At 38.1% G+C, this 72,089-nt stretch overlaps 3 protein-coding genes and 2 pseudogenes across 3 annotated transcripts; 3 read left to right on the forward strand and 2 right to left on the reverse strand.

The window, feature by feature from the left end:
- Positions 1–6,447: 6,447 nt before the first annotated feature.
- Positions 6,448–8,991, reverse strand: LOC101102682 (transmembrane protein 225). The gene is made up of 4 exons (XM_004019488.4): positions 8,814–8,991; positions 8,079–8,225; positions 7,649–7,783; positions 6,448–6,683 (listed from the first exon to the last, which is right to left on the reverse strand). Exons 1-4 carry the CDS (start codon positions 8,989–8,991, stop codon positions 6,448–6,450), a joined length of 696 nt encoding a protein of 231 aa, XP_004019537.1.
- Positions 8,992–24,244: 15,253 nt separating this feature from the next.
- LOC101109750 (olfactory receptor 143-like) lies at positions 24,245–25,084 on the reverse strand. Its single transcript, XM_042237861.1, has one exon. It carries the CDS (start codon positions 25,082–25,084, stop codon positions 24,245–24,247), a length of 840 nt encoding a protein of 279 aa, XP_042093795.1.
- Positions 25,085–36,928: 11,844 nt separating this feature from the next.
- LOC105604041 (putative olfactory receptor 8G3) lies at positions 36,929–37,864 on the forward strand (annotated as a pseudogene).
- An 11,180-nt stretch (positions 37,865–49,044) lies between these two features.
- LOC101110281 (putative olfactory receptor 8G3) lies at positions 49,045–50,012 on the forward strand (annotated as a pseudogene).
- An 18,950-nt stretch (positions 50,013–68,962) lies between these two features.
- LOC101102942 (olfactory receptor 10D1B-like) lies at positions 68,963–69,895 on the forward strand. The gene has a single exon (XM_027959822.1). It carries the CDS (start codon positions 68,963–68,965, stop codon positions 69,893–69,895), a length of 933 nt encoding a protein of 310 aa, XP_027815623.1.
- The last annotated feature ends 2,194 nt before the right edge of the window (positions 69,896–72,089 follow it).

Genomic DNA, 72,089 nt, shown 5'->3' on the forward strand with positions numbered 1-72,089 from the left:
CCCATCACATATGCAATCAAAGAGAGCACCAAATAGACCTGATGGGACATGGACCTTATAGAGCAAGGGATTACAGATGGCCACATAGCAATCATAGGCCATTGAGGTCAACATATAGCACTCAGAGTTGACAAAAAGGACAAAGAAAAACAGCTAAATCATGCATCCTGCATATGAGACAGTATTCTCGCTGAATCAAAGTTCATCAGCATCTTGGGGATGAAAACAGAAGAGTAACAGAGATCAGTGAAGGACAGGTTGAAGAGGAAATAGTACATGGTGTGGAGGTGAGAATTTAGACCAATAAGAAGGATCAAACCCAGGTTGCCCACCATGGTGACAACACAGATCATTAGAAACAGGTAATAGAAGGGTTGCTGGAGCTCTGGACTGTCTGTTAATCCAGCAAGAATAAATTTAGTCACTAAGGAGTCCTTTATAGCCAGCTTTCTATTCTCAACTTTGGAAATCTGTGAGAACAGAAGAAAATTTCATTAGTAGGGAACACAGCTTTGTCTTTACAAACTAACTTTTATATGAGCTTTATTTATGAGAAAGAGTCTCAGACAGACAGAAATCATGTAAGTCCTCCTCTGCTTCATGGTGTCTCAAGGCACACTCATCTCAACATTTAAATCACTGTTTTTTATTAAATTTAATTATTTGTAATTGAAGGATAATTCCTTTACAGTATTGCATTTGTATCTACCAAACAACATGGACCAGCCATAGGTTTACCCATGTCTCCTTCCATATCTTTGGTTTTCATGAGTTGTATGGGGCAAATAATAGCTCTAACTTTACTAAAAGATAGAGGGATGGGATAGCTGAGGAACAAACCTACGTGTTGAAGAGTGTCAGTAGTAAGAATGTATCCCCATCACTGCAACCAACTCATCTGACCAGTCACTTTTTCATTTCTACTCAAGTTTCCATCACTCTACTAGATATCTCAGTTTCCCTGTGATGACCTTCAAGAAAGAGAGAATTCCTATAGAGCAGAGGTCACACCGATATTCTGTTTCCTGGAAGGAAGTTGTTAACAGTCTATAGGATTTACAGACACTCTACTACAAGATATCATGAAGTCAATAATTGGTGACAGGCCTGGAGGAGAGCCTTGGTGGCCTAAACTTTGTACTTAACCATATACTCCATTGCTTCTACACATTCTCCTGCTATATTCCATCTTAGAAGAACAGAAGATGAATAAAAAAAGATGGATATACTTTACCATGTTTTGTAGGATGGCACGAAAGAGAAATAAATTAATTTGGGTGCTAATTAAATTAGCTGTTAAATTAGTGAAAACATACCAAGCTGTATTCTTAAAATGACACATAAAGTTGTGTAATACATATATTTCAACAAAAGAATTTTAGGAGAAAAGCAGATATTTTCTTCCTCTGATATTGCTATGCTCTGGATTTGTCACTTGGAACTGCTATATTTCCCCTGCTACCAGAATGGGGACAAGGCCAACACAGAGGATATGCTCAGCATACAAGCAGTCAAGTTGGAGATCCAGACCTTGGAGTTTCTTGTTATTCAATAGAAATGTTTTACCTCATTTTTTTAGTGACGAGAGATAAATAAACCTGGTTAACTCACATTCCTTCCATGGAGGGAACTCAGTGCCGAGGGAGCTTCATATGTGTTTCACCTCCACTCTTCTGGAAGAACTGGCTTTGGAGATATCGACGCTGAGATGCAGTCACAGAATCTTCTCCCTGTGTTGGCAAAAGAGTCAGAGCACTGATATGACAGTCTGAATTACAGGAGTTAGTCTAAGGTTCAGATGAAAGTTGTAGCTATAAATCTATTAGGAGACTGTAAAGGGAAACCATAGACTTGGCAGCTACACCACCATGTTATAGAGCACATGGCATTTGCTTAAAGCTTGTAATTTTTTTTATACCTGGTTAGAAATCCAGGGGTAAGTCTCCCTTAAGACCTTCCCATCATGATAAGCTCTGCAGGCAAGAAATTGGTGTCTGTTTTCACACCCTAATCATTTCCTTCAGGGAATGTACATCCCTGAGGCATAGAAAAAGATCCTTTCTGTTCTTTATAAAAATGAAAATAGTTAACATCACTGAGAATTTCATTAACTGTCATTCCAGATAACATATTAATTTTAGTAAAATTTATAAACACTTCAGTAAAGGTTATTTATCTTGCTTTATAAAACAGTTTGAGTATCTTTAAATATTTATGAACATTTTATAGACATATAGAGAAAGGATATTTTATTGATTTTAGACATTATTATTTCAGTAAAATGCTATTAAGTATAATTCTAATCCAACATTCCATGAAAATTTTCTTTGGGCTGCTCTGACTCAATATATCTTTTCTTTTAATAAATTAAATCTGTAAGAAAATCAGGGGCTTCCTTGGTAGATCAGCTGGTAAAGAATCTGCCTGCAATGATGGAGACCCTGATTCAATTCCTAGGTCAGAAAGATCCCCTGGAGAAGGGATAGGCTACCCACTCCAGTATTCTTGGGCTTCCTTGGTGGCTCAGACTGTAAAGAATCCACCTGCAATGAGAGAGATCTGAGTTCAATCCCTGAGTTGGGAAGATCCCCTGGAGGAGGGCATGGCAACCCACTCCAGTATTCTTGCTTGGAGAATCCTCATGGACAGAGCAGCCTGGCAGTCCATGAAGTCACAAAGAGTTGGACATGACTGAGTGACTAAGCATAGAGCATGCAAGAAAATCACTGTTCTTAGACTTCTATTTCAAGAAAATATGACTTTAGAATTCCTCAGTTCAGTTCAGTTCATTTCAGTCACTCAGTCATATCTGACTATAATTCCTAGATATGTATTAATTTGTACTTCTGCTTACAAGATTTCTGCTCACATTTATTTTTAAATAAGTATAGATTCACATGGAATTGCTAAAATAATGCATAGAGTCCCTTGAACTCCATCTAGCTTCCTTTCACAATTACTGTGTAACAGTAAAACCAGAAAACAGACACTGGTGTAGTAATGGTAACAAGACTTTAGGACTGCAGACAGTGAGATTTTAGCAGACTTATAGGCACTGAGTGTTTGCATTGTGTGTGCGTACATGTGTGTAGATCTATGCAATTTGATCCTTTGTATATATTCATGTAGCAGCACCATGACTGGATACAGAACTGTTTCACTACCTTTAGAAACTCTTATACTACTTCTTTATAGTCACACCCATCCCCTTCCACATTCATCTCTGTTTTCTCCATCTCTATTTCTTTCATCTCCACCTTCATAGTCAAGTCATTTGGAGGATAATAAATGAAATCAAACAATATACAATCTCTGAGACTGGCTTTTTTCACTAGTCACATTTGTTACATGTATCAATAGCCATTTCCTTTGCTGTTGAGTAGCATTTCATTTTTTACAATTTAAGTTTATTACATCTTCAGTAGTAATTTAAATATTACTCTATTCTTGTATTTATACAAAAGTAAATCTGTTTTATTTATGGAAAATATTTCAGGGGCAGGGGGTAGAAATCACAGTTAAAGCTGATTCTTCTTTGAATTCTCTTTAAACCAACCTAAGTCAAGGCTCTCATTCTTCCTTCTCTAAGAATAAAGACTGAGACATCCAGATTTTTAGCAGATTTTTAATAATCGGTCAAAGGCAAAGGGAAAGCAAGGAATGCCCTACCACTACCCTTTATGAGAGTGTACAGCATCATTACCAGTCATAAGCAAATTAGTCAGGAAAAGGTCACTTTAGATTGATAACATAACATTTCTATTAGTACTAAATTTACCATCATTTCACACTTTCAATCCCAGGCACATCATGAGATAGCTTCAGATTGCAGTACAATACCAGTGCTGAGAAACACATTTCACAGGACAGATGTAATATACAACACTTTTTTCTTTTTTAACACTTCTCCTTATGAAATGGTACAGATCAAATAGATGGGACACTCTGAGTGATGAAAGCAAAGATGAATTACAAATTTTAGAAAAGGAGGCAGAGATCCATAACAGAATTCTTGTGCTTGTTCAGAGTTGACAGAGTAGCACTTTGGATAAATAATCAAGCCAGCACAGACCTGTGTTATTCAGTCACTGAAGTACATATCTGGTCATGCAACTGAGGGTGGCAGCAACCATTCAGTGTCCTCACAGTTGACAGGGGGTAACACACTCTGCAGGGAATTTTACCCAAAACACTTCCGAGAGGTTTTTGAACAGAGTTGATGAGATCTGAGAAGCAGAATCATCTTGGTTTTGACCAGAGTGTGAGGGAAAGACCTGCATGATTTTGAAAAATGATTTTGCCTACCCTGCATTAAAGCTGAGTTCACCATAACAATGATGTTTTGGAAGTAATCCATTTTGCATACATTTTGGTTTGTTGCCAAATGGAGCACATCCTCAAATAGAAAAGCAGGTGACCTTCCTGAATACAAGCACCTACCCCTCTATGAAATAGGAGCCACCTATTTGTTTATTTAATTTGTTTTCCCACAACACATGCATTCATATGCTCACTTGCATTTGAATCTAAGTTCCATAAAGGCAGAGATTTTGTCTATTTTGTTCAGTGTTACTTTTGTGGCAACTTAGAGTAACACCTGGTATATGCAGTAGGTATTGAATAAATATTTGCTTAATAAACACTTTATTGGAATGAGAATGAGAAGCCCTTTTTCCTATGTTTCTTGGGACCAATTTTAGATATTGCAATAGAATTGTTACCCCACAGGCAAAAGCTTATATAGCTTTAAGTCAGTGTTTTTCTTTGTAGACCTGAGTGTGGTGCAGGAAAAACATCATTAAGATACGCCTAGCTGTTTCAGTAGCCTGGCCCTACACTTTTGTGGGTTTCTGATAGGTGCTCTTTCAGGTACTGAGGAATTATTAGGGGACAATCCTATGCCTTCTAGGAGCTTATGGTTTAAGAAAAGTACACATATAAAAAGAAACATTTAGCATTTGTTACAAATAAGACTGAGCATGAAAGAAATGTTGCTTTCCAGTTGTGGTGCTGTAGAGAACTCTTGAGAGTCCCTTGGACTGCAAGGAGATCAAACCAGTCAATTCTAAAGGAATTTAACTCTGAAAGTTCATTGGAAGAATGGATGCTGAAGCTGAAGCTCAATACTTTGGCTACCTGATGCAAAGAACCAACTCATTGGAAAACACCGTGATGCTGGGAAAGATTTATGGCAAAAAGATAAGGGGGTGGCAGAGGATGAGATAGTTAGACAGCATCACTGACTCAATGGACATGAGTTCAAGCAAACTCTGGGAGATAGTGAAGTACAGGGATCCTGGTGTGCTGCAGTCTATGGGGTCGCAAAGAGTCGGACACAACTTAGCAACTGAACAAGCAGTAACACAGGCAGTTATCATATTGAAAACACTGTCTGGTACAGCTGGTCTAGTCCTAAACACCCAAGAGAAGCTCTAGCTCATGGGCAGAGGGTACTGTGTATAAGAATATTCATAGCAGCACTATTTGTAACAGCAGAAAGAAAACAGGGCTGCCCTGGTGGCTCAGTGGTAAAGAATCTGCCTGCCAATGCAAGAAACATGGGCTCAATCGCTGGGTCAGGAAGATCCCCTAGAAAAGGGAATGGCAACCTGGGAAATCGCATGGCCAGAGAAGACTGGGGGGCTACAGCCCATGGGGTCACAAAAGAGCCACATACAGCTTCGTGACAAAACAACAACAAAAGAAAACTGCTAGCTTCTCATCGACTGGAGAATGCATATTTCACATTGTACCCCTAAAGGGGAAAACTTAACAGTAGTTTGAATGAACGAAGTAGGTCAAAACTTATCAATAAATCACAAAACCATAGAGTTGAGTGAAAAAAGTGAGTTGTTAAAAATAATCTGTAAAGGATGACATTTAATGATATTTGGACACTGGGATAGATACTGTCTACAGATTTACAGATGCATAAAGTTGTAAGAAGAATGACATGAATGTACAATTATCAACAATGCATCATTAAAGGTGTTTTGCAGTGAAACAAATGAGGGAATTGAGATTAGAAAAAGAACTAGGGGAATATCAGTTATACCTATAATGTGAAAGTTGGGTGATGTATATCAGGTGTTTATTATGTTGCTTTGTATTTTTTCTGAAGGACTGAAATATTGCACAATAAAACCAATGAGACTAAAGGTAGTACACATTATTCTAAATCATTGTGATAGAGTTAATAATACAGTAAGTATCAGTTATGCGATGATATTTATTATATCAATAACGTTATTAAATAGTGAGAACAAATAAAAGCTGGTCAGGGTAAAAAAAAAGAAATTAAGGCTTCTGGATCTTCTTATAGACCCCAACCCAGTTTTAGTCATTTATATAATGCCAAACCAGACCATACAGCTGGACCTACACACACCACATATGCACAAGCTTTTGCCATCAAGATGAACACATACAGGAAGATAAATTGTCAAATCATAGAGCCCAGGTTACACGACGTGCTTGGATGTTCAGTTTTTCTGGAGTATCTTCTTTCATGTGGGTAGACTGTACCCGGACAATACTACGAGGCATTGTAGTATCTGCTCGTAATGAGACGACTTTGATAGAAACCCCATGTTGCTCCATAACTTGACTTTTTCTGGCAGACTTGTGGATCAGGCTGCCAGAACCATCGATGGACTGCTTGTACTGTAAGAGAGAGAGGAATCCTGGGAAAAAGAGAAGCCAAGGGAGGGTGATGAAGGAATAACAGAGAAGTCACAGAAACACTTCCCTCCCTATGGGCCACAAGGCCCAGCTCTAAAGCCTAAAGGTTCCCTTTCAACTGCCCCAAGCCATTCGGGAGGGGGATGCTTTAGTAGGAGAGTTTAGAAGTGTGTGCAGAGTAGCTTAAGTAGAGCCCAACTACAGTTCCTGGGGTCACAAAGAATCAGACTCGCCTGAGCACACATGCACAAGGGCTCAGCATGTGGTAAAGAATCTATCTGCAATGCAGGAGACGTGGGAGACTTGGGTTCAGTCCCTAGGTTGGGAAGATCCCCTGGAGGAGGAAATGGCAACCTACTCCAGTATTCTTGCCTGAAAATCTCATGGCCAGAGGAACCTGGCAGTCCATGGAGTCGTGGAAGGGTCGGACACGACTGAGTGACGGAGCACACACACAGGCAGTGCTCAACACAATTGAGCATTCTTTCTGACAGAGGACATGCTTCTGAGTTAGGAAGTTTAGTTCCAAGGGAAATTTTAAAGGCTTCTTAGAAGAGTCTCTGGTGTTTGTAAGTGGTCACTGTGCATCAGACAGTGATTCTCTCTGACCCCAGGCTGTCCTGGCAGGACACTATGCCCCCAGGGTCACCACCTCCTCATAAGTAAACATTCCCTACCAGCCATTCTCCTTAGTCTTGAAGTTAGCGGTTATCTCCACTCTGAATGGGGCAGGTATGAAAGAAAAGGTGGAAAAGAAGTTTTCCTTTGGGGGCAAGCATATTGAACATCTCACTCAGCCCACGTCCTTGCAGGAACCATCTTCAGAGTGAGTCTAACTCCCCCACTAACCCTTTAAAATGCAAAGGTTGGTAACTTTCCCTCTATCTTCTTTCCCATCCTCTCACTCTCCTGCCTATCAGAGATGGATTGGTTCTTAGCTCCCATCAAGGGCCCTGAAGACACTCACCAGAGGCGAATAACAATAAAACGTTTAAGTACGCAGTGAAAATGATCCAGCTGATCTTATAACTCGAGTAGTACACGGATTCACCCTTATTTAGCATGTGGTGATACAGTAGGAGTGCACCGAGCAGAAGGATGCCTGATGTCCAGACAAAAGGAGAAAGAAAAGTCTCTTCTGAGGGACCCTGTCTCTCGTACTTAAGTTAACCTGAGATATGCTTGACTTCCAAACCCCTACCACGCACAACTGCGCCTTGTCCAAAGGTCAATGCCACTTGAGTGGTGGCTCCAATTTGGCAGCTGTGTATCTAAGCCAAAGAACTGGGAGGGCTGAGTTAGTCAGAGACCACAGCCTGGACCTACAAACCAAGTATGCCTCCGATCCTATGTCAGGGAACACAAGAAGTTACTGGTGATTGAAGACAGGAAGTTACCTGTGAGGAAAGCGAGGCAGGCAGTCATAATGAGAGTATATTTGGTTTGAGGAATCATATAGGTGAATTCAAAACCCAGGAGCAAGTTATGCATGAAGGAAAAGCTAAGCACCACAATCAGAATGTTCCTGACCACTTCCAGGCCATCTGTTGAAAAGAAGAAGCTGTATTGAGAGGAGGACAGATATTTCTTCTGGCTCATTTCTACCTGGGGCACACAAATCTCTAGGTAAACAAGAATGAGGTGAAACATTTGATTAAATAATAAAGAGCAAAGATGGGGCAAGAAAGAGATAGGGGTCTTAAGCTAAATGGGAGACGGAACCAAAAGAAACTGTTCTCTATCTTTGTATCTCTGTAAACTTCTTTCTCTTCTATTTTTTCAAAATGTATTTCTTGCTAAACACTCTTGGCTTCCTCTAGTGGCAATGTAACGTGATTTCTTTGGTACCAGTCACCTTTCTTTTATATCCTCACATTCTAGATGTGCTAGATTCCCTGTTGCTACTGTCAGGGCTTCTCAGAGATCCATCAGGTAAGCCTGTGAGCTTCTAAGCCTTTCTCCAAAACATGCTAATACTGAGCTTCTGGGGTAGCCTTGACTGTGTTGATTATGGAAGTGGGCACACTGCAACCACAGGTGGTTACACTAGAGGATAATGGTGAGATGAACAGAAGTCAAGGAAGGATGAACCCTCATTCTCTACCCATCTCTTTCCACATAATAGCTCTGACCTGATGGCCACAGGGAAGTACAACATATCCACGGACTGTGGCTTATTGTAGATTTTTGGGGCCCCAACTTCAGTTCAGCCCATTCTTCTATGATGATTCCTACTGCCAAGAAGACTAAGACCCAGGAGGAGAAGAACATGTTGGTGGCCTCGACCTTTCTGCCAAGTGTGTGCATCATTGAGATTGGAGATTTTAAGCAGAGATCATCACCGATATCTCATGTGCTTCTTCTCAGATATGATTAGTCACAAGAAAGAGGGCAAGATTCTAACTTTTAGTGATTGCTGACACGTTGGCAGTGGCAGAAGCTGAAGTAACTTATGAAACAAATGACAAATCCCACTGTTCCCCACTCCTCCACTTAGGCTAGTCTGTCGTGATGGCTGCCAACTGCCATGGAATCATCTTGGTCTGACCCTTGACCCTGAGAACTACTGCTGTGGAAGCACCTAGGGCCTAGAGGCCTTGAAAGAAGATCCAGATACAGGAGGTATGATACCACACACAGAGAACACTATCAGATATAGGAGCAACCAGCAGTCTTGAAAGAAGTTAGACATGTATGATGGGAGACATTAGGATTATATGTTCCAGGAGTTATGAACATTAGATAGGGATCAATGAAATGCACAAGGCATTTGGATCACTATGTGAGATGTCAGCTAGCTAGCATCACAAAAGAGAAAGCCCACTCATAATTTAGGGTATTTTGAAGATAGGTGAGGGATTAGTGAGATACAGGTCAGAGAAGAAATCATATATGTAGTTAGGGAAAACAGGAGTCAAGATACCATTAAATAAGATGTAAACCATAGGAGAAAGCACAAACCTGCTTATGAGAAAGAATTTAGTAAGTACTGTTTTTTGTTTTTTGTTTTTAAGTTTAAGGTGCCCCTTAAACTTATGGCGAGATGAACAGGGCATATGATAGAATTAGTCTTGAAACTTAATTGTAATTTAAGAGTTATCAACCTAGGAAAGGCAGTTGAAACATAGGTGTGCATATCACCATGAGACAATATTACACAGAAGGTGACCAGAGGCAGTGAAGGAAATTCTGGTTAACATCATCATTTATGAGAAAGAGCAAAGAAGGAGAGTTCAGAGCAAGGCTGTGTGTGTGTGCGTGCACGCTAAATTGCTTCAGTTGTGTTTGACTCCTTGCAACCTTATGAATTGTAGCCCTCCAGGCTATTCTGTCCATGGGATTCTCCAGGCAAGAATACTGGTGTAGGTTGCCATGCCCTCCTCAAGGGGATCGTCCCCACCTTGGGTCGAACTCCTGTCTCTTATGTCTCCTACATTGGCAGGCAGGTTCTTTACCACTAGTGCCAGCAACAAGAATACAAATGTTGCTGAATAATTAAAGAAGCTTGAGTTTTGAGGAGACATGAGATTCCTAAAGCAGAGAAATCTAATTAGGTGGAAGCTGAACATATGCCACTTGATTTGATGATTAGAATGTCACTGGTGGTTTTGGGCATGGCATTTTCCGCAGAACAATGGGAGATGTGAAAGTAGAGGGAGATTGTTAGGCTTTATGTTGTTTTTTTCTTAATAGGCAACTAGATTAAAGAAATAATAAATGGAAAAAGAAAATCAGAATTTTAGTTTCAAAAGGGAAGTATGCAATTTTGAAAAAATAGAGACTGATGGGATAGTTCCCATGTACCCTTTACCCTGCTTCAGTGCTCATCCCCGAGTTATTCTAAAACAAACCCAGAGAATTTCGTCCTTAAATATTTGTTGGTGTCACTTAAAGATGAGGACTAATTTTTCCTCCTGGATTTACTTTTCTCCCTCTTTGTTTTCTTAATCTGATTTATAGATGTTATCAATTTGTTGATATTTTCAAGATCCCTTTACATATTTATCCACATGAAAATATTATTTTAAATAGATTTTACTACTTTAAGTTTTTACCTCATTATTTCTCTTTCCAATTAATTTTTTATCTCTCAAATTTCTAAAAACAGTTAAAACTTCTTTAATATGCCAGGATTTAAGGTGACCCATGTTTATCTGTGCACAGAGTTTGCTATATCTCACATACTTTTTTCTACTAAACAAGTTTTAAAAAAAATATTTTAAAGAGCAGTTATGTTTTTCCAGAAAAATTGAGCAGAAGAAAAAAACTGAGCAGAAGATGCAAAGATGTTTTCATATACTCCCTGTATATCCCACACAGGGACAGCCTTCCCTGTTCTCAACATTCCCACCAAAGTGGCACATTTGTTGCATTTATAAACCTACAATTACATATTATTATTGTCCATAGTCCATGGTTTATGTTAGGGATCACTCTTGCCTTATGTCTCATATATTTTCACATTAGACAGATCTAAATGTCAATTTTGACTTCACCATTGAAATCTATTTGGGACTGTGTTCATGCATACAAATGTTTCCCACTGGAATGTAAAGAGTATCTTTCATTCCAGTGAAACTATAATACTGTAGCATTCATTATTGCAAGATTCACTAGTAAATAATTGAACATAGTCCCATCTGGGACAATTAAAGCTGTTCCTGGGACTTACCTGGTGGTACAGTGATTAAGAATCCTCCTACTGATGCAGGGGACATGGGTTTGATCCCTGATATGGGAAGATCCCACATGCTGAGGAGCAACTAAGCCTGTGAGCCACAGCTACTGAGGCTGCCCTCGAGAGCCTATGAGCTGCAACTACTGAGCCAGTGCAGCGCAACCACTGAAGCCCCTGCACCTGGAGCCCTTGCTCTGAAACAAAAGCCGTTTCAATGAGAAGCTTGTCCTCTGCAATGAAGAGCAGCACCCACTCGCCGCAACTAGAGGAAGCCCGCATGCAGCAAGGAAGACCCATCACAGCCATAAATAAAGTAAATGAATTATTTTTAAAAAAGAAAGAAAGGAACCAGCTCCTCTCACACACCTGAGGGCAGGAATGAATGCAGGTTCTCAGCGAGGCAGGAAGATCAGTGCCCAGACCACCTGGGCCTCCCTTCTCTGCCCTTCTCTGCCCTTCTCTGCATCCCTCACCTCCACCTCCCTGGAGCCCAACTCCTCTCCCACTTCTCCTCAAAAAGCAGAATCTTTTACTAAACACCAATGGCACCCCACTCCAGTACTCTTACCTGGAAAACCCCATGGATGGAGGAGTCTGGTAGGCTGCAATTCATGGGGTCGCTAAGAGTCAGATAGGACTAAGCGACTTTGCTTTCACTTTTCACTTTCATGCATTGGAGAAGGAAATGGCAACCCACTCCAGTGTTCTTGCCTGGAGAATCCCAAGGACAGGGGAGCCTAGTGGGCTGTCGTCTGTGGGATCGCACAGAGTTGGACACGACTGAAGCGACAGCAGCAGCAGCAGCAGCAGGAACTCTGGAGACCAAAAAGAAAAATGGAATAATTATTCATCGAAAGCAGTGTCTGTGTCACATATGTGCTTTTATTAGGTGCCTCTGTGATCCAGTTTCAAGACGAGAGTACACACTAAGACTCCGTCCCCTGGACTGGGGTATCATGGACAAGTCTGGGACTGTGCTGTTTCTGGGTCTCTCTCCTGGATATTTGCTATCCTTTATTTCTAAATGAAAGTATGATAGCTACCTTCCTCTACTCTACTTGGAATATCCTTCAGCTTGGGAGTGAGAGACCAGAGGCTAATACTCCTCACTATCTAAGACCTGGATGGTCTGATTCCTGCCTGTGGGATATGTATTCTAGGCAACACTTTGTCGTGATCCCTGGAGCTGAAACAGCTCTTCCTGACATCTTGAAGAGAAAGGCACAGAGGGCCAACCCGAACATTGGGGCACACATACATGGGCAGAAGATCCCCTTCTGCCTGTTGGAGGTTAGCGAAGGTGATGATTGAAGTGTTTATGGGTGGGGAGTCTCTATACAGCATGTCTATGGTCTATGTCTGTACTCCCACTCAGATATTTTTCAGGTTATTTGGCCTCCCCATCCCCTTCTTAATCAGATGTCTTTCTGAGGTGTGGGCTTTGACCTTCAGGATAGACTCATGCGCAGAACTGGGCAGTGGCATTTTGCTACATTCTAGTCCAGGATTTCTTGATTATGTACTTCTCTGGAATGCTACTGAAATAAAAAAAAGTTCATTTTCCAACCCCAGATTTGCATAATCAGACAACTGGAGTTAGAGGGAGCCACTGTAGCTCTATTTCCTTCTGACAGGTAGAAACCTGAGGACAGTGTGAAGCTCTCACTGAGAATGGACGCTGAACCATTTCTTTTTGCATTTTCACAGTATTTGAAGTACCTAAAAACCCATATTTGATTTTGGTAGAAGTCTCTACAAGATGTTGCCACACATTACCATTTGTTGGATAAACACCCAGCAAAGCACAACAGTCATGCAGATCATGTGTGAGAATGTGTCTTCACTCCACTGACCAAGGCTCCCTTCAGGCTAAAGCACCCATGTCTGGTGGAGCAGCAGCAAGCCCAGGGTGCCCATGGGGGCTTCCAGGCACTGTGTATGGTGATGGAGTGGACACTCTCCCTGGTGGCTTGTACTTAGGACAGTGAGAGCAGGGTTTGAAGGGAGCAGTGGTTCTTTCCAAACCTGAATGCCCTAACAGAAAGCTTCAGAAGGTCATAGCCTAAAAAGAGCTAAAAAAATTAAAAAGCAAGATGAAAAGACAAAACTACCTCTCTAGTGTCCAGTCTTTTCAGTACCTCACATGACTTTAAACATTCTCCTTTCCTCTACCTTGAGACAGCACCTAAATCATGGCTTTTGGATAAAGGAAAAGAGGAAGAAGAGAGACGGCATCCAAGTCATTCTCTGTGTTTACTCTTAATGCTTGTCTCTCTGTGTAACTTCTTGATCTCTAAGATTTATTCCATTCCAGAAGCTTTCCTCAAGGAAGCAAAGGAGAGTGACAGGTATAAAGTCAATAAAATCTTCTATATTGATATCCCCAAAGCAGCAGCCGAGTTAATTTTCACATGTTATTTCACATAATCCTAATAATTCAAATCCTATATTATTTTCTGTCTAAGGATTAAAGAAAAATATCTCCTAGAGGTACATGTACCCTTTAGTACTTTTTTTTTTTTTTGGATGACTACACCATGCCAGTGGTGGAAAATACATTACGTAATTATCTATATGAGAATAATATCAATGATTTGCTGTGCCCCACAGAGAAGGATTTGATACATTTGAAATAATTATTCTAAGTCAGAAAACATGTTAACAATTATGTATAGGGACTCAGCTCACTTTAATTCAACAAACAAGTTAGCACAAATAGTGAGTCACCTAGATTATCTCTTTCCACATTGGAAGGGATACCTGGCATAACTGTGAAGAAATTGCTTTAGCTCATTTAATTTTGACTTATCCTCATTACAAAATGCATATGAGATAGTTCAAATATTTGCCCTTACCTTTGAATTACATTTATTGTTTTTTGCAATCTGGTAGGTGATTTTGTAGCAAATTGCAAATAAATTTTAGCTCCAAACAAACTACTTGTGTGGTGAGACAGTCACACACACACATACACATACTCACACAGAATCATAATAGTCTGAAATGAGATTTATTTAACTAAACACTATTCACGATCTGTGTGATTCATGGACTTGTAGAGGGCTTGTATAGGTATTGGGTATACCTGAAGTTTTGTGTTTAAAATACTTAACTCCAATTTTTTTAAAAATAATTAAGATAAAAAGTAAAATATTGGCTCCAATAAACCTTATGCAATAATTTTTCTAGACCATATATAAGGAGAACAGATGCTTATCTGTAATACTGTAAGAATATGTGAGAATCCCGTGTCAAATATCTACTCTTCTAATACCATAAATCATATCTTTGAGGACTCATTTCCTTTCACTGAGAGATGATCTCTTAGCAAAATTCAAGTATACAAAATAGTATTATGAACTAGATTCACATGCTGTACATTAGATTCCAGGAATTTATCTTATAACTGAGTGCTTTAAAAAATAGTCACTATATAAGGTGGTGATGTGTTAGCTTGTTGTGATAATCATCTCACAGTATATCAAATCATCAGTTGTACACTTTAAGTGTGTGTGTGTGTGTGTGTGTGTGTGTGTGTGTGTACTCAATTGCCTAGTCATGTCCAACTCTCTGAGGTCCCATGGACCATAGCCCAGCAGGCTCCTCTGTCCATAGAATTCTCCAGGCAAGAATACTGAAGTGGGTGGCCATTTCCTTCTCAGGGTGATCTTCCTAACCTGTAGACTGAACTCTTGACTCTTGCATTTCCTGCATTGGCAAGTGGATACTTTCAAACTAGGGCCACCTGGGAAGCTTACACTTTAAGTATACACAATATCAATAACCTCAGATATGCAGATGACACCACCCTTATGGCAGAAAGTGAAGAGGAACTAAAAAGCCTCTTGATGAAAGTGAAAGAGGAGAGTGAAAACGTTGGCTTAAAGCTCAACATTCAGAAAATGAAGATCATGGCATCCGGTCCCATCACTTCATGGCAAATAGACTGGGAAACAGGGGAAACAGTATCAGACTTTATTTTTTGGGGCTCCAAAATCACTGCAGATTGTGACTGTAGCCATGAAATTAAAAGACGCTTACTCACTCCTTGGAAGAAAAGTTATGACCACCCTAGATAGTATATTCAAAAGCAGAGACATTACTTTGCCGACTAAGGTCTGTCTAGTCAAGGCTATGGTTTTTCCAGTGGTCATGTATGGATGTGAGAGTTGGACTGTGAAGAAGGCTGAGTGCCAAAGAATTGATGCTTTTGAGCTGTGGTGTTGGAGAAGACTCTTGAGAGTCCCTTGGACTGCAAGGACATCTAACCAATCCTTTCTGAAGGAGATCAGCTCTCGGATTATTTGGAAGGAATGATGCTAAAGCTGAAACACCAGTACTTTGGCCACCTCTTGTGAAGTGTTGACTTATTGGAAAAGACTCTGATGCTGGGAGGGATTGGGGGCAGGAGGAGAAGGGGACGACAGAGGATGAGATGGCTGGATGGCATCACTGACTCAATGGACGTGAGTCTGAGTGAACTCTGGGAGTTGGTGATGGACAGGGAGGCCTGGTGGGCTACAATTATTGGGGTTGGAAAGAGTTGGACACGACTGAGCGACTGAACTGAACTGAGGAACCAAACATAAGCCTGGAACACACTTTAGGGGACATAACAACATTATGCAAGAGTGGGTTACAGACAGCTACATAGCGATCAGAGGCCATTGATGTCAGCACATAGATTTCAGAAATTACAAAACAAACAAAAAACAAAAAACAAAAAAGAACAGCTGAGTCATGCACCCCATGTAAGAAATAAATATTCTTCTTTGATAAGTTAATCAGCATTTTGGGTGTAAACACAGAAGAAAAACAGAGTTCTATGAAGGACAAGTTAAAGAGGAAAAAGTACATGGGGGTGTATAGATGTGAATTTAGCAAAATTAAGATTATCAAATCCAAATTCCCCATCACAGTGACTGTATACATTCCTAGGAACAGGAAGAACAAGGGGAGATGGAGATCCGGTTTGTCTGTTAATCCCATCAAAATGAACTGAGTCACAAAAGACCCATTTCCAGGAGCCATTCTTCTCTAAAGGAATCTATGGATACAAGAAAGGGTTCCATTAGAAAACAACTCAGTTCATTCAGTTCCCATTCTACAAAACAGAATATACACTGTGAATGCCTGACACTATCCTGACCTGGTCTCATACAGTCTGCCTTGTCCACTATCAGGATATGGAGTGATGTGGACTCACCTAATTAGAGTTTTTATAAGCTAAATATAACAAAGGATATCACAATCATACTAGAGAGGGAAAGCAAGAGCTGCCATATGCAAATATACCTTCTGGAAAAACCCAAGGAAAAGAAGAATGGAGAAGAATGCAACTCTTCTACTCTCTTTTCAACATTCCCTCATTCCTGTTAACTCTTCCCTCACCAGTACAACTGGAGGCAGTGACCCTAGCAACTGGGCACTGGCTTCTCAAGCAGATAGACCAGGAACCAAGAACACTGTTTCTAAACCAAGATGAGGGGACCCGAGTCTAGGAGAATTGTTATCAACCTTGTCACAGAGTAAAAATCATAAAGGAAGAAGAGTGAGAGACCTACCTATTTAGAAGAAACTTCCTGACTGACGTGTCTTTGAGCCCCTCTAATATTCGCTGATTCCTCTCCAATAGATGCTTCCAGTAGTTTTACTTGAGTCTCAGCTGCACAAAATGAGAAAGAATGGACATATAATAGGTCCTTGGACTTTGATCACAAAACAAGGAATAAGTATTGTAAATTAAATTCAGAAACTCACCCAACTTTGATCTTAAAACTGTAGGACTGTCTCCCTTACCCTACATCTTTACCCTGTTTGTTCTGGAAATGTTATTTCACATTCTACAGGCTTGATCCATTTGATTTTAGGGGAGAGGAGCTAAATATTAATTCACCTATGCCCTGGAAGCATTCTGAGCATCTATAATTTCTGGTATTTTCAGTGTTCTCACGTGACAGAAGAAAGATAATCCTTTTATTATCATCCCTGCTACTAGACACAGATTTAACCTGAGTGTAATTATGTAGCGCACTTGGTGAAAAGCAGGTTAGAAGCTTGCTTGGTCTCCTCCCCAGGATGTAGATTATATATACAATATGGAATAAGGAAATTATGGATCCTGGTTCTTGATCTGTCTTTAGTTCCTTAGGGACCCATTCTTAGTCATTTTTGCTTTACTCTGGGGACTGTACATCCCTCAAGTAGATCCAAAGTGAATTCTCATCTCCTTGTAATCTACAGCTCTGAGGGGAAAGCTACTACATTGTCTCATTCCCTTTTTATTCACATTTACTAAAATGGACATAGTTCCAGAAAAGACCTACTTTCAGGTTTCTTTATTTCTTTATCTGAACACATTAAATGTTGCAGCAACTCAATTCAGTTTTCTCTTTGTGAGATTCTCGGAAATAATTTACAATATAGTATATTCCTTCTATAGTTTATACGTTTAACATATTCCTGAAATTTCTGTCAGACTCTATTGCTGCCTAATTTTCTGTAACATTTCAGTAACTGAAGTTATCAATTCTTCTCATCATAGAAAAAGGTATGGGTTATAGAGTTAGAGAGAGTGCTGTGAATCTTACCTTCCTTCTTCCACTTTTACACACTATAACACTTTGAAAAAATTATTTAATCTCTTGGCTCTCCTAGGTAAAATAAGGAATGTAATAATAGTTTCTCTTTCACTGAGATGTTGTGTTAATTAAAAAAAAAAAAACCACTAAGTAAAATGATTGGGCCAGTATTGGCATATGAGTGTCAATAAACATCAGCTGTTATTACTAATGTTCTCATAAATTTCAGTAAATTCTCTTTCATAATACTCATTAGACTTTTCCCCTTTAATTTGTGATTTTCTATAAACTGTGTATTCTATAAGAATACACATTTATTCTATCTTGTTAACGATCTGGATCCTGAAACTAAGAACAATTTTGAGTACACAGAAATAATTCAATGAATACTTCTGAAACTCATCTTATTTTTTAATATAAATTTATTTTAATTGGAGGCTAATTACTTTACAATATTGTATTGGTTTTGCCATGCATCAACATGAATCCGTCAGGAGTGTGCACGTGTTCCCCATACTGAACCCCTCTCCCACCTTCCTCCCCATACCATCCCTCTGGGTCATCCCAGTGCACCAGCCCCAAGCATCCTGTATCATGCATCGAGCTTGCTCTGGTGATTCGTTTCATATATGATATTATACATCAAACATTTCAATGTTTCAATGCCATTCTCCCAAATCATCTCACCCTCGCCCTCTCCCACAGAGTCCAAAAGACTGTTTTATACATCTGTGTCTCTTCTGCTGTCTCACATACAGGGTTATCATTACCATCTTTCTAAATTCCATACATATGTGTTAGTGTACTGCATTGGTGTTTTTCTTTCTGGCTTACTTCACTCTGTATAATAGGCTCCAGTTTCATCCACCTCATTAGAACTGATTCAAATGTATTTTTTTTAATGGTTGAGTAATAATCTATTGTGTATATGTACCACTGCTTCCTTATCCATTTGTCTGCTGATGGACATCTAGGTTGTTTCCATGTCCTGGCTATTATAAACAGTGCCGTGATGAACATTGGGGTACATGTGTCTCTTTCAATTCTGGTTTCCTCGATGTATATGCCCAGCAGCGGAGTTTCTGGGTCATATGGAAGTTCTATCTCCAGTTTTTAAAAGAATCTCCACATTATTCTCCATAGTGGCTGTACTAGTTTGCATTCCCACCAACAATGTAAGAGGGTTCCCTTTTCTCCACACTCTCTCCAGCATTTATTGCTTGTAGACTTTTGGATCTCAGCCATTCTGACTGGCATGAAATGGTACCTCACTGTAGTTTTGACTTGCATTTCTCTGATAATGAGTGATGTTGAGCAACTTTTCATGTGTTTGCTAGCGATCTGTATGTCTTCTTTGGAGAAATGTCTATTTAGTTCTTTGGCCCATTTTTTGAATCGGTCATTTATTTTTCTGGAATTGAGCTGCAAGTGTTGCTTGTATATTTTTGAGATTAATTCTTTGTCAGTTGCTTCATTTGCTAGTATTTTCTCCCATTCTGAACACTGTCTTTCCACCTTGCTTGTAGTTTCCTTTGTTGTGCAGAAGCTTTTAATGTTAATTAGGTCCTATTTGTTTATTTTTGCTTTTACTTCCAATATTCTAGGAGGTAGGTCATCGGGGATCCTGCTGTGATTTATGTCGGAGAGTATTTTGCCTATGTTCTCCTCTAGGATTTTTGTAGTTTCTGGTCTTACGTTTAGATCTTTAATCCATTTTGAGTTTATTTTTGTGTATGGTGTTAGAAAGAGTTCTAGTTTCATTCTTTTACAAGTGGTTGACCAGTTTTCCCAGCACCACTTGTTAAAGAGATTGTCTTTTCTCTATTCTATATTCTTCCCTCCTTTGTCAAAGATAAGGTGTCCATAGGTGTGTGCGTTTATCTCTGGGCTTTCTATTTTGTTCCATTGATCTATATTTCTGTCTCTGTGCCAGTACCACACTGTCTTGATGACTGTGGCTTTCTAGTAGAGCCTGAAGTCAGGCAGGTTGATTCCTCCAGTTCCGTTCTCCTTTCTCAAGATTGCTTTGGCTATTCGAGGTTTTTTTGTATTTCCATACAAATTGTGAAAGTATTTGTTCTAACTCTGTGAAAAATACCGTCGGTAGCTTGATAGGGATTGCATTGAATCTATAGATTGCTTTGGGTAGTATACTCATTTTCAGTACTTTGATTCTTCTGGTCCATGAACACGGTATATTTCTCCATCTATTGGTGTTCTGTTTGATTTCTTTCACCAGTGTTTTATAGTTTTCTAAGTATAGGTCTTTAGTTTCTTTAGGTAGATATATTCCTAAGTATTTTATTCTTTTCATTGCAATAGTGAATGGAATTGTTTCCTTAATTTCTCTATTTTCTCATTATTAGTGTATAGGAATGCAAGGGATTTCTGTGTGTTGATTTTATATCCTGAAACTTCACTATATTAATTAGTAGAAAGAAAGAAATCTTTAAAATTAGAGCAGAAATAAATCCAAAAGTAACAAAAGAGACCATAGCAAAAATCAACAAAGCCAAAAGCTGGTTCTTTGAGAGGATAAATAAAATTGACACACCATTAGCCAGATTCATCAAGAAACAAAGGGAGAAAAATCAGATCAATAAAATTGGAAATGAAAATGGAGAGACCACAACAGACAACACAGAAATACAAAGGACCATAAGAGACTACTGTCAGCAATTATGTGCCAATAATATGGACAACTTGAAGAAATGGACAAATTCTTAGAAAAGTACAACTTTCCAAAACTGAACCAGGAAGAAATAGAAAATCTAAAAGACCCATCACAAGCACGGAAATTGAAAGTGTAATCAGAAATCTTCCAGCAAACAAAAGCCCAGGTCCAGACAGCTTCACAGCTGAATTCTATCAAAAATTTAGAGAAGAGCTAACACCCATCTTACTCAAACTCTTCCAGAAAATTGCAGAGGAAGGTAAACTTCCAAAATCATTCTATGAGGCCACCATCACCCTAATACAAATACCTGACAAAGATGCCACAAAAAAAGAAAACTACAGGCCAATATCACTGATGAACATAGATACAAAAATCTTTAGCAAAATTCTAGCAATCAGAATCCAATAACACATTTAAAAGATTATACATAATGACCAAATGAGCTTTATCCCAGGGATAGAAGGATTCTTCAATATCCACAAATCAATCAATGTGATTCACCACATTAACAAATTGAAAAATAAAAGCCATATGATTATCTCAATAGATGCAGAGAAAGTCTTTGACAAAATTCAGTATCCATTTATGATAAAAGCACTCCAGAAAGCAGGAAGAGAAGGAACATACCTCAACATAATAAAAGCTATATATGACAAACCCACAGCAAACATTATCCTCAATGGTGAGAAAATGAAAGCATTTCCCCTAAAGTCAGGAACAAGACAAGGGTGCCCACTTTCACCACTACTATTCAACATAGGTCTGGAAGTTTTGGCCGCAGCAATCAGAGCAGAAAAAGAAATAAAAGGAATCCAAATTGGAAAAGAAGAAGTAAAACTCTCACTGTTTGCAGATGACATGATCCTCTACATAGAAAACCCTAAAGACTCCACCAGAAAATTACTAAATAAGCTCTTAAAACTTATCTATCTCATATCATTTAGCTAGATTTTCGAGGACAAATGCACATGGGGAAAAATATAGCTATAAGTACTGAATAAACTATGTTGGAAATATTTTGTGACCTTTGTAGATATTAAATTCAATTTTAAATTATTTATTAAACCATAAATGAATGTTCAGTGAACATTCTAGCATGCCTGTTATGTTTGATGATATAGTAAGAAAAATAGGTATTTTCAACCTTTATAATATTAACATAAATTATGTAAAAACTGAAAATATTCTTATATTTAAAGCTGTATTGTGATGATTTTATCTACTAGATAACATAACATTTCCAAATAAAGTCTTCAAAATCCTAATGTAAATGTGTACTTGTTTTTGGAATGTAATTTTTCCATTGGTTGTATGAATGAAATATCAATTACCTATCAAAACCTCTCTTTTTATTTTATTGTAGTTGATGTACAATATTACATGAGTTACAAGTGTACAATATAGTGATTCCCAATTCTTAGAGGTTATTTTCCATTTATAGTTACTATAAAAATCCTGGCTATATCTCCTGTGTTGTACAATATATCCTTATAGCTTATTTTATACATAATAGTTTATACCTCTTAATCACCTGTCCGTTTATCCTATTCCCACTTCCTTTTCCCCACAGGTAAACATAAATTTGTTCTCTACATCATTGAATCTGTATCTCTTTTGCTATATTCACTAATTTTTTATAGTTTTCTGATTTCACATATAAGTGATATCATCTTTGTCCTTTTTTTTTCCTGACTTACTCCACTTAGCATAATACTCTCCAAGTCCATCCACATTGCTGTAAATGGGAAATTTTTATACTTTTGATGGATGAGTAATACTCCATTGTATATATTTACCACATTGTATCTATACATCTGTTGATGAACATTTATCAGTTGCTCCCATATCTTGGCAATGATAGGTAATGCTGCTATGAACATTGAAGTATGGAGATCTTTTTGAGATAGCATATACATATTTTCAGATATATGCCCAGGAGTGGAACTGCTGGGATATATTGTATTTCTATTTTTAGTTTTTTGAGATGCATTCATATTGGAAAATTCCCATTTTTTAAAGTTTTTTTAAAATATAAATTTATTTATTTTAATTGGAGTCTAATTACTTTACAAGAAAATTCCCATTTTGAAGCTCTTTCAGAAACAACTCTCCAGATGTTCTCTCTGTCCCTTCACAGATTTTCTTTCCTTCCATGTTTCCATGAGGTGAACAGTGGGTTAAAAACTGGTCTCTGGACTTTTAGCTGTGTGATTCTGAGCAAGTAAGATGACTATTTACTCAGCCTCCCCCCCCCACGAAAAAAAAAAAAGAAAAAGGAAAAAATGAGACTTGTATTTTAAGACCATTTGTAAAATTCTAACACACATTAACTACGGATTTAATTTTTCATCTAACAGACAAAAGGAGTGAGTGAAATTTACAAATTAATAGAATACATCACAATAGGACAAGGTTTCTGCCAGATATTTTTGCTTTGCTTTGCAAAGCGGGAAATACATCTTCCTTTGCAAAGGAGAGGCCCCCTTGAACAGTGAGACAGCAAATTCTGACCAAACACATGATAACATATTCTGTAGCCAAAAATATCACTGGGTAAGTTTAATCACAATTGCCATCCACAGATAAATGGACTCAGTTCAGTTCAGTTCAGTCGCTCAGTCGTGTCTGACTCTTTGTGACCCCATGAATTGCAGCACACCAGGCCTCCCTGTCCATCACCAACTCCCAGAGTTCACTCAGATTCACATCCATCGAGTCAGTGATGCCATCCAGCCATCTCATCCTCTGTCGTCCCCTTCTCTTCCTGCCCCCAATCCCTCCCAGCATAATAGTCTTTTCCAATGAGTCAACTCTTCGCAGGAGGTGGATAGATGGACTAGTTGATGACAATGTCAATTATATTTATGACAACATATCAATTGACCAATACAATAAAAAGAGGCCTATGTTATTGGATTGAGAGAGGTGAGTAGAATACAGTAGCTTATTCATTTTCAAGTATCTTCAAGAATAAAAGAAAGAACTATGGATGGTTCAACAAACTATTCAATTTCTTTACCTATGTTGCACATAAAATATAGAACAGGAGATATTACTAAAAGAATCCTGAAATTTGGGGGAAATTTTTACAACTTTACCATGTCCACATTTTTGTCATTACATTTCTGTTAGAATGCAATGGTAAGTGAAGATACTATTGAAATAGCAAAGGTCTCAGTGTAATGAGGGCAAGAAAGAAAAGAATTGGTTAGACTAAACAGACACCCATAGCTTACCTTGGATGAGAATGATGCATAAGGAAAATAAGAGTGTTATCATTAGATGGGAAAGGTTATTGGTCCCTTGTCTGCAAGTGGTATTGGATCACTTAGGGCTGAGGATGATTCTTCTGGCAAAGAATAGGTATATAGAGTTACATTATGTGGCAAGAGAAGAAAATACATCAGACATTAGAGATGAAGTCCTGTCAAGAAGACTTTAGAAAGATAAATGATATGAAAAAAGAATGGGAGAAACAGGATAAAGTGGAGCAGAGAAAAGAAAAAAGGCAAAGAAAAGGAGGTATAAATGATTTGGTTCAGTTTGTAATTCTCTTCAGGACTGTCTTCACAGCAATTTTGACATCCTTGTTCCTGAGGCTATAAATGAGAGGATTCAGCATGGGTATCACATTGGTGGAAAACACTGCGAAAAACTTTGGTCCACAAACCTAGAAGATTGTAGCTTGACATGAGTGAGCAGCCCAAATCCGTAGAATAGACTAACTGTTGTAATGTGGGAACCACAGGTGCTCAAGGCTTTGGACCAACCTTTAGATGATGATATATGAAGGATATTGAAAAGAATCAAAGCATAAGAAATAAAGATAATGAGGCTAGATAATATGATAACTGTTCCCACAACAGCAGAAACCACAATCTCATTGGCATAAGTGCTGCTGCAGGAGAGCTGGAGGAGTGGGAAGATGTCACACAGGTAATGGTTAACGATATTGGAATCACAAAATGTCAGCGTCATCATAGATCCTGTGTGGACTATGGCTCCAGCAAACCCCATCACATATGAACCAGACATCAGCAGAGAACACACCTGAGGGGACATGGCCATTGTGTACAGCAAGGGCTTACAGATGGCCACATAACGATCATAGGCCATGGCTGTCAACACATAGCATTCAGAGTTGACAAAAAAGCAGAAGAAAAATAGCTGAGACATACATCCTGTAAAGGAGATGACATTCCTGTTGGAAATAAAGTTCATTAGCATTTTGGGGGTAAAGACAGATGAGTAACAGAGATCAATGAAGGACAGATTGAAGAGATAAAAGTACATGGGTGTGTGCAGGTGTGAATTTAACCAAATTAGAATCATCAAGCATAAATTGCCCACCACAGTGACCACATAGTTCAGCAGAAACAGAGAAAACAGGGGTAGCTGGAGTTTAGGTTGGTCTGTCAATCCCATAAGGATAAACTCACTCACAGAGGAGGCATTTTCCATAGTCATTTGCTCCACAGTCGTGGTCTATAGGAACAGGGGCAGAAAGTGAGATTAACAATGGAACTTAATGAACCTTCCCTCTTTGTCTCCAGAGTGAGAGCTGGATCTCTTGGTTTATAACCCCGGGGTTGTCTTAACACTCAGCAAAGCATTCAAAATACAAGACTTCTGATGATTATTACTGCAGATTTCTCATTTTCTTCTTTCTGCCCTTACTCCTTCTGTTTGTCTCTGTGCTAAACAAATGCAGATAGACTCTCAGTGTCTCTGCACAACATTCCTGCCTCTCTCCAGGCTCTGTTTAAGATAAGGGCTGAAAACAGCAATAAACAGGCAGTGTTCCTCAAAACCCTTCATTTATATAGTTTGAGGTTTGAGGGGAATTGAGATAAAGGCAATTCAACACTCACCTGCTTTTTCCTCGATGGCTCACTGCCACTGAACCTTAAGGCTACATCTGCCCTACAGTCCATGAGGTTCAAAGTTTCTGACAATAAATGAGGCAGTATCCATCACTGTGGTCCTCAGTCTTTGACATGTTACAAAACAGGTCATAAATCTGAGAATTTTCCCAGAAGGTCTTCTTCATTTGCAAAGAGGAAAGAAACCTTATAGGGTCTCCAAAACAATCAGATGACGCAACTAAGAATCTATCTCATTCCTTGCCATTCTGGGAAAGTTGAGTAGAAAAACAGAAAATTATTCTCTCCCTTGAGATTTCCTTTCGAGTTAAATGAGCCCACTGAGGGTGGAAATTAATGAGTCTGTATTTCCACCCTGTGTCATTGATCTTTTGGGGCACAATGTTCTACTCAATTGACAGTTTCACAAGAAGAATTCTTAGTCCCCAAAGAAGATGAGTGTGTGAGCTGATATTCACTTCTTCATCATCTCCTGGAACTTATGCCCAGTTCTCAAAAGGAACATCTGGGGCATGAATACTTGCCATGGTTAGCACTTTCCTAGCACCTCTGGGATTGCATTAGCATATCATAGCTTCAGCATTTTCTTGCTTATGGATTTCATCTCTGTAAAGAGGTGTGGCGAAATGGTTATGAGACTATTGGTGTGCCCCTAAAGTTTAACTCTTGAAGTTAAACTTCTTAATTGTGAGCCTATAGACAATGATATAAGCTGTCTGATCCTTGAATATATATAGGTAGACAGATATACGTGTATATATATATATATATATAAAATGAGACTTGCAAGTGAGCTATCTCATAGGACCATTTTGAGGGTTAAATGAGTTATGTCACACAATGTATTAGGAACATAGCTAACATGTAATAAGAGATTGAGAAATGTTGGTACTTCTCCCCAACTGCATTCATAATATCAGGATTTCTCAACTTGGCTCGAATGAAATCTGGCACTATTGACATTTTGGTCTAGATAATTTTGGTGGGATGATCCTGTGTATTACAGGATGCAAAGCATCCCTTTCTGCAACCCATTAGTGTCTCCCCATCACCAATTGTGAAAATGAAAATGTTCTCCAGACACCGTCAAATGTTCCCTCAGTAGCAAAAACCTGTGTTTAAGAATTGTTGACTGATGTATACTTATACCTGGTCTTCTAACATAATGGCGTTTGAGACAATTCTCTCTTGTTTCTACTTATGTCCGTCCAGCTCAATGTGCCCCAAATTGAATTAAGCATTTTCTTACAGTTTCCACTGCTGGTCTTCTGGGTTATACTTTTCAAAGCAATTTTCACCAATCTCCAAACAATGCATCCATGAATGAAGCATAAGCAGTTCTCACATCATTTTCATCTAGTCTTCAAGAACCCAGAGAATCCATCTCTTTGAAATTTTTGGCCTTTCTTCTCACTTACACAGCTTCTTCAGTGTCTCTTCATCTCAAATTTCAGTTACTCTAAGAGTTTTCTAATGTGGATCCCTATGAAATTTGACAATAGGTACCACTGTCACCTGCTCATCATCACTGTACAAATGCTCATTGAAACAAACACACACACACAAATACACACAAATATCCATCTTTCTCTTCCTGTTCTCCATCCCTAATTCATACCTATATAGTTTTCAACATAAATTAGGTGAGATCAATATTCTTGAGGCACGTTATTAATACCACTTAAACACTAATCATAGTGAATCCATCTTGCTAACGATTGCTTTTATTTCCATATTCTTTCTTGTTTTTCTTTTTATTCCAAAGACTTTCCTAGATTTTCCTCTGACTTCTTCTCCAGCTTTGGTAAATTCTTCTCTGTATGTTAATAGTCTCTAAGAGGAGGAAGAAGGTTAATGATGTTAACATTCCTTAAATTTCGACTTTCATGCCTATTTTTCAGTTTGGTAAAACTTCCCTCAATTGTGCAGGTAATTGCCTAATTTAGAGAATGTTTGAGCCTTTTTAAGGAATAAATCTCTAGATTTTTTGGGTGATAATGGCAGCAGTTAACTTACTACATGGAGAGGTAGGAATATCTGAATATCCAATTACTTCTTTTTTTCCTTTGTTTATTTTTAATTGAAAGATAACTGCTTTACAGAATTTTGTTGTTTCCTGTCAAACTCAACATGAATCAGCCAAAGGTATATATATATATATCCCCTCCCTTTGGAATCTCTCTCCCCATCCCAGCTTTCTAGATTGATACAGAGACCCTGTTTAAGTTTCCTGAGTCATTCATCAATCCCCGCTGGCTATCTATTTCACATATGGTAATGTAACTTTCCATGTTACTCTTTCCATACATCTCACCTTCTCCTCCCTTCTGCCCATGTCCATAAGTCTATTCTCTATGTCTGTTTCTCCATTGCTTTCGTGTAAATACATTCTTCTGTACTATTTTTCTAGATTCTGTATACATGTGTTAGAATATTACATTTATCTTTCTCTTTCTGACTTACTTCACTCTGTATAACAGGCTCTAAGTTCATTCAACTCATTAGAACTGACTCAAACGCATTCCATTTAATGGCTGAGTAATATTCCAATGTGTATACATACCACAACTTCTTTATCCATTCATCTGTCAATGGACATCTAGGTTGCTTCCATGTTCTAGCTATTGTAAATAGTGCTGCAATGAACAATGGGATACTTGTATCTTTTTCAATTTTAGTTTCCTCGGGGTATATGCCTAGGAGTGGGATTGCTGGGTCATATGGTGGTTTTATTCCTAGTTTTTAAAGGACTCTCCATACCATCTTCCATAGTGGCTATATCAAATTACATTCCCACCAACAGTGCAAGAGCACTCTCTTTTCTCCACACCCTATCCAGCATTTATTGTTTGTAGACTTTTTGATGATGGCCATTCTGACTGGTATGAGGTGATATCTCATTGTACTTTTGATTTGTATTTCACAAGTGATGAGCGATGTTGAGCATCTTTTCATGTGTTTGGTAGCCATCTGTATGTCTTCTTTGGAGAAATGTCTGTTTAGGTCTTTTCCCCACTTTATAATTATTATTTTCTATCTTGTTCCATTAGTCTATATTCTGTTTTTGTGCCAGTACCATACTGTCTTGATGACTGTAGCTTTTTAATATAATCTGAAGTCAGGAAGTTTGATTCCTCCAGCTTTGTTCTTCTTTCTCAAGACTGCTATCCAGGGTCTTTTGTGTTCCCATATGAATTGTGAAATTTCTTGTTCTAGTTCTGTGAAAAATAGCTTTGGTAATTTGATAGCTATCACATTGTATCTGTAGATTGCATTTGGTAGTAGTCATTTTCATAATATTGATTCTTCCTACTGAGGAATGTGGAATATCTCTTCTGTTTATGACGTCTTGGATTTCTTTCATCAGTATCTTATAATTTAGAATATACAGTTGTTTTATTACATTAAGCAAGTTTATTCCTAGATATTTCATTATTTTTGTTCCAATGGTGAATGGGATTGATTCCTTAATTTGTCTTTCCGATTTTTCATTATATATGTATATGTATATGTGTGTGTGTGTATATATATATATATATATATATATATATAAATTCAGGTGATTTCTGTGTATTGATTTTGTATCCTGCAACTTTGCTAAATTCACTGATTAGCTCTAGTAATTTCCTAATACTACCTTTAGGATTTACAATGCTCAGTAGCATGATATCTGCAAACAGTGAGAGCTTTACTTCTTTTCTGCTCTGGATTGCTTTTATTAATCTTTATTCTCTGATTGCTGCAGGTATGACTTCCAGAAGTATGATGAATAACAGTGGGAAACGTGGATACCCTTGTTTTGTTCCTGATCTTAGGTGCAATGCTTTCAGTTTTTCACCAGAGAATACTGTTTGCTGAAAGGCTTATTTCAGTAATTTCAGCTTATTTGCTCTTTTGAGATAGATTCCTTCTCTGACCATTTTGTGAAGAGTTTTTTTCTGCATCTATTGAGATTATCATATGGTTGTTATATTTCAATTTGTTAATATGGGGTATCAGATTGATGATTTGAGTATATTGAAGAATTCTTGCACCCCAACTTAATCATGGTGTATGAGCTTTCTGATGTGTTGCTGAGTTCTGTTTGTGAAAATTTTGTTGAGGATTTTGCATCTATGTTCGTCAGTGATATTGGCCTGTAGCTTTCTTTTTTTATTGGATGAGGGTTATCTGGTTTGGGTACCAGGGTGATGGTGACTTCGTAGAATGAGTTTGGAAGGGTTCCTTCCTCTGCAATTTTTTTAAAGAATTTTAGAAGGATAGGCAGTAGCTCTTCTCTAAATGTTTAGTAGAATCTGATCCTGGATGTTTATTCTTGGGGAGATTTTTGATCACAGCTTCAATTTCAGTGCTTGTAATTGGGTTGCTCATAATTTCTATTTATTCCTGGTTCAGTCTTGGAAGATTGAACTTTTCTAAGAATCTGTCTATTTCTTCCAGGTTGTCCATTTTATTGCCATATAGTTGTTCATAATAGTCTCTAATAATCACTTTTATTTCTACATTGTCTGTTGTAACCTCTCCTTTTTCATTTCCAATTTTCTTGAATTTATTGTTCTCTCCTTTTTTTCTTGATGAGTCTGGCTAAATATTTGTCAATTTATTTATTTTCTCAAAGAACCAAATTATAGTTTTATTAAGCTTTACTATTGTTTCTTTCATTTCTTTTTCATTTATTTCTGCTCTGATCTTTATGGTTACTCTCTTTCTACTAATTTTGGGGTTTTGTTGTCATTCTTTTTCCAGTTGTTTCAGCTGTAAAGTTAGATTGTCTATTCAATGTTTTTCTTGTTTCTTGAGGTAGGATTGCATTGCTATAAAGTCCCCTCTTAGAACTGTTTTACTGCATAGGTTTTGAGTTGTAGTGTTTTTATTGTCATTTGTTTCTAGAAATTTTTTGATTTCCCTTTTGATTACTTTAGTAACCTATTGGTTATTTAGAAACATATTGTTTAATCTCCATGTGTTTGTGTTTTTTACAGTTTTATTTTTCCCCTTGTTATTGATATCTAGTCTCATAGTGCTGTGGTTGTAGAAGATGCTTGATATGATCTCAATTTTCTTAAATTTACTGAGGATTGATTTGTCACTCAAGATGTGATCTATCCTGGAGAATATTGCATGTGCACTTGAGAAGGTGTATTCTTCAGCATTTGGATGGAATATCCTGAAGATATCAATGAGATCCATCTCATCTAATGCATCATTTAAGACGTGTTTCCTAATTAATTTTCTCTTTTGAAGATCTGTCCATTGATGTGAGTGAGCTGTTAAAGTCTCCTACCATTTTTGTGTTACTGTCAATTACTCTTTTTATCTCTGTTAGTGTATGTCTTATGTATCGAGGTGCTTCTATGTTGGGTGCATAGATATTTATAACTGTCATGTCTTTCTCTTGGGTTGGTCATTTTATCATTATGTAATGTCCTTTCTTATCTCTTGCAATATTTATTTTAAAGTCTATTTTGTCTGATATGAGGATTGCTACTCCAGCTTTCTTTTGCTTCCCATTTGCATGGAATATATTTTTCCATCCTCTCACTTTCAGTCTATATGTGTCTTTTGGTCTGTGGTGGGTTTCTTGTAGATAGCATATGTGTTGGTTTTGTTTTTTTTTTTTTTTTTTCTTGTATCCATTCAACCAGTCTGTGTCTTTTGGTTGGAGCATTTAATCCATTTACATTTAAAGTAATTGTTGATATATATATATTCCCATTGTCATTTCCTTAATTATTTGGGGTTGATTTTGTAGATCTTTTTCTTCTCTTGTATTTCTTAACTAAATTCCTTTAACATGTGTTGTAAAGCTGGTTTGGTAGTACTGAATTCTCTTAACTTTTGTTTGTGTGAAAAGCTTTTGATTTCTCCATCAGTTTTGAATGAGATCCTTGCCAGATAGAGTAATATTGGTTGCATTTTTTCCCCCTTTCAGTACTTTAAATATATCCTGACGTTTCCTTCTGGCCTGAAGAGTTTCTGCAGAAATATCAGCTGTTAAACGTATGCGGTTTCCTTTGTATGTTACTTGTTGCTTTTCCCTTGCAGCTTTAATATTCTTTCTTTGTGCTTAGTCTTTGGTAGTTTTATTAGTGTGTATCTTGGTGTGTTTTTCCTGGGTTTATCTTGTATGGGACTCTTTGTGCCCCTTGAACTGATTGACTATTTCCTTTTCCATCCTGGGAACATTTTCAACTATAATCTCTTCAAAAGTTTTCTCATACCCTTTCTTTTTCTCTTTTTCTTCTTGGACCCCTATAATTCCAATATTCCTGTGTTTGACATTGTCCCAGAGGTCTCTGAGATTATACTAAGTTCTTTTCATTCCTTTTACTTTATTCTGCTCTTCGGAAGTTATTGTCACAATTTTATTTTCCAGCTCACTGATTCATTCTTCTGCTTCAGATATTTTGCTATTGATTCCTTAGAGAGTATTTTAAACCAGTAATTGTGTTGCTTGTCTCTGTACATTTATTCTTTAAGTCTTCTGTGTCTTTGTTAATTGATTCTTGTATTTTCTCCATTCTGTTTTCAAGGTTTATGATCGTCTTTAGTATCATTATTCTGAATTCTTTTCAGGTAGTTTGCCTATTTACTCTTCATTTATTTGAACTTCTGTGTCTAGTTTGTTCCTTCATTTGTGTAGTATTTCTCTGCCTTTTCATTTACTTTTTTTAAACTTATTGCATTTTAGGTCTCCTTTTCCCAGGCTTCAAGTTTGAGTTAGTTCTTCCTTTTGGTTTCTGCCCTCCTAAATAACCACCTTCCAGTGGTTTATGTAATCTTCATAAAGGATGAGATTTGTGCTGAGTTTTCTTTTTGTTTGTTTGTTTTTCCTCTGATGGGCAAGGCTGAGTAAGGTGGTAATCCTGTCTGTTGACTGATGGGTTTGTATTTTTGTTTTGTTTTGTTTTGTTTTTCAAATGAGAAGTCCTGCACAGGGTGCTACTGGTGGTTTGGTGATGCTGGGTCTTGTATTCTAGAGGTTTCCTTAGTGTGAGTTCTCACTATTTGATACTTCCTAGCATTAGCTCTTTGGGTTCCTAGGGTCTTGGAGTCAGTGCTCCCACTCCAAAGGCTCAGGGCTTTATCTCCAGTCAGGAATGAAGATTCCACAAGTGCTTTGTTATGGTATTGCTGCTGCTGCTGCTGCTGCTGCTGCTAAGTCACTTCAGTCATGTCCAACTCTGTGCGACCCCATAGATGGCAGCCCACTAGGCTCCTCCATCCCTGGGATTCTCCAGGCAAGAATACTGGAGTATTACGTGAGATTAAAATAAATACCCAAAATTGAGAAACAAAAGATCAATTCCAGACAAATGGCAGTTAGAAAATCAGGCAAATAATAATTAAATTAATGGAATATACTTCCATAAGCAAAATCAATACAGTCCAACTAAAGTACAGTAGATTGACATGGTGAACAAAGGAAATAAAAAATTATATCTACCAGTTAAGAGCAAATCTAACTAAAGCACAAACTGGGAAACAAAACTAAAGCAAGGTGCCAAGTTGGGAGTAGAGCAATGAAAGGAAAACTAACAAATATGCTGAGAGGAAAGGAAAGAAAGAAAAGAAAGAATATATATGCAAAGTTAAATAGAAGTACATAAGAAAGATTTATATACATTAAAGATTAACTGCAAGAGGAAAAGAGCAGTAGGAAAAGCAAAGGAATAAATGTAGAAAAAATAATAATGTTTTAAAAAATTAAAAATTAAGTTAAAAATAGAGAAAAGGAAAAAAGAAAAGAAAACTCCACAGAATTGCAAAAGTCCAGCATAGAGGCAGAGAATTATAATAACAATAAAATATGTGGCTGAGAAAAAAATAAAAGCTCAAAAACTTGATTAGATTTCATAGTGCCAATAAAATTGACAATTAAGGGGGGGGTGGGGGAAGGAAAAAAGAAAAAAAAATCCAAAAGAATCTAAAGAGCAAGTAAAAAACGTAAGCGTAATAAATGTTTTCCTTGAGTCACTTCTGTCAGAGTCATTTCTCTTGCTGGGACTCACAGTCCACCTCAACTTCCTAGGTTGTCCTTCAACACTGTGCTGATCTCTGATTCTGCTGTGGGAGCAACTCAGAGTCTAATTTGGTCCTACTCCTGTGTATTGTTGCCTCCAGCGTCCACAGCTATCAAAACTAATGTGTTTTCTTTTGCGGGAGCCCTCAATGTCCTTTTATATAGTTCATAGACACAGAGTCTGCCTTGTTGAACGTGTGGATTTAATCTGCACCTTGTACAGCTGGTGGGAAGGTTTTGGGTCTTATTCCTTAGCCACAATGCCCCTGGGTTTCAATTGTGGCTTTATTTCCACTTCTGCACGTGGGTTGTCCACTGGGCATTGCTCCTGAGGCTGCCCTGGAGAATTTGGGTCTGCCCCAGTGAGGTTCAGGTGTGGAGGTGGTGCAGCTGCTTGGGCTGCAGGGGTTCTGGCAGCACCAGGTACTCAGGGGAGTTGGTGGCTAAGGCAGCAAGAAATACAGTCGTCTAGGAAGGCATGGCAACCAGTATTGGCCAATACGCTCCAATATTCATGCCTGGAGAACCTCCCTCACCCTCACAACAAAGAAGCCTGGCAGGCCACAGTCCTCAGGGTCGCAGAGATTTGGACATGACTGATGCATAGACGAAAGGCTTTTTTTTTTTTTTTTTTTTTGCCTGTGGCAACTCTGCCCCAGTGAGGCTTGGGCATGAAGGTGGCACAGCTGCTTGGGTTGCAGGGACTGTGGTGGTGCCAAATGTGCAGGGACACGGACAGTCTCTGACTCAGGAGTTATGGCCCTATGAGAGTTTTTTAAAGCCTCTGGTAGCTGGGGATCAGAAGGTCTCTTTGACCAGTCTTTCTCTGTAGCTCTGCCCATTCAGGCACTTAGAGGGCACCGTTGCCTGGGTCATTCTCTGTTGTTCAGCCTGTCAGGCACTTAAAGGAGCACCCTGGGTGGGGTCCTACTCTTGTAGTTCAGTGCCTCAGGGGTATAATGAGCCAGCCTCTCTTTTTTCACCTGTGAATGCTGGCTTGTGGGGATAGAGAGGCTATGGTGATGGCTTCACCCTCTACACATGACTCAGCAGTATGGCCTTGCTTCCATGGCTGCTTGGCTTTCCTCCACAGGCATTTCCCAACACAGTATCCTCCGTCACATCCCTTCGATCCATTTATCCACAGTCAACAGCAGCCTTTGCCTTGGGATATCTCCCCAGTCCCTAAACTCCAGCTCCCAGCTTCTTCACCTTCTAGGGGACCTCTGTCCCCATCTGGGGTATGTATGGCTGTGGCAAGGACTGTCTGATTCTCATCCCATTTAGGCTCCCACAGATCAGCTGTTTCACTCTCAGCCTTAAATGTTTCTCCTCTGACTCAGACAGTTGCCCCAATGTGGGGATCAGATCCCTGCTTCAGTTCCCCCACCTGCAGAGGGCAGGTCCAGTCCTACTAACACTACTGTTTTTCTTCCTAGTTCCTTTGTCCCACCGAGTTTTGCATGGTTCTACATGTTATTTACCACTGGTCAGGTACTCGTGTCTGCTCTCAGCTGGTGTTCTGCATGCACTCTGTCTGAAGTCATATTCCTGATATATCCGTGGAGAGAGATGTACTCCGTGTCCACCTACTCCTCAGCCATCTTGTTCTCCCTATTACCAAGAACCAGGAACTGTGCTAAGAAACAAGTAGGCAGCATTTAATTTAGTTTTCAAACAAAGCAGATATTTAAGTTTTGTTTTTCAGAGAGCTGGAGAGTGGAAGGGATTATCCCCAGGTCACACAGCAAGTAAGAAAGTGAAAGTGAAGTCTCTCAGTCCTGTTGACTCTTTGTGACCCTATAGGCTGGGCTCTACCAGGCTCCTCCATCCATGGAATTCTCCAGACAAGAATACTGGAGTGGGTTGCCATTTCCTTCTCCAGGGGATCTTCCCAACCCAGGGACTGAATTCAGGTCTCCCACATTGGAAGCAGAAGCTTTTAACCTATGAGCCACTAGGGGAGCCCAACAAGTAAGAGGTTGAATTAAAATTTCAATTCACTACTGTCCAACTTAGTATCATAACCATTAAGAATTATGAAATCATGAAATTTGGGAACTGGAAAAAAATGTTAAAGGTAATTGAATATAACCAGGTGATTGTATCTTTAAGCAATATTTGCTAAGCAATTGACCATTCAAGCCGACCACAACATTTTGACCACAAGATCATGGTGTTTCTGGTGATTGGAATGTTAAACCTTTGCTGTGAAACCAAATATTTCTCCCTACTGTTTAAGAAGTTAGTTTTACTTTAATCTCTTAAGACATACAAAGATATACCTCTAAAATAAGTCCATATGTTTAACAGTGCAATGATTGTCATGTGCCACGTGCAGTTTTACTCTGCTAAAAAATATCTTCAGTTATTTCAGCCATTCTAGAATGACCATATTTCTAGATCATTTTTTCTGAAGTTGTCCAGTATTTCCCCATCACATAAAGTATTGTACCTCAAATTGAGCACACTAATCCAACTATTGCTTGAGCATCAAGTAGAAACATGAGTTTCCACTTCTGCAATCTACTAATCTTCATACATTTAAACTAAAAACGCACTTGTCTTTTAAAAAAATACACTAACTAGTTAATGTAACAACTGACTAATATTAATTAAAATTTCTACTTGTATTTTTCATGTGCTCTACTAATTCATATCTCAACCATATTTGAATTCTATGGAGAACATATTCAAAATGCATGATTATTTTAAAAAGCACATCATAAATGACCCTTAGTGTTTGTCTTCAAAAACCATTATTATATTTTGGAAATATGAATAATTATTTGACTTCCAGTACTTCAACCATAAAGCTCAAATTGTCTAAACCATTCTTAGTGCACTGCTCCCAGGGTCAGAGGGGTGGAAAATATGAGTTAAATATATGCCATTCCATTATGTTCCCTTAGAGTATTCAAATTAGTATTCAAATCTCAGACTAATACAACTACTTTTCACAGCCTTATGTAACCTTTGTTTACAACTTACAGAAAGTATACCCTACTATCATTTATTCTGAGTGAAGTGAAAATACTGGCCATTTGACATGCATTATATTAATACAGGCACATAGGGTATGAAAGGAAAAGAAAAAGTCCTCAGAAATAAGAGTAGTTACATTTGCTATGAATAATTTTAAAATTCCAGAGTTGGTATCTTCTTTTAAAATATTATTTGATATCTTAATTATAATTGTCTTGAAGTCTATAATTTCTATTCTGGTGCAAACAGAATAATTGTTTTTCAAGAGATCCCCACATTATGAACATCTTCTGATGAGGGATAAATTAATAATCTCCTCAGAATTACTCTTCCTCACACATAAACATGTACATACACACACAGAGGAACACAGAAGTACACTCATCTACTCTTTTTATACTTAGGACCTTGGACAGGATAATGGACCCTGGAAGTCACTCTTCAGTGACTGAGTTCATCCTCTCTGAGGTCACAGAACAGCCACAACTCCAGCTGTCACTTTTCCTCCTCTTCCCAGGAATCTATGTGGTCACGGTGGTGGAGAACCTGAACATGACTACATTGATAGGGCTCATTTCTCACCTGTACACTCCCATGTACTATTTCCTCAGCAATTTGTCCTTTATTGACTTCTGTCAGCCCACTGTCATTACCCCCAAAATGCTGGTGAACTTTATGACAAAGCAGAACATCATTTTTTACTCTGAATGCATTATTCATCTCTACTTCTTCTGCACTTTGGCTATTTCAGAGTGTCACATGTTGGCTGCAGTAGCATATGACCACTATGTTGCCATCCACAATCCTTTGATTTAAAATGTTATCATGTCTTACCACATCTGCCTCTGCTTCACAGTAGGAATTTATATTCTGGCCATCATTGGATCCACAATCCATACAGGATTTATGTTGAGACTCCTTTTCTGTGAGAACAATGTGGTTAACCATTATTTCTGTGATCGCTTTCCACTCTTGGAGCTATCCTGTTCTAGCATCTGTGTCAATGAATTACTGGTTCTAGTCTTGAGTGCATTTAACATCCTGACTCCTGACTTAACCATCCTTACATGCTACCTCTTCATCATCTCCAGCATCCTCCAAATCAACTCCCCTGAGGGCAGGTCCAAAACCTTCAGCACCTGCAGCTCTCACATCTTAGTTGTTGCTGTTTTCTTTGGGTCTGCAGCATTCATATACCTGAAGCCTTCATCTGTGAGCTCCATGGATCAAGGAAAAGTGTCCTCTGTGTTTTATACCTGCATTGTTCCCATGCTAAATCCTCTGATTTACAGTCTGTGGAATAAGGATGTCAAATTTGTCCTGAAGAAAATTCTGAAAAGAGGAAAATGTATATGAATAGAATCAATAGCATGATGTCATAGAAGACATTTGGTTTGCTGAGCTATGCAGTGTGTTAGATATATTGTTCAAATTTTGGTAAATTTATTGATACTTCTCTATATAACTCATCTCCAAAATTCTCCTGGCTACTTCTTTGAACATACATTACAATGATTATATAAGGAAAAATACAATAATAGAATTTTTTAAATCTTGAAAATTAAAGGAACTTACTTTTATTTTTAACAATAATGTATCTAGGAAGAACAACAATGCTTATGATGATTATGGTGAAAATCACAGTAATGCATATTATCAAGATTTATGAAATATGAAGCACTATGCCCAGTACTTTAAATGGATATCTTTATTTACTATATTCCTTGAGGACAAATTCTAGGATTGTTTTCCTTTGAAAAGAAGAAATGGAAGGTTATTTCATTTGTGTATTTGCCATGGACCCAAACATAATAAATGATAGAGAAAACAATAAGTGATAATTTTGCACAAGAAGATTGTGAATAGATCCAATGCCTCCCTGAGAATTCCCTTCTTTATGTCAAGCATCATCACTTTCCTATAAGACTATGTTTCTTTTCCCTAGATATTTTCTATGCTATTTTCACTTTTATTTCCTTTGATAAAATGAAAATAATAAAAATCTTTCAAACAGTATTGGTCAAAGCAAAAAATGCAAGGATGGAGATTTATTGCAGAATTTCACAGTAGACAGTTATTAAAGAGATTCAAATTATAGTTGAAATGTAAATATTTATAAAATATTGTCTTATCTTTATACCAATAACACTATAACTGTTTATGAAGCAGCTGTTCATAAAAGAATGACATTCTAACATGTATACTATCATGTGAATTGAATCGCCAGTCTATGTCTGACACAGGATGCAGCATGCTTGGGGCTGGTGCATGGGGATGACCCAGAGAGATGTTATGGGGAGGGAGGTGGGAGGGGGGTTCATGTTTGGGAATGCATGTAAGAATTAAAGATTTTAAAATTTAAAAAATAAAAAACTAAATTAAAAAAAAAGAAAGAAATCCTGCTGAATTATATCACTTTCATGTTGTTAATGCTCTTCTGTTCCATACTTTATTGAATTATCTATTCATGTTCAGTTCAGTCCCTCAGTTGTGTCCGACTCTCTGCAACCCCATGGACTGCAGCACACCAGGCTTCCCTGTCCATCACCAATTCCTGGAGCTTGCTCAAACTCATGTCCATTGAGTCAGTGATGCCATCCAACCATCTTATCCTCTGTTGTTCCTTTCTCCTCCTGCCTTCAATCTTACCCAGCATCAGAGTCTATTCCAAGGAGTCAGTTCTTTGCATCAGGTGTCCAAAGTATTGGTGCTTCAGCTTCAGCACCATTCCTTCCAATGAATATCCAACATTGATTTCCTTTAGGATTGACTGGTTTGATCCCCTTGCAGTCCAAGGGACTCTCAAGAGTCTTCTCCAACACCACAGTTCAAAAGCTTCAATTCTTTGGTGCTCAGCTTTCTTTATACTCCAACTTTCACATCCATACATGACTACTGGAAAAAACATAGTTTGACAATGTTGATAAAGTAATATCTCTACTTTTTAATATGCTTTCTAGGTTGGTCATAGCTTTTCTTCCAAGGAGCAAGCATCTTTTAATTTCATAGTGGCAGTCACCATCTTCAGTGATTTTGGAGCCCAAGAAAATAAAGTCTGTTTGTTTCCATTCCCTATCTATTTTCCATGAAGTGATGGGACCAGATGCCATGGTCTTAGTGTTTTGAATGTTGAGTTTTAAACCAGCTTTACTTTCATCAAGAGGTTCTTTAGTTCCTCTTCACTTTCTGCCATAAAGGTGGCATCATCTGCGTTTCTTTGGTTATTGATGTTTCTCTTGTCAATCTTGATTCCAGCTTGTGCTTCATCCAGCCTAGCATTTTGCATGATGTACTCTGCACATAAGTTAAATAAGCAGGGTGAAAATTTACAGCCTTGATATATGTTAATGCTCTTTTGTGCCATAATTTATAGAGTTGCCATTTCATGTTATGTTCTCTTTAAAACATCTCTTCTTTTTCCTCATACTATTGCTTTTTGATTGTGGGTCTTAAACATCTTATAATTATAAATTCTCATATTATTCTAAATGCTCAGTTGTCTTCTGTCTTTCCTAATTCAAACCATCTTATTCACTATTGCCATATCAATGTCCTTTAAATAGTGTGCTGTCTATTCACCTGTTATAACAAGTTGCAGTGTTTACTTATAGTATCCAAATATTAGACAAATATATAATGTAACTTTGTTGCTTTTTACTCACTAAATTCTATCCAACTCTTTCCAACCCCATGGATTGTAGCCTCCCAGGCTTTCCTGTCTGTGGGATTTCCCAAGTAAGAATACTGGAGTGGGTTTCTATTTCCTTCTCCAAGGATCTTCCCAAAGGACCATCCCAATGAAGTGGAAGATGCATGACTCCTGCATTTGCAAGTGGATTTCTTACTGCTGAGCCACCAGGGAACCCCATAATATAACTTTACCTCCTTGTATTTCATTAAACAGTAATTCAATATCAGATAATCATTTTCAAAGAACACTCATATTTATCATTTGACTTAATTTTCATCAGTCTTATTTGTTCAGTTGTGTCCAACTCTTTGCAGCCCAATGAACTATAGCCCACCAGTCTCCACTCCTGATGGAATTTTCCAGGTGAGAATAGTGTGATGGGGTGCCATTTCCTACTTCAGAGGATCTTCACAAACCCGCATCTCCATCTCCTGCATTGTCAGGGGGATGATTTACCCCTAGAGCCACCTGGGAAGCCTGTGGTATAAAGGAGGGGAGAAGCTTACAATCACAACTCCTGTCACAGGCAAGATTCCTAGTCCAGTGCATTTCCCAACAAGCACAAATGGATTAACAGAGGACAAATAATAAGAGTTCTGGTGGAAAATCTTTGAATTACTAGGGCTTAGGCTCCTAAATAAAACATAGGTAAGAGACAGGAAATGGTCTCACTAGACAAGAAAAGCCTATGTAGATCCAGAAAAAAACAGGTCATACTTCACATGAAATGATCATTCTACCAGACTAGAAAAGTAGAGAGCAGACAGTTCATGAATCACATGTGGATCACTGTAAGATGTCAATTATTTATTTACTTATTTTTTGGTGAAGGGAGCTGCTAATTTTTTTTTAAAAAAATAAGGAAGTGACACAGTTTTGAATGTTAATAATATCACACATGCCAAAGAATGCTCTAACTACCACACAATTAGACTTGTCTAACATGCTAGTAAAGTAATGCTCAAAATTCTCCAAGCCAGGCTTCAACAGTACATCAACCATGAACTTCCAGATGTTCAAGTTGGATTTAGAAAAGTCAGAGGAACCAGAGATCAAACTGTCAACATCTGTTGGATTATTGAAAAAGCAAGGGAATTCCAGAAAAACATATATTTCTGCTTTATTGACTATGCCAAAGCCTTTCACTGTATGGATCACAAGAAACTGTGGAAAATTCTGAGAGGTGGAAATATCAGACAACCTGACCTGCCTCTTGAGAAACCTATATGCAGGTCAGGAAGCAACAGTTAGAACTGGACATGAAACAACAGACTGGTTCCAAATAGGAGAAAGATTACATCAAGGCTGTATATTGTCAGCTTGCTTATTTAACTTATATGCAGAGTACATCATGAGAAACACTGGACTGAATGAAGCACAAGTTGGAAACAAGTTTGCAGGGGGAAATATCAATAACCTCAGATATGAAGAAGACACCATCCTTATGGCAGAAAATGAAGAAGAACTAAAGAGCCTCTTGATGAAAGTAAAAGAGGAGAGTGAAAAGGTTGGCTTAAAGCTCAACAATCAGAAAACTAAGATCACGGCCTCTGGTCCCATCACATGGCAAATATATGGGGAAACAGTGACAGACCTTACTTTTGGGGACTCAAAAGTCACTGCAGATGGTGACTGCAGCCACGAGATTAAAAGTCTCTTGTTCTATGGAAGAAAAGCTGTGACCAACCTAGACAGCATACTAAAAAGCAGAGACATTACTTTGCCAACAAATGTCTGTCTAGTCAAAGCTGTGGTTTTTCATGGATGTGAGAGCTGGACTACAAAGAAAGCTGAGGGCCAAAAAATTGATGCTATTGAACTGTGGTGTTGGAGAAGACTCTTGAGAGTCCTTTGGACTGCAAGGAGATCCAACCAGTCCATCCTAAAGGAAATCAGACCTGAATATTCATTGAAAGGACTGTTGCTGAAGCTGAAACGCCAATGCTTTGGCCACCTGATGTGAAATGTGACTCATTGGAGTCAGGTTGTCTGGTATTTCCGCACTTTTCCAATGTGACTCATTGGAAAAGACCCTAATGCTGGTAAAGATTGAGGTCAGAAGGAGAAGGGGATGACAGAGTATGAGATTTTTGAATGGCGTCAAGTCAATGGACATGATTTTGAGTAAGCTACTGGAGTTGGTTTTAGACAGGGAAAACTGGCATGCCCTCATCCATGGGGTCACAAAGAGTTGGACATGACTGAGCAACTGAACAGAATTGAACTGCTCTGAACCATTGTTGCTATGATCTTCTGCCCCTCCTCAAGCGCTCCTGCTCTAGCACCTATCTCAGTGAATTACTGGTTCTATGTTTTGGTGCACTTAACATCTTTGTCTCCATCCTGATCATCTTCAGCTCCTATATCTTCATCATTTCCAGCAGCATCCACATTCATTCCACAGAGAGCAGATCCAAAGATTTGAGCACATGCAGCTCCCACATCTCAGATGTTGCTGTTTTCTATGGATCTGCAGCATTCATGCACCTGAAACCATCACCTGTGAGCTCCATGAACCAAAGGAAAATGTCCTCTGTGTTTTATACTATTGTTTTGCCCATGCTGAATCCCTTGATCAACAGCCTTAGGAATAAAGATGTCAATGTTTTCCTGATGAAAATACTTGAGAATATTTTTGTGATCAGACATAATATGAACATGATATTTAAGAGCTGCTGCTGCTGCTGCTAAGTTGCTTCAGCCATGTCCGACTCTGTGCAACCCCATAGACTGCAGCTCACCAGGCTCCCCCATCCCTGGGATTCTCTAGGCAAGAATACTGGACTGGGTTGCCATTTCCTTCTCCAATGCACAGAAGTGAAAAATCAAAGTGAAGTCACTCAGTCTAGTCTTTGCTTATTATACTGTATGGATATATGGTTCTCTTACTTCAAAATCCCTACCAGAGCTTACAATCTGAGTTAAGATCTCCTTCATGCTTTGTAACATTGCTCAAACCTGTATGCCTCCTACTATGCCATTTATTGGTTTGGGTGTGTACTTGTCTGCTTATTGTCCAAAATGTACTGTAATGTTCATGAAGATTATCCCCATGCATGTATTTCATTGCCATATATGCAGGACATAAGATAGTTCCTGCCGCTAAAAACACCTTGACAATTTTCTTATTTTCTTTTTTTTTAATTCTTTTTTTTTTTAATTTTTTTGAACATATTGTTTTTATTTATTTTTTTTATTTTTAGTTTTTTATTTTTTAGATTTTAAAATCTTTAATTCTTACATGCATTCCCAAACATGAACCCCCCTCCCACCTCCCTCCCCATAACATCTTTCTGGGTCATCCCCATGCACCAGCCCCAAGCATGCTGCATCCTGCGTCAGACATAGACTGGCGATTCAATTCACATGATAGTATACATGTTAGAATGTCATTCTCCCAAATCATCCCACCCTCTCCCTCTCCCTCTGAGTCCAAAAAGTCCGTTATACACATCTGTGTCTCTTTCCCTGTCTTGCATACAGGGTCGTCATTGCCATCTTCCTAAATTCCATTAAAGATCTAAATGTAAGATCAGAAACTATAAAACTCCTAGAGGAGAACATAGGCAAAACGCTCTCAGACATAAATCACAGCAGGATCCTCTATGATCCACCTCCCAGAATGCTGGAAATAAAAGCAAAAATAAACAAATGGGATCTAATTAAAATTAAAAGCTTCTGCACAACAAAGGAAAATATAAGCAAGGTGAAAAGACAGCCTTCTGAATGGGAGAAAATAATAGCAAATGAAGCAACTGACAAACAACTAATCTCAAAAATATACAAGCAACTTCTGCAGCTCAACTCCAGAAAAATAAACGACCCTATCAAAAATGGGCCAAAGAACTAAATAGACATTTCTCCAAAGAAGACATACGGATGGCTAACAGACACATGAAAAGATGCTCAACATCACTCATTAATAGAGAAATGCAAATCAAAACCACAATGAGGTACCACTTCACACCAGTCAGAATGGCTGCGATCCAAAAATCTGCAAGCAATAAATGCTGGAGAGGGTGTGGAGAAAGGGAACCCTCCTACACTGTTGGTGGGAATGCAAACTAGTACAGCCACTTTGGAGAACAGTGTGGAGATTCCTTAAAAAATTGCAAATAGAACTACCTTATGACCCAGCAATCCCACTGCTGGGCATACACACCAAGGAAACCAGAATTGAAAGAGACACATGTACCCCAATGTTCATCGCAGCACTGTTTATAATAGCCAGGACATGGAAACAACCTAGATGTCCATCAGCAGATGAATGGATAAGAAAGCTGTGGTACATATACACAATGGAGTATTACTCAGCGGTTAAAAAGAATTCATTTGAATCAGTTCTGATGAGATGGATGAAACTGGAGCCGATTATACAGAGTGAAGTAAGCCAGAAAGAAAAACACCAATACAGTATACTAACACATATATATGGAATTTAGGAAGATGGCAATGACGACCCTGTATTCTTTTTTTTTTTAATTTTAAAATCTTTAATTCTTACATGCATTAAATATTTATAGGAAGCCATATATATTTCATGCCATCTTTTTTCATTACTTTCTCCAATTATCTACATATGACTTTTAAAAGTTAAAATCAATTAAATTTATGTTTGAAGAGTCGTTCAAAAATCTGCAATAAAACTGATGACATCCTAAATTATTTCTATACAAATTTTTAGAAGCATGAACTTGAGTAACTTCTATATCAAACCCGAGTGCAGGTAAGATAACTTGTGAAAACCTGATTTCATTAAATAAAGTAAAAAACCCAAAATCCTTGAAGCAAAACTCTTGGTTATCAAGCATACAACATACATGTGTTAAAAATAATATGTATATTTGTTATCTGATGGGTCAACACAGCAAATCTGGAGATACAGTGCTACCTGGAACTTGAACACTCCAGTCTAAAATACTGTGGTTTCCCATACCTCGACCAGAAAAAAATTCTTCTATATTGACATTGATAAAATTCTTAGTATGTAGACTTTTATCCATGTAAATTATAGTTCAATAAATTTAGTTTAAACTTAAAAAAAATATGAGTTATACTGTTGCAGTCAGAGTTGTGGATCTTCCTAGATTGCCACCTTGAACCAGAACATGATTTTTTTTTAATTACTCTCTTTTTAAGCAAATTTTTTTTCACATTAAGTGACAGATCTCTATATTATTCCTCAATATTTCTTTTATTTATAGAGTTAAAGTCATTAACTTATTCTACTTGTTAGGAACTTTTCATGGGTAATGAAAGTAACCAGTTGAAACCTTCCTGCAGCCTGCATGTTAAAATATTTCAAATACCACTGTTTTATAAATACATCATGGTATCTAAATATAGTTTAATATAGGTCAATGAGAAAAAAAAATCATTCAACTATTGCACATAAAGGTTTTTTTTTTTTATTTTTTTCTTTATCCCCTGTGTGAAATCACTTTAGAATGTTCCTTTAAAGCAGGTCTTAAATATTTCCTAAAATTTTGAATTTTCATATAGCTTGACATGAAGTTCACCAGAGTTCTAATAAGATCTATCACAGCCTTGCTTCCAACCTATAGTCTAACAAAAAATGATAAATTACAATGATATGACACTATTAAACACTTGAGAGTAAAAGGGAGAAAAGGGAATTGCTAATTGTATCTTATCCCAAGAGTTGATACTTGTGGGATATGATCCTAATGGAAGATCATTAGCATTATCTGTTCCTCATCTGACTCTTAGCATCTATACTCAGAGTATAAATCACCATTGATATCAACCAACCTTTGGAGAGGGCCATTGACTTTAACAGAAGTCAGAACCATTGACTCAAACTTATTAAAACAGTATCTGCTAGGTTATGATGCTACAAGAAGAAGTCCTGCAAGGTTAGTACTCAGAACTATCCACCTGCATCACCAGAACCATTTTTCCCTTCAGAGAAATACAGAAGAAGAATACACAGCTCTGGTGTGCTGAGGAGCAAGAGAGATGTATTTGAATCCCAGTCCTGGACTTTAAAAGGTTAGATCTTCTGTTCTAGCTCCCTCACAGTGCACTAACAGATGCATCTAGCTATTTTTCTGTCTCTTTCTGTCCTCACTCTAATATTCACACTCCCTGAGGAGCAAAGGTTCCCTTATCATCTTTCTGTCCCTGCTGGAGAAAATTATGGCCAGTATTTCTTTGTTTACTCACCTCCACTCAGGCAGTGTGAGAGCTTTGTTCACCTGTGTTGGGGTCTATGTCAACTTATTACTACAATCCTTTCAATAATTTTATTAAAAAATCATATTTATTGACACTTGTATATAAAGTATTGTGCCAAGCACTGTATTGACTTTACAGTCTAGTATAGAAAAAAAGCCAATAAGTAACCCATAATAATTGATGCAGAATTAAGCATGTGCTAAATGTAAACATGAGAAAGGTGTTCCTTAGCGCATGGAAAATGGTCTTATTACCTGGGGTTTCCATTATTAAAGCCTTTAACTTAAGGACCCTAACTATTGAATAAATTTCATCAGATACACTGGGAATGTGTGAGGAGATAGAAATATAATGAGTCAAAAAAAAAGAGACTCTACCAACTGCTGTTTTGTGTAAAGTTAAATCATGTGATATCTGGTGGGATGCACAGGGAATTGTGTTCAATATCTTGTGATAAATCATAATGAAAAAGAATATGAAAAACAATGTATATGTATGTATAACTGAGTCACTTTGCTATACAGTAGAAATTAACACAATATTGTTAATCAACTATCCTTCAATAAAATAAATTTTTTTAATTAAAAAATAAAAGATTTTGTTGTTAGGTGATATAAATCATCAAATGACAGAAATTTGTTCAAACTTTATTTGGAGACCTCAGAAAATATTAATATTTAGATGTTAATATTGAGTAAAAATTTCAAATTTCAGTATCATTTTATATATTTAGGTAGAAAGGAGGAACAAGAAAATGTCTTAAGGAAAAACAGAAACAAAAATCCCAGCCATCATCGTAGGAATGAAAATGATACTAAAACAAAAGATAAAATGGAAAGCATCTCAATAGAATAAAATTGAAATAACAATGACAGTATCAGGGTCTTTCCAAGGGTATGGGACTGTGCTAAAAATCCCATAGGAATCAGTATTGTGAATTTATACAGGAGGTAGATTTTAGTGTTTCTGTTTTTCAGAGAGTTGGAAAGTAGACATATTATCTCAAGATCACGCAGGAAGAATGGGGTCGAGCTGAGGCTTCAATCCTCTACTGTCTACCACAATCAGGATCCATTAGAATGAAGATAATAGAAGAATATCTAATCCAACTACCCATTAGGTGTGTCCTTAAAGAATATCTGTATGCACATGGTTATTCAGGCTGTGCTCCAACTTTTATGACTGTCAGCTCGGGTGTGTCTGGTGATAGGGATGTTTGTCTTTGCTGTGAAACCAAATATTTCTTCCCATGGTTTGAAGCAGTTAATTTTATCCAATCTCTTGAATGTATACAATAAGTTCAGTACCTCCCACTGCCATGTGATGAACATTCAGATAATTTTCCTGTGCCACATGGATTTTTTCCTTGCTAGAAAAAAATATCCTTAGTTGTTTTAGCCATCTTAAAATAACTGATTTCTAGATGATATTTATGAAACTGTGCAGATTTACCTATATCACACACACTATTTTACTTCAAACTGAACACAATAGCCAAATATTACTAGAGTGTTAAGAATATAAATTTCTACTTTCTAGTATTCATTTCCTTTGCAAATATTGACTAAAGATACATTGGTCTTTAAAAAAGACATCACACAGTTGGCTAGTATTGAATTGACATTAAAATCACTTATTTTATTTTGCATGTACTTTATGAATCTACATCTCTCCCATCTTTGAATTCTATTGCTAGCACATGCAAAATGCATGATTATATTTTAAAAAGATTGGCATATCAAACACCTAGTGTTTGTATTCAAAGGCATCTTATGATTTACAGAATAGAATCATTTTCTCACCTCTACCATTTAAATCACGAAGTCCAAACTTCACAGATACATCTTGGTACACTGATGCCCTAGTCACAGTGGTGGAGTATGTGACTTGTATTTAGGCCATTATACTCTCACGCCTAAGATTATCCAAATTAGAATAAGAATGGTTCCTGGGGTGGAAAAACCTTTCGAGGTATAAGCATGATGTCTGTCAAGCAGTTGCATTTCTGCCCTCTGGAGTCAAAGTCCAGGGAGAAGGAAGCTGGGACATTAAAGCATCAGATCTCAGGTGAAATGATACTGGTCATCACATTTCAGATATTTTCAGTTGAGATGTTACTAAAGAAGACAGCCCCAACTAATATAACTACTTTGCACAGACTTATGAATCCTCTCGGTATTAATTATAGATAGCATATACAACTATTACATATTATAAACGAAATAAAAATACTATGCCATTCAACAAGCATGAAATTAATATATAAACATAGAAACTTGGAGGAAGGAAGAGTACTCAGAAATAATACTAGAAATGTTCGTGTTGACTGACTTTAAAAATCCATAAATTGTTTCTCTTAAACTTTATGAAATTTCTTAATTGTAAAGTTCTTCATGTTTATAATTTCTATTCTAGTTCAGTGAGATTAATTGTTTGTCCTAGAGTAGCCGGAGAGATACTGGAGAATTCCCTACATTATGTATGTCCTTTGCTGAAAGATATAGAATGATCCCTGCATGATTACTCCCTGCCTTTCTCTCTCACACACACAAACATACACACATGCATAAACCTCTCTTTCTCTCTCTCTCTCTCTCACACACACACACAGATGTATACTCATTTCCTATGTGTATGTGTTTTGTTTTTTTTTTTAAACTTAGAACCTGCTAAGAAGAAAATGGACCCAGGAAATCACTCCTCAGTGACTGAGTTCATCCTCACTGGGCTCACAGGACAGCCACGACTCCAGCTGCCCCTTTTTCTCCTCTTCCTAGGAATCTATGTGGTCACGGTGGTGGGAATCTGGGCATGATCACACTAGTTGGGCTCAGTTCTCACCTGCATACACCTATGTACTATTTCCTCAGCAACTTGTCTCTTATTGATCTCTGTCAGTCCACTGTCATTACCCCCAAAATGCTGATGAACTTTGTGACAGAGAAAAACATCATCTCCTATCCTGAATGCATGACTCAGCTATATTTCTTTCTTCTTTTTATTATTTCAGAGTGTTATATGTTGGCTGAAATGGCATATGACCGCTATGTTGCCATCTGTAACCCCTTGCTTTATAATGCCATCATGTCTTATTATAGGTGCTTCCAGCTCACAGCAGCAGGTTATATCTTGTGCATCATTCAATCGACATTCCATACTTGCCTTATGTTGAGACTCTATTTCTGCAAGGCCAATGTGATTAACCATTATTTCTGTGATGTTTTTCCACTCATGGAGCTATCCTGTTCTAGCATCTATTTCAACGAGTTATTGGCTCTAGTCTGCAGTTCTTTCAACGTCCTGATTCCTGCCTTGACTATTCTTATTTCCTATATCTTCATCCTCTATAAAATCTTCCACATCCACTCCACTGAGGGCAGGTCCAAAGCCTTCAGCACTTGCAGTTCCCACATCTTGGCTGTTGCTGTTTTCTATGGATCTGCAGCATTCATGTACCTGCAGCCATCATCTGTGAGCCCCATGGACCAAGGGAAAGTGTCCTCTGTGTTTTATACCTGCATTGTGCCCATGCTGAATCCTTTGATCTACAGTTTGAGGAATAAGGATGTCAAATTGGCCCTGAAGAATATTCTGAACCTGGGAAAATATAGATGAATAGACTCACTGTTGGTGTCATATCAGAAGTAAATGTTTGTTTTGTTGAGATAGGCAATGTTTTAGTTTTATTGTTCAAATTTTTGGAAATTCAGGATCATTTCCCCATACAATACATTTCCCAAATTCTCTCCGGGCTAATTCTTTGGAATTTGTGTTATATTGATTATGTATGGAGAAATATCAGGAATAATGTCAGAGACTCTTGAGAATTAAAGAAGCTCCAGTGTAATATCAAACACTGTACCCAGCACTTTATATCAGACAACTTTCTTTAATATTTATGATATCTCTCAAGGAAAGTCCTAGTATTGTTTCCATTTGAAAGATGAATAAATTGAAGCTTGTTTACTTTGAGTTAATGTCCCCATAGTCCTAAATTTAATAAAGACAGAGGGTAGAATGTCTGGCTCCAGGAACTGTGATTTTACTCAAAGTAATCTATTGCCCCCAGGTAATTGTGGGTAAATGTAAGGCCTTCCCAATAATTTCCTTCTACACATTGAACTTCTACTCTTCCTGTGAGACTGTATTGCTTTCCCCTAGACCTCTCCAATGCAATTTTCACTTTTATTTCGTTCAATTTAATGAAAATAATAAAAATATTTCAAATGTGTTGATCAAGCTAAAAGACCAAATGCAGAGTTACTACAGAATCTGAAGATAAGACTCATCAATGAGATTCAAATTATCATGTTCAATACCAACAATTTTTATAAAAATAGCCCAATACATTTTTATCTTTAAACCATTAGTGCTATACTGTTTATGTAACAGGGGCTTCCCTGATGGTTCAACGGTAAAGAATACAGTTGCCAATGCAGGGGACGTGGGTTCAGCTCTTGGGTGAGGAAGATACCCTGGAGAGGGAAATGGCAGCCCACTCCAGTATTCTTGCTTGGGAATTCCCATGAAGAGAGGAGCCTTGTGGGCTACAGTCCACAGGGTCACAGAGCATCCATTCAACACAACCTTGCCACTAAACTACAACAGTAAATTCATGTTAACAACTGCTCATAATAAACCAAAACTATGCAAGTTGTATCACTTTCATGAGGTTCATGCACTTTTGCCATGAAAGTTATAAACAATTGCTATTTCTTGACAGTTTTATCTTGGAAATATCTTTCCTCTCCCCTCATAGTTGTCTCTTTTACTTTTGGCCATTAACATCCGGTAAATATAAATTCACATGAAACTCTAAATATCTAGTTGTCTTCTGCCTCTTCTGAGTTCAAATCGTCTTACTCATTACTGACAGGTCAACGTTTTTGGGGTAGTGTGCTGCCTTATTCACCTGTAGTGTCCAAATATACCACAAATGTGATAAGCATAATTTTATTTACCACCCAGGTATTTTACTATCCATTCTTTCATCAAAGGCAAGCATTCATTTTCAATTATTTCATATTATTTGACTTAATTTTCATATTATTTATATTATATTTTATATTATTTGACTTAATTTTCATCAGTACTATAAAATGAAGGTAAATGGCTACAATTACAACTTCTATCTTAGGCATGATTCCTTGTCTGCTATATATAGTCCAGAATATATATATATATATATATATATATATATATATATATCAGCCATATCAGCACATATACCCTATCTGAACTGAAAGAATGGCTTCTATGGGTTTCTTCAAAATTTTAATTTCTGAATAATTATAGGAATTATCTGTGTACTTCCTTTTTACATTCTTTCTATATCTGACCTTTACTAAACTCCAACTCTTTTTCTCACTTCTTTTTGGCACACGAAAGCAACTACAAATGTAGTCTGTTCACTTATAAGGTGGCATTCCAGACACATAGTATTCTTCTCCAAACATATCAGAATCTTGCAGCCACAGCAAACTCTTAGCTAAAAGATTTTTGGGGCATGGGTATGGTGGATTTTCCTTGAATCTGAAAGAACTCCAGTGGAAGGTATTCAAAACAAGAGATCCTCTAGCACCTTGTTTCTCAGAGTGATCTATAGGTGAGAAATAGTGGAAAAATCTGAGAGATTTATTTAAAATGTATCTCAAACCATACATGAGACTTACTATCAGAATCTGCTTTTGATCAAGATCCTTAGGTTATTCCTGTGCACATTAAAAGTTGAGAAGCTTTTGAAAAATATTGATATCTGACCTCACATGCTAAAATCTTGACTTAATTGGTATAGTGTTCACCATTGGCATTGAAATTAAGGAAAATTAAACAAACAAACAAACAAAAAACCCTCCCATGATCATTTTTTAAAAGAGTTTAAATGAGTTTCTAAAATTGAGAAGGACTAGCTTCCTTGTGGCTCAGCTGGTAGGAATCTGCCTGCTTTGCGGGAGACCTCGGTTTGATGCCTGGGTTGGAAAGATCTCAGGGAGAAGGGAAAGGCTATCCACTCCAGTATTCTGGCCTGGACAATTCCATGGACTCTATAGTCCATGGTGTCACAAACAGTCAGACACAATTGAATGACTTTCACTTTCAATGTAACACAAGTATAAACTTTAAAAATAACTGAATCTTCTTATATTTAACTATAAGATCTCTCAACTTGAATGTGCAATTTACCTTGAATCAATCATTTTATGTATGTATACTTCCAAATTTCCTATTTTAGAATAAAAATTGAAAATCTAATGTATAAGAATAGAAGCATGAAACATGTGTCTATTAAAACAGTTTATATATGCAATTTAGAAACTAGAACCATAAATAGAGTCCCTAAAATAGAAAAAAAATTAAGCCAATATTCTGAATTCCTACCCCATAACTTTAAATCCAATAACATATGATTTGACCTTGAATTAATATGTATATTATGTATTTACACATAAAATGGATTAAATACATTTTTGTACAAGGATAAGTGATTTGTTCATCATTTTAAAATTTGTTGCCACATTGCCATTAAGATAATTTGTCAGAATGTTGCTTGATCCTCTAAAACCTTTTATTCACAGAGTGAACTGGGAACTGGTAGCTCTGGTTAGGAGCCTGTAAAGATGCAGAATCTCTAGGAGTTTTATAGTTTCTAGTCTTACATTGAGATCTTTAATCCATTTTGAGTTTATTTTTGTGTATGGTGTTAGAAAGTGTTTGATTTTCATTATTTTATAAGTGGTTGACCAGTTTTCATAGCACTGTTTGTTAAAGAGATTGTCTTTTCTCCATTGTATATTTTTGTCTCCTTTGTCAAAGATAAGGTGTCCATAGGTGTGTGGATTTGTCTCTGGGCTTTCTATTTTGTTCCATTGATCTACATTTCTGTCTTTGTGCCACAACCATACTGTCTTGATGACTGTAGCTTTGTAGTAGAGCTTGAAGTCAGGCAGGTTGATTCCTCCAGTGCCATTTTTCATTCTCAAGATTGCCTTGGATATTCAAGTTTTTTTGCATTTACATACAAATTGTGAAATTATTTGTTCTAATTCTCTGAAAAATACCATTGGTAGCTTGATACGGCATGCATTGAATCTACAGATTGCTTTGGGTGATATACTCATTTTCACTATATTGATTCTTCCTATTCATGAACATGGTATATTTCTCCATCTATTTGTGTCATCTTTGATTCCTTTCAGTGTTTTATAGTTTTCTATATGTAGGTCTTTTTTTTTTTCTTTAGGTAGATTTATTCCTAAGTATTTTATTCTTTTCATTGCAATGGTGAATGGAATTGTTTCCTTAATTTCTCTTTCTGTTTTCTCATTGTTAGTTTATAGGAATGCAAGGGATTTCTCTGTATTGATTTTATATCCTGCAACTTTACTATATTTATGGATTAGCTTTAGTAATTTTCTGGTGGAGTCTTTAAGATTTTTTATGTAGAGGATCATGTCATCTGCAAACAGTGAGAGTTTTACTTCTTCTTTTCCAGTCTAGATTCCTTTTATTTCTTTTCCTTCTCTGATTGCTGTGGCTAGAACTTCCAAAACTATGTTGAATAGTAGTGGTGAAAGTGGGCACCCTTGTCTTGTTCCTGACTTTAGGGGAAATGCTTTCAATTTTTCACCAGTGAGGATAATATTTCCTGGGGTTTATCATATATGGCTTTTATTATGTTGAGGTATGTTCCTTCTATGCCTGCTTTCTGGAGAGTTTTTATCATAAATCGATGCTGAATTTTGTCAAAGGCTTTCTCTGCATCTATTGAGATAATCATACAGTTTTTATCTTTCAACCTGTTAATGTGGTGTATCACATTGATTGATTTGTGAATATTGAAGAATCCTTGCATCCCTGGGATAAAGACCATTTGGTCATGATGTATGTTCTTTTTGTTGTTGGATTCTGTTTGCTAGAATTTTGTTGAGAATTTTGGTATCTATGTTCATCAGTGATATTGGCCAGTATGTTGTTGTTGTTGTTGTTGTTTGGTAGTATCTTTGTCTGGTATTGGTATTAGGGTAATGGTGGCCTCATAGAATGAGCTTGGCAGTTTACTTTCCTCTGCAATTTTCTGGAACAATTTGAGTAGGATAGGTGTTAGCTCTTCTAGGCAAAACACTCTCTGACATAAATCACAGCAAGATCTTTTATGACCCACTTCCCAGAGTAATGAAAATAAAAGCAAAAATAAACAAATGTGACCTAATTAAACTCAAAAGCTTTTGCATAACAAAGTAAACTATAAGCAAGGTGAAAAGACAGCCTTCAGAATGAGAGAAAATAATAGCAAACGAAGCAACTGACAAAGAATTGATCTCAAAAATATACAAGCAGCTCATGCAGCTCAATTCCAGAAAAATAAATGACCCAATCAAAAAATAGGCCAAAGAACTAAACAGACATTTATCTAAAGAAGATCTACAGATGGCTAACAAACACATGAAAAGATGCTCAACATCACTCATGATCAGAAAAATGCAAATCAAAACCACAATGATGTACCACCTCATTCCAGTCAAAATGGCTGCTATCATAAAAATATACAAGCAATAAATACTGGAGAGGGTGTGGAGAAAAGGGAACCCTCTTACAGTGTTGGTGGGAATGCATACTAGTACAGCCACTATGGAGAACAGTGTGGAGATTCCTTAAAAAAACTGGAAATAGAGCTGCCATACGACCTAGCAATCCCACTGCTGGGCATACATACCAAGGAAAACAGAACTGAAAGAGACACATGAACCCCAATGTTCATCGCAGCACTGTTTACAATAAGCTAAGATATGGAAGCAACCTAGATGTCCATCAGCAGACTAACGGATAATAAAGCTGTGGTATATATACACAATGGAATATTACTCAGGTATTAAAAATAATGCAATTGAATCAGTTCTAATGAAGTGGATGAAACTGGAGCCTATTATACAGAGTGAAGTAAGTCGAAAAGAAAAACACTAATACAGTATAATAACACATATTTATGGAATTTAGAAAGATAGTAAGGATGACCCTATATGCAAGACAGCAAAAGAGACATAGTTGTAAAGAACGGACTTTTGGACTCTGTGGGAGAAGGTGACGTTGTGATGATCTGAGAGAATAGCATTGAAACATGTGTATTACCATATGTGAAACAGATCACCAGTCCAGGTTCAATGCATGAGACAGGGTGCTCAGGGCTGATGTTACCGGGATGACCCTGAGGGATGGGATGGGATGGGAGGTGGGAGGGTGGTTTAGGATGGGGGACACATGTACACCCATGGCTGATTCATCTGAATGTATTGCAAAAACCACTACAATATTTTAAAGTAATTAGCCTCCAATTAAAATCAATTAATTTCCAAAAAAAAAAAAAGATTCAGAATCTCAAGATTTCAAATGCTCCTCAGAACTTCTGGTTGAGGATCTGATTTTGAAAAATCTCCAGGAGATCCTGTGAAGAAATCTTGATCACTAATTGATGAGTTCAAGATTGACAGAGATTCCCTCTTGAAGGAAAAAGTTAGACAACTGGGCACATGTCAGCTGCAACTGCTTCTTTTCTCAAGAGCTTGTCTCCTGAGAAATGGAAATCCTTGCAGAGTATTTGAGTCCATGTTTTTATTGCCTGACATATACGAAATCCAGGACACACCTTCATAGCACAGTGATGACAACCGCTCACGGAAGAACTGAGAAAGGTGCAGATATTTGCTACCTTGAAGCTGAAGAAACACACACTGAAGATTTAAAATTAGAGATGCTGACCTGTGATGCAGACCAGCTTCAAAGGGGCTCTGAGACCTGGGCTATGCTGGCCCTGTCAACACTAAAGACAGCAGAATGCTGGCTACCTATCATTCCTGACACCAACACAGAGCTATCTTCTTAGTCAAAGGAAGCCTGTTGCAAATAAAATTTGGTGTTGAGATTTCCAGCAAGAAGAAAGGTGAGTGTATTCATTGCACATTTGTGACTTGAGACTATTAAGGCTGGAAATAATAACGTGGAAATTCAGGCAAATATTCATCATATACTCGTGTATGGAATTCCTGATAAAATCCCATTTATGTCTTCCTATGTCCTCAGCACTATGCAATTTACTTGTTATACAGAGGTGGACAAGTCTGACTTGGTGCATCATCTGACTTATGGTATACGAAAGTGAAGAGGAACTAAAAGCCTCTTGCTGAAAGTGAAAGAGGAGAGTGAAAAAGTTGGCTTAAAGCTCAACATTCAGAAAACGAAGATCATGGCATCTGCTCCCATTGCTTCATGGGAAATAGTTGGGGAAAAAGTGGAAACAGTGTCAGACTTTATTTTGGGGCTCCAAAATCACTGCAGATGGTGATTCCAACCATAAAATTAAAAGACACTTACTCCTTGGAAGGAAAGTTATGACCAGCCTAGATAGCAGAGACATTCCTTTGCCAACAAAGGTCCATCTAGTCAAGGCTATGTTTTCCAGTGGTCATGTATGGATGTGAGAGTTGGACTGTGAAGAAAGTTGAGTGGCAAGGAATTGAAGCTTTTGAACTCTAGTGTTGGAGAAGACTCCTGCGAGTCCCTTGGACTGCAAGGAGATCCAACCAATCCATCCTAAAGGAGACCAGTCCTGGGTATTCATTGGAAGGACTGATGCTGATGCTGAAACTCCAGGACTTTGGCCACCTTATGCGAAGAGTTGACTCACTGGAAAAGACGGCGATGCTGGGAGGGAATGGGGGTAGGAGGAGAAGGGGATGACAGAGGATGAGATGGCTGGATGGCATCACTGACTCGATGCACATGAGTTTGGGTGAACTCCAGGAGTTGGTGATGGACAGGGAGGCCTGGCGTGCTGCGATTCATGGGGTCTCAAAGAGTCAGACACAACTGAGTGACTGAACTGAACTGAACTGAAGTTTAAAAATGTGCTGTTTAGAAATAACATTTTTCTGAACTTGAAGTAGGAAGGTTAAATCAATTACAAGGTGTTGGAGAATGGTTTCATAATGACTTCTAACTTAAAGAAGATTTGAAAAGAAAATAGAACATATTTACAAAACAACAGAAATAAAGAGAGTTGGTAGGATTTTTCATGTGAAAAACAAAATGACAGAAAACTGAGAAACATGATATGGTCCCCAAATTGAAAGAATTGAAAGTTGGGTGCCAGAGGAATTTGATTACAAAAACTAAAAATGGAGAGGGGCAAAAGAGTGTGGCATTTTTACTTTATTCTAAAATCTTTAAAGGAAATCTTTTCTCCAGTGTCCCTGCATGTGGATCATCATCTGGTTTAGGGTTGAGTGCATTTTGTGATGAGAATTAATATTTCATTCCTGTTCTAGGCATTGAAATGTTAAATTATTTTTTCTTACTTTGATTAAAGAGAGTGTTTTAATTCTTTCAAACACCTGCACCAGAAAAAAAAAATCTTCTTTTCTTTTTGCTTTTCTTAGGATATATGATGATGTCTGCAAATTATCCAATTACCTTCAAATATTTTCCAAGCTTTTTATAGATGCTTGTATGTCTTCTCACTTATCTCTCCTTCAAAAAGATATCTATAACTAAATACAGACCTCCAGATATAAGTCCAGTAGGGTGTTCCCAAATCTCATGGCACACCTGTTCTTATTGTTCTTCAGTCACTAAGTCATGTTCAGTTCTTTGCAACCTCATTGACTACAGCACACCAGGCTCCTTTGTCCTCCACTGTCTCCCTGAGTTTGCTCAAATTCATGTCAGCTGAGTCAGTGATGCTCTCCAACTATCTCATCTTGTACTGCCTTCTTCCCCCTTTAGCCTTCAAATGAAAGAGTCAATTTCAAGGCAGTATGATAAGAAGGCCACGGGTCCCCAGGGAGACAGGGATCTGGAATTCTCAAGAAAGAGGAAAGGACAAACTTTTTTCTTTTCCCTCTTCATTCCTTAGTCTTATCTCTTCTTGCTGTTCTTTGGAACTCTACATTCAGATCTTATATTTTCCTTTTATATAGCTTATATCTTTCCTTTTCTCCTTTGCTTTTCACCTCTCTTCTCTTCACAGCTATTTGTAAGTCTTCCCAGACAGCCATTTTGCTTTTTTGCAATTCATTTCCTTGGGGATGGTCTTGATCCCTGTCTCCTGTACGATGTCACAAACCTCATTCCATAGTTCATCAGAAACTCTATCTATCAGATCTAGGCCCTTAAATCTATTTCTCACTTCCACTGTATAATCATAAGTGATTTGATTTAGGTCATACCTGAACAGTCTAGTGGTTTTCCTACTTTTTCAATTTCAGTCTGAATTTGGTAATAAGTTCATGATTTGAACCACAGTCAGCTCGTGGTCTTGTTTTTGCTGACTGTATAGCGCTTCTCTATCTTTGGCTGTAAAGAATATAATCAGTCTGATTTCGGTGTTGACCATCTGGTGATGTCCATGTGTAGAGTCTTCTATTGTGTTGTTGGAAGAGGGTGTTTGCTATGACCAGTGCATTTTCTTGGCAAAACTCTATTAGTCTTTGCCCTGCTTCATTTCACATTCCAAGGCCAAATTTGCCTGTTACTCCAGGAGTTTCTTGACTTCCTACTTTTGCATTCCAGTCCCCTATAATGAAAAGCACATCTTTTTTGGGTGTTAGTTCTAAAAGGTCTTATAGGTCTTCATAGAACCATTCAACTTCAGCTTCTTCAGCATTGCTGGTTGGGGCATAGACTTGGATTACTGTGATATTGAATGATTTGCCTTGGAAATGAACAGAGATCATTCTGTTGTTTTTGAGATTGCATCCAAGTACTGTATTTCAGACTCTTTGGTTGACCATGATGGCTACTCCATTTCTTCTGAGGGATTCCTGCCTGCAGTAGTAGATATAATGGTCATCTGAGTTAAATTCACTCATTCCAGTCCATTTTAGTTCGCTGATTCCTAGAATGTTGACTTTCACCCTTGCCATCTCTTGTTTGACCACTTCTGATTTGCCTTGATTCATGGACCTGACATTTCAGGTTCCTATCCAATACTGCTCTTTACAGCATTGGACCTTACTTCTATCACCAGTCACATCCACAACTGGGTATTGTTTTGCTTTGGCTCCATCCCTTCATTCTTTCTGGAGTTATTTCTCCACTGATCTCCAGTAGCATATTGGGCACCTACTGACCTGGAGAGTTCCACTTTCAGTATCCTATCATTTTGCCTTTTCTTACTGTTCATGGGGTTCTCAAGGCAAGAATGCTGAAGTGGTTTGCCATTCCCTTCTCCAGTGGACCACATTCTGTCAGACCTCTCCACCATGACCCACCCACCTTGGGTTGCCCCCACAGGCATGGCTTAGTTTCATTGAGTTAGGAAAAGGCTGTGGGCCTAGTGTGATTAAATTGACTAGTTTTCTGTGATTATGGTTTCAGTGTGTCTGCCCTCTGATGCCCTCTTGCAACACCTACCATCTTACTTGGGTTTCTCTTACCTTGGGCATGGGGTATCTCTTCATGGCTGCTCCAGCATAGTGCAGCCACTGCTCCTTACCTTGGATGAGGGGTCTCTTCACCACCATCCTTCCTAACTTTCAACATGGGATGGCTCCTCTAGGCCCTCCTGCATCCACGTAGCCACCGCTCCTTGGACGTGGGGTTGCTCCTCCTGGCCGCTGCCCCTGGCCTCGGGCATGGGGTTGCTCCTCCCGCCCCTGCCCCTGGCCTCCAGCGTGGGGTGGCTCCTCCCAGCTGCTGCCCTAACCTCAGACACGGGGTAGCTCCTCTTGCCCTTCCTGCATTGTCCCAGCCTGGAGCTCTCTTCCACTGCCCCTGACCTAGGACGTGGGGTAACTCCTCTTGGCCACCGCCCTTCAGACGTGGGGTCCTCCCGGCTTCTGCCCCTGACCTCCGACATGGGGTAGCTCCTCTCCGCAGCGCTTAGTGCGCCGGTTGCAGCCATGAACAATGCAAAGAAATAGAGTGAATGAACAGAAAGGGAAAGACTAGAGATCTCTTCAAGAAAATCAGAGATACCAAGGGAACATTTCATGTAAAGATGGGCTCAATAAAGGACAGAAATGGTATGGACCTAACAGAAGCAGAAGATATTAAGAAGAGGTGGCAAGAATACACAGAAGGACTGTACAAAAAAGATCTTCACGACCTGGATAATCACGATGGTGTGATCACTCATCTAGATCCAGATATCCTGGAACGTGAAGTCAAGTGGGCTTTAGAAACCATCAGTATGAACAAAGCTAGTGGAGGTGATGGAATTTGAGTTGAGCTATTTCAAATCCTGAAAGATGATACTGTGAAAGTGCTGCACTCAGTATGCCAGCAAACTTGGAAAACTCAGCAGTGACCACAGGACAGGAAAAGTTCAGTTTTCATTCTAATCCCAAAGAAAGGCAATGCCAAAGAATGCTCAAGCTACCGCACAATTACACTCATCGCACAAGCTAGTAAAGTAATGCTCAAAATTCTCCAAGCCAGGCTTCAGCAATACATGAACTGTGAACTTCCAGATGTTTAAGCTGCTTTTAGAAAAGGCAGAGGAACGAGAGATCAAATGGCAACATCTGCTGGATCATGGAAAAAGTAAGAGAGTTCCAGAAAAAAAATCTATTTCTTCTTTATTGACTATGCCAAAGCCTTTGACTGTGTGGATCACAATAAACTGTGGAAAATTCTGAGAGAGATGGGAATACCAGACCACCTGACCTGCCTTTTGAGAAATCTATGCAGGTCAGGAAGCAACAGTTAGAACCGGACATGGAACAACAGATTGGTTCCAAATAGGAAAAGGAGGACATCAAGGCTGTATATTGTCACCCTGCTTATTTAACTTATATGCAGAGTACATCATGAGAAATGCTGGGCTGGAAGAAACACAAGCTGGAATCAAGATTGCTGGGAGATGTATCAATAACCTCAGATATGCAGATGACACCACCCTTATGGCAGAAAGTGAAGAGGAACTAAAAAGCCTCTTGATGAAAGTGAAAGAGAAGAGTGAAGAAGTTGGCTTAAAGCTCAACATTCAGAAAACGAAGATCATGACATCTGGTCCCATCACTTCATGGGAAATAGATGGGGAAACAGTGGAAGCAGTGTCAGACTTTATTTGGGGGGGCTCCAAAAGCACTGCAGATTGTGACTGTAGCCATAAAATTAAAAGACCCTTACTCCTTGGAAGAAAAGTTATGACCAACCTAGATAGCATATTCAAAAGCAGAGACATTACTTTGCTGACTAAGGTCCATCTAGTCAAGGCCATGGCTTTTCCAGTAGTCATGTATGGATGTGAGAGTTGGACTGTGAAGAAAGCTGAGCGCTGAAGAATTGATGCTTGAAGTGTGGTGTTGGAGAAGACTCTTGAGAGTCCCTTGGACTGCAAGGAGATCCAACCAGTCCATTCTGAAGGAGATCAGCCCTGGGATTTCTTTGGAAGGAATGATGCTAAAGCTGAAACTCCAGTACTTTGGCCACCTGATGTGAAGAGTTGACTCATTGGAAAAGACTCTGATGCTGGGAGGATTTGGGGGCAGGAGGAGAAGGGGACGACAGAGGATGAGATGGCTGGGTGGCATCAGTGACTCTATGGACGTGAGTCTGAGTGAACTCCGGGAGTTGGTGATGGACAGGGAAGCCTGGCACGCTGCGATTCATGGGGTCGCACAGAGTCTGACACGGCTGAGTGAGTGAACTGAACTGAACTCCTTTGTCTTAGTCATATAAAACATTTTTATCTTTCAGCCTTTAATTGATAATTACACTAGAAACAACTCAGTTTATCTCTGTACTAAGGATTATATAACAACAACCTATTCTGCTTGAGGAAATTTTCTTCTTCCTGAAAACCATCTGGCTAATCCTGTTATCTTAAAAATGTAAATTGTGGGAGCATGTCTAGTGAGATCTTTACAACTTCTAGACATTCTTTTGATTCATTGTAAAAACTAATTAAAAAGTATATAACTGCACTGCTAGCACTAGCGAGGGGGCACTCTTTCTGCCCCCTTCTGATGTCTGTGTCAGAAGCTTTCTCTATCTTTTTTACACTTTAAGGAAACTTAATTACACAAAAGCTCTGAGTGATCAAGCCTCATCTCTGGCCCCGGATTGAATTCTCCTCCGGAAGCCAAGCATCCCGGCATCTTTCGTGGTTCAAAACCTTCAGCACATGCAGCTCCCACATCTCAGCTGTTGCAGTTTTCTATGGATCTGCAGCATTCATGTATCTGCAGCCATCATCGGTCAGTTTCATGGACAAAGGAAAAGTGTCCTCTTTGTTTTACACTATTGTTGTGTCCATACTTAATCCCCTGATTTATAGCCAACAGAACAGAGATGTCTATGTTGCTCTAAAGAAAATGCTAGAGGGAAGAACATTCTTTTGATCAGAAATAATAGGAGAATGATTTTTTAGTCTACATAACTGGCTATTTTATTGTGTAAGTTGATATTTCATTTTAGCCCACATGTCAATATATATTTATCAACGTATATCCATACATTTAGTGGCATTATATTGACAGTATTTCATATTCATATGGCCTGTGATGCCATTCGCCTCTGAGTTTTTTCTCTCATAAACATCACTGAGACACAGATTAAAAGAAATACTAAGGATGATCTGGATCCATGGACCCACTAAAGTCATCAACATCATCTCTACCTCTGTTCTTCTCTACAACTGATAAAAACCCTCAGTCAATGAAGTATCTTCTAGCAGTTATCACTAATGTTCTTTCTTCTGTTCGATAAAAACAACAAAACCGTTAGCAGTATAGCGACTGTAATCTCTACCTTTGCACATCTAATCTGGAAAAGTATCTTTCCCAAATCCTAACTTGTGAATATCTGACTTCTTAAGTCATTAAGTTACTTTGAGAACCAACACTGGACTTGGAAAAATTTCTAGATATAACCCCAAAAGCATAATTCATAAGAATTGATAGTGTGGATTTCATCAAAATTAAAATATTTTGCTTTTCAAAGACAATGTTAAGTGAATAAAAGATGGTTTTAGGTAAGTGCATACACATATTTTCATATATATATATATATATGATAGATAGATAAACAGTAATTTCTAAGTCTCATATTTTGCTTTCTTAAATTGCACTTTTTTAAAATAATAAATGAAAGCCATCTGACCTGCTATAATGCATTATCTTGTTTAGTGCATCATGCATTCTCTTTAAGTCTTTTCACAATATCCTTTTTTGTTAGTGTTAGGTGACTCTTAAAGAATCCTAGAGTTTGCTTTGTTTTAGATATGTGACTGGACTCTAGAAAACAAGTGTCAATCTATTGCATACTTCTGGCACTATACCAGAAGCCACATCAGCCACAATACCTAGAGTGAATCCTAGATCTTCCTTTCCAAACTAGTATATTTCTTACATATGTATAACCTTTCATATTTATGAATCATATGAAAAAGTATTCTTCCCTTCTGAGTCACATTCAATTCAACATCTTTGAGGTATCAAAGAACCATGCTTACCTTTTTCCTCTTTGATTTTGTTGACCAATTTTTACCACCCACCCACACACTTATGAAAGATATAATATGTGAATACTTATTTTATATACTGGTCATGTCAGGCTGACCATTACCAAGTCAATGGGTTGCTAATCCAGGCAACTCAGGGTTACAAGTTGAAGATGCTGTCTCTGGATGTGTGTGTGTGTGTGTGCGTGTGTGTGTGTGTGCTCAGTTGCTCAGTCATGTCCAACTCTTTGAGGCCCCATGAACTGTAGCCTACCAAGTTCCTGTGCCCATGGAATTTTTCAGGCAATAATACTGGAGTGGAGTGCCATTTCTTACTCCAGGAACATTCCAAATCTAGGATCCAATCCACGTCTCCCATGGCTCCCAAAAGAGGAGCATCAAAACTATCATTCTATTTGACTTAATGATAGCTTCAATTTCTTTCTCACAAGAATTTATGCTGATGAGAGAGAACTGAATTACAAGTGGATTTTGAAGGTCATTTTAATACATGAAGGAAGTTAATTAGTATAAATTATTTGTGAAAATTTATTTCCTGTTTCTGGATTTAGGGTATTTCAATGCTCATACTCATAATTCATAGATCATCATGGATTCAATCAAGTCTGTTAGAATGTGAGAACCAGACACAATCATTTCTGTACTTTCTTTGTTACCTGATAATTAAAGGGTATCCAAAACTACTGGAAAGTGGCTTCAGAAGTAATTAACCTCCAATTAAAATAAATAAATTTATATTAAAAATAAAGAAAAAACTAAATAAAAAAACCAGTAAGTTAATATTCTGATACATTTGGACTGAAATGCATTTATGAGCAGAAGTCTTCTTCCTTCAGCATTCTATTCTAAGAAGGGTTTGTTAGGACAGTTATACATATCCTTAAACACTTTATTACATAATATAACTCCTGTGATTTTCAAAACACATAGGAGAATATAATGAAGATCTATACAAATGTACTCTGTATAGATCTAGAAGACAGATCTATAGACTCTTGAAAATAACTTGATTGCTGCCTAGTTGGTATGTGAAAATAATATGATTTGTAATAGATGCTACACTCTTACATCAGCACACTAAGACAAGTTGTTATGGACCAATGGTGTCTCAGGAATTGTTGGAAATGTTGTGTAACATTTGAGATGTTATAGTTTATGAAATGTGGGAAGAAGATGGCTTACAATGGCAAATACAAATGCTTTCTCCTGCAGCCTCTTTTGTTGATGAAATTAGACATTTATTACTATAAATGATTCTTTTACAATGAAAAATAAGAGACATTTAAGGAAGATAGGTATTATAATAATTAATAAAGTTTTGTACTTAGATGTTTGTGAAAGTTTCCTTTCCTGAATTGTGCAAGAGACACTACACTCAACTGTTCTCATGATGTTGGTTAGAATCATAAGGATATATCATCTCTTATGAAGATTCAGCCAGATCAGCTTATCTTCTTTTTGCTTTTCAGGAATGCTTGATGTCTATAAACCAAGGGAAGAAGAACTATGGCATTCAGTTCAGTTCAGTTCAATTCAGTTCAGTCGCTCAGTCATGTCCGACTCTTTGTGACCCCATGAATCGCAGCACACCAGGCCTCCCTGTCCATCACCAACTCCTGGAGTTCAGTCAGACTCACAACCATCGAGTCAGTGATGCCATCCAGCCATCTCATCCTCTGCTATCCCCTTCTCCTCCTGCCCCCAATCCCTCCCAGCATCAGAGTCTTTTCCAAGGAGTCAACTCTTCACATGAGGTGGCCAAAGTACTGGAGTTTCAGCTTTAGCATCATTCCTTCCAAAGAAATCCCAGGGCTGATTTCCTTCGGAACGGACTGGTTGGATCTCCTTGCAGTCCAAGGGACTCTCAAGAGTCTTCTCCAACACCACAGTTCAAAAGCATCAATTCTTTGGCGCTCAGCTTTCTTCACAGTCCAACTCTCACATCCACACATGACTACTGGAAAAACCATAGCCTTGACTAGATGGACCTTAGTAGGCAAAGTAATGTCTCTGCTTTTGAATATACTATCTAGGTTGGTGATAACTTTTCTTCCAAGGAGTAAGCGTCTTTTAATTTCATGGCTGCAGTTACCATCTGCAGTGATTTTGGAGCCCAGAAAAATAAAATCTGACACTGTTTCCACTGTTTCCCCATCTATCTCATTAGTTGGTATTAATTCTGCAGGATGCTCATTCAGAGTTTCAGCTCTTATCCTGGAGAGGATAACATACAAATCTATGACATCATCCACAATACCTAGAGTGAACCCTAGATTTTCCTTTCCAAACTTGTTTTTTTTTCATATGTATAACCTTTCACATGTATGAATCATATGAAAAAGTATCCTTCCTTCTGATACACATTTAATTCATCAGTCTTTTGAAGTATCAGGGTTCAAAGAACCATGCTTGAATTTTTCCTCTTTGATTTTCTTGACTAATTTTTACCACCCACACATGCACTTATAAAATAAATAAAATGTGAATACTTATTTTATATAAATGCTTTTATGTTAATATAAATGCACAGACTTGCAAAGTGAAATTTCAACTCCCAAGTATAGAGGTAGGATTTATTTCTATGAGTGAGACCATTTCAGGCCAGTTGGGTGGGGAAAATATCTGCAAAACTTAAAGAATATCGGAACTAATAAATAGAAGTGAAATAGAGACAGGCTGGTATCTCTTAATGATGACAATTTTCATTGATGTTGCACCATAATCTGAGATATTCCCTTGGGAATCATCCTCAGGAAATGAAATTTCTCTGTAGCTATGGGACCTATTGAAATATAATATGATGTTGAGAGACTCACCTCCCTCTTTGGAGCTACAATCTAGTACCATGAATGTTTCAGTAAATAGTAGATAAAGACAGTTAATGGTTGTGAGGGTGCCTGGAAGACTTCTCCAAATCATAAGAATGAATCTGTGAGTGGATTTTCAGTCATAAAGAGGCAATTTGCTTCTGTTTTGTTTTGTTTTGTTTTGTTTTTGTTTTGTTTTGTTTTTGCGAGGAGAGAACATTAAACTTGGAATCAGAAGATTTGAGTATGACTTGCTCTTCACTTTTTAGTTTTAGTAAAGTTTCTAGCTCTTGGAATGTCAGTGTTCCTTTCTAGAAATTGGTATTCATTACCACTACTTCACAAGGATTTTTGAGAATTAAGAGATCATAAAACTACATTATAACAAATAAGAAATATAACATATCTTTATTTTAAAGTTATTAGTTTGCATGAATGTTAGAAAGGCAGAATTAGTAACTCAGCAGATGTTCCTATTGTTTGTGAGAGAGCCAACTCTACCACCTAACAGATGTAGGAACTTGGTCAATTTTCTTAAACTCTTTGTGCCTCAATTTCCTAATGTAAACAGGAATTAACCATACCTGCCTCAGAGAATTGTACTAGGACTCAAGGTGTTAGTGTACATGAAGTATTCAGTAGTGCCTGGATATATTTCTATTAATATAACCCAGGTTTTGTCTCTTTGATTAATTAATTTTTATATTTAAAAAATGGATTATAATTATTTTACAAGCATGTTGTGTTATTTTCTGCTCTATAATGGCATGAATCAGATACATACACATATTCCCTCCCTCTTGAGCCTCCCTCCTACCTTCCCATCCCTCACCTGTAGGTTATCACAGAGCACCAACCTGAACTCCCTGTGCTCTACAGCAGGCTCCTACTTGCTTTAAAGAAAAATAAAAAACTACACACCAAACACAAAAGCATCCCAAAGAGTTTCTGTCATTTTAAAGGACCCTTACTCAGTGGCATTCTGGCCTTCCCCATGGCACGTGTCTATCTTTTATTAAGATACATTAAGAATGGTATCAAGCTGTTACTGTAACTTTTATAATAATTATATTCATAATTGTTATTGTTATAGAGTCAGATAGATTTATCATATTTAAATCAAAGCCATCAGCTCACTAGGAGAATCACTTGTTAAATTTTTGCCTCTTCAGATATATTTGAGAAAATGAACAAAATAATAAAGGCAAAGAATTTCAGAGGATATTAAAGGTGCAGGTAGGAAAAAACTGCATTTAAATTGGGAATGCAAGTTCTTCATATCTGAAAGAATATCATCCTACAAATAATCAAACCCTTATCATGATGAGAACACAACACTTAACAAGGCAACTTAGCCATTATTTTTTTCCTATACTGAAATAAAATCTAACTTTCTACTAGTTCCACTTTTGTGCACATCATTTGCTATGGATGAACACACAACACATCTACATAGCAGATCTTCAGTTATTTGAAGATGAATATCAGGTCTCAGCTTCTTTAAGTAAAAATTGCTGGGAGCTTTCACAGTAAAAAGTTAGAAGTTTGACTCTGCAATCAAACAGGAATTTTAATCTCAGATCAGTTATTTTCTAGCTCCATGATCAGGTTATTAAAAACTCCTGTGTTTTTATGGTTTCTTTCACTTAATAAAGTTGTTTCTGAAACTTAAATTTAAAAATAATAGAAATTAGCATAACACTTGCAAATACTCAATCAAAAGCTGTTATTTCTTTTTCCTTTTTTTTTTTTACTTTTTTTTTTTTTACTTTTGTAAGCATTTTCATACGGAATAATTTCACTTAAATGGAATAATTTCAATAATGTCACTTTATATATCTATATTGGAGAAGGCAATGGCACCCCACTCCAGTACTCTTGCCTGGCAAATCCCATGGATGGAGGGATCTGGTGGGCTGAAGTCCATGGGGTTGCTAACAGTTGGACACGACTGAGTGACTTCCCTTTCACTTTTCGCTTTCATGCACTGGAGAAGGAAATGGCAGCCCACTCCAGTGTTCTTGCCTGGAGAATCCCAGGGACGGGGGAGCCTGGTGGGCTGTCGTCTATGGGGTCACACAGGGTTGGACACGACTGAAGTGACTTAGCAGCAGCAGCTGCAGTGTTCCTTTAAAAGTACTTCGTTATTAATGTTGTTTTATAAATTACATTTGCTAGAAGGACACATAAGGGGATAATTAAATAATTGCTTATCTTTTATTAAATAGCATCTTGGTTTGACATCAGTGCTTACACTTGGAGGCCTGCATTCTATTTTGAAGCCCAGCATTCTAACACAGATGAGGAACGCCTCGGTGGTGACTGAGTTTATTCTGCTGGGCATCCCGCACACAGAGGACCTGGAGACCATGCTCTTTGTCCTGTTTCTGTCCTTCTACATCTTCACCCTAATGGGGAACCTGCTCATCCTACTGGCAATTGTCTCCTCCACTCGGCTGCACACTCCCATGTACTTCTTCCTATGTAAACTGTCTGTGTGTGACATATTTTTTCCCTCTGTGAGTTCCCCCAAGATGCTCTTCTACCTTGCAGGGAACAGCAGAGCCATCTCCTATGCAGGCTGCGTGTCGCAGCTCTTTTTCTACCACTTCCTGGGTTGTACCGAGTGTTTCCTGTACACGGTAATGGCCTATGATCGCTTTGTTGCCATATGTTACCCTCTGCGCTACACAATAATCCTGAGTCACAGAGTGTGTGCCATCCTGGCCATGGGCACCTCGTTTTTTGGGTGCATTCAGGCCATCTTTCTAACTACACTCACCTTCCAATTGCCCTACTGTGGCCCCAGTGAGGTGGACTATTACTTCTGCGATATCCCAGTGATGCTAAAGCTGGCTTGTGCAGACACCTCGGCCCTAGAGATGGTGGGATTAATCAGTGTGGGTCTCATGCCCCTCAGCTGCTTCCTTCTCATCCTCACCTCCTACAGCTGCATCGTTTACTCCATTCTTCAAATTCGATCGACCGAAGGCCAACAGCGTGCCTTCTCCACCTGCAGCGCCCACCTCACTGCCATCCTCCTCTCCTTTATGCCAGTGGTTCTCATCTACCTGCAGCCCACCCCTAACCCTTGGCTTAATGCAACTGTTCAGGTCCTGAATAACCTTGTCACCCCCATGCTTAACCCCTTGATCTACAGCTTGAGAAATAAGGAAGTGAAATATTCTCTGAGGAAGGTGCTAGAGGAGATGGCCCTCATTCATGAGAAGTGAAAGAGGTCATACCATATTGTTTATGAGCGGACTTTGCACAGATATTATCTCCGTTCCTTTTTACTACAGATGAAGAAGCTAAGATTAGAAGATATGAAGTGAATTGTTTCAGGTCACTAATACATTATCCTACTCAGGAGGGATAATAGAATATTCTACTACTCCCAGTTGGCAATAAAAATGCCTAGGCCTTCTGTCCCTCCCTCTATATCTTTCTCTACTCCTAATCCTGCCTTGTTCGCTTCTCTCTTACCCTAGCACTTCCTCATCTTGGCTGACATGATTATATGATTAACCTCTCAAATGCCTGCATCAGATAAGCCCTCATTTGATGGTCTTGGGATTGTAGAAAAATGGGAAGGTTTCAACCATATGCCTTCCAGTGATACTCTGTGACTTCTAAAATGAAAAGAAATTGTGTAAAGGAAAAGGACTTCTTGGTGAGACCTCAGGACCTTTGTCTTCTAATAACTGAATCATAGGTACCAATGTGTTGTATCACCCACAAAGCCTGTCTATTGGTGTTTAACATGTAAACAAGCCTTGGCTATGATTTGAAGTTGTAGATGAAAGAGAATGTGAAGAAGGTAGCCAGGGGAGTCTGTGAAGGGGTGACTAATTCTGTTGTTTTTCAGTATTAGAAAATTTAGTTTGTCTTTATAATCCCAAGCACAACCAGCAATCCATGCAAAATCTAAGCTGCTATTGTTCCACGGTTTTGGACACTTTGCTTACCAGAAAGCTGTGACTTAAGTGCTGCCCCTCTAACTTTCTTTTTTCCTTTGTCTAATGAGCTCAGCATAAGATATGTGCTATTCTGGTCCAGGCAGACATTTGAAGGAAAGTGAAGGGTGAGATAAGAAGAGAAGGCGGTGATGGGAAGAGAAAGGAGTTATTGGAAGAGAAGAGAGTGAAAGAGAAGGGGATAATGTGAAGAGAAAGATGTGTTGGGAAGATGAATGGAGGCTGGGAAGAGAAGAGGTAGAGGCCAGTCGGCTCTCCCTTTGTTTATTTTCAGGATCAGAGTTCAGTTAGGGATTCTCCCACACGTGAACCAGTCACAACATTGTGTTTAAAAGCTCATATCAGGGGTGATGAGGTGATGCATGTTTTTAAAGGGAAGAACATTTCTCCCACTCATTTCTCTTAAACCCTGTGCCTTTTATTCTCTCTAACAGAAATGCTCCTTCCAGTGTCTTTAGTAGAACAAATTCATTCTTACCACTGTTAGTTGCTCAATCATGTCTGACTCTTTGTGACCCCATGGACTGTACCCCACCAGGCTCCTCTGTCCCTGGAAAACTCCAGACAAGAATACTGGAATTGGTAGCCATTCTCTTCTGCAGGGGATCTCCCCGACCCAGGGATCGAAACTGGGTCTCCTACACTGGAAGTAGATTCTTTACCATCTGAGCATCAGCGAAGCCCACTAAAGACCCAGTTAAAATATTTCCTGTGTGAAACTTCATGCTAAGCAAGTCAGGCTCTCATTTCTCTCTGTTTTAAATTAGACTTAACAAAAACATCCCTCCATCGTGCTAGGATAAGTTTTAGCAAAGCATTTTCCTGAAATGCTGAAAGTAAAGCAGGTTCACGGAAATTAAGGAGAAAACAAGAGTTAGTTGGGGATTGACTATATAGAATCAACAGTTTGTTTGTTGAATAGAAGAAATTCTGAGTCCCAGACGAGTTTTTTAAAATTTATTTATTTGAGGAAGCAGAACCTCAGTAACATATTTGTCAGCTTCTTTTTACTTATTTATTTTTGGCTGTGCTGGTCTTTGTTGCTCCATGGGGTTTTCTCTAGTTGCAGTGAGTGGGGCTTACTCTCCAGTTGGGATGTGTGGGCCTCTTGTGGTGATTTCTCTTACTGTGGGCTTAGTTGCTCCATGGTATGTGATTTCTTCCAGGATCAGGGATCAAACCCATGTCTCCTGCATTGGCAGGTGCATTCTTTACCACTGGATCACCAGGGAAGCCCTTGTCAGTTATTTCTAATCTATAAAGTATCTCAAGAGTCAAAAGGGCAGATACATCTTCTGGATCTTGGGATGAAGCTGGAATGGAACAAGCCTTTGTTCCCTAAAGAGTTTTTATCAAAAAGAGAAAATACTGCACAAGTCATGTTTTCTACTCATTCAGTAATAATTTTTGGATCCCACATGCCTACCTTGCTTTCCTAGATGAGGTGGTT

The sequence above is a fragment of the Ovis aries genome, chromosome 21 (assembly GCF_016772045.2).
Source record: "Ovis aries strain OAR_USU_Benz2616 breed Rambouillet chromosome 21, ARS-UI_Ramb_v3.0, whole genome shotgun sequence".
NCBI lineage: Eukaryota > Metazoa > Chordata > Mammalia > Artiodactyla > Bovidae > Ovis > Ovis aries.

Bases quoted from the DNA above. Each gene is read 5' to 3' on its own strand.
- LOC101102682 (XM_004019488.4), bottom strand. From the start codon at position 8,991: ATGATGCACACACTTGGCAGAAAGGTCGAGGCCACCAACATGTTCTTC. The intron at 8,226-8,813 runs GTCAGAGCTATT...TCTTTTCAACAG, and splicing joins TACTTCCCTGTGGCCATCAG to ATGGCCTGGAAGTGGTCAGG. The intron at 6,684-7,648 runs GTGAGTGTCTTC...TCTTTTTCCCAG, and splicing joins TTTATTGTTATTCGCCTCTG to GATTCCTCTCTCTCTTACAG.
- LOC101109750 (XM_042237861.1), bottom strand. From the start codon at position 25,084: ATGACTATGGAAAATGCCTCCTCTGTGAGTGAGTTTATCCTTATGGGA.
- LOC101102942 (XM_027959822.1), top strand. From the start codon at position 68,963: ATGAGGAACGCCTCGGTGGTGACTGAGTTTATTCTGCTGGGCATCCCG.